The 53252-nt window shown below is 38.5% G+C and overlaps 1 protein-coding gene across 1 annotated transcript; it reads left to right on the top strand.

The window, feature by feature from the left end:
* The first annotated feature begins 8617 nt into the window (after window positions 1-8617).
* MAP7D3 (MAP7 domain containing 3) lies at window positions 8618-51867 on the top strand. Its single transcript, XM_068697413.1, has 20 exons — window positions 8618-9069; window positions 22290-22391; window positions 23198-23278; window positions 24687-24850; window positions 27679-27793; window positions 28293-28325; window positions 32710-32811; window positions 35283-35381; window positions 35803-35901; window positions 36978-37103; window positions 39184-39329; window positions 39691-39821; window positions 40393-40637; window positions 45442-45577; window positions 46651-46831; window positions 48034-48138; window positions 48380-48433; window positions 48857-48950; window positions 49482-49680; window positions 50630-51867. Exons 1-20 carry the CDS (start codon window positions 8643-8645, stop codon window positions 50937-50939), a joined length of 2949 nt encoding a protein of 982 aa, XP_068553514.1. The 5' UTR covers window positions 8618-8642; the 3' UTR covers window positions 50940-51867.
* Window positions 51868-53252: the final 1385 nt, after the last annotated feature.

Genomic DNA, 53252 nt, shown 5'->3' with positions numbered 1-53252 from the left:
CTGAAGAGGGGAAGCATGGAGAGAGGTGCAGGTGTCTGTTCCCTGGTCACCAAGGACATGACATGCAGGAACGGCACAGAGCTGTGCCAGGGTCAGATTGGACATCAGGAAAAATTTCTTTAATGTGAGGTTGGTCAAACACTGGCACAAGCTTCCTAGTGAGAAGGCTGATGCCCTGTGTCTCTTGGTGTTCAAGAGACATTTGGACAATGCCCTCAATACTACAGTTTAAATTTTGGTTAGACCTGAAGAGGTCAGGCAGTTGAATTTGATGATCTTTTCAAGTCTCTTTCAGCTGAACTATTCTATTCTATTCTGCTCTGTTCTGTTCAGTACTCCTTGCTGTTATTACTTCAAAACCAAAATGCTTTCTTTAGATTGCAATGTCAAAGTCTTCCCAAAATTGAAGTTAGAAAACAGATGTGAAGCCAAAGGGATCATGGAATGGTTAGCTTTTGGGTGACAGATGATTAGAAAATGCTCAAGGAGAAACATCTGGCCTTTCTCTTCATACTCCATGCCACCATTCAGAGCTTTAAAAGAAGAGTAATCCAAATGGGAAAACACAAAACCTGTTTATGACAGATGCTAGATTTATTGCCTGTCCCTGCAATACAGTCCACAGTTTGAAGAGTAAATTGCACTGCTGTTATTCTGTCAATGAATTCTCTAAACAACCCCAAAAAAATCAAGCAGGAAAAACAGTCACAGATGAGCTGATGCTTGTGTTTTAAAGCTCTCAGCTCCAAATCTAGCCACTTGTCACCCGTTTCTGAAACTGAACTCCTGACTTTCCCAGTAGTACAGCTCTAGTTGGGTGACAGTTTACCAAGTGCCATCTAATGGGTTCAAAACTGACTTTGAGGTTAAATTCAGAGCGGAAAAATGTGTTAAAAAAAAAAAAAAAAGTTTTATCTGTGTAAAATGAGCATAAGCCTGATCAGAATCTGACCCTGCATTTCTCACTATGTGTGTGCGTGGATGTGTGGGTGCAGGGAGGCAGAGGAAATATGTGACAGAAGTCATAAAAGCTCCTAGATAATGCCTCTAAAGTATTTCTAAGGCATTGCACAAGTAACAATATTCAGAGACATAAATTCAGACAGAAGGGATCTATTTTACGTGGACAGAAGAATACTCATGTGGAATACACGCACAAAGAAGCTTCTTTAGGCAAAACAAACAAACAAACACTGGAGTCATTTATCTCCTTGCCCTCTTTTTTTGCTGGAATACAGGAACTCCACAGTGTTACAGCCTAAAACTGTGGAAGAGGCCTCCCTCTGTCCCTGCTGAGTTCATCTGCAGAATCCCACTTCAGCCTGTTCAGCTGGGCAGGGGTAGAGGGTCCATTTCATGGGCGGACAAGGTAGGGTCTATGGAAAAGCAGCCTGCGAGACCATGGCAGTCTTTCGAAATCACATAAGAAGCCAGTGGGAATTGCCAAAGCAGCAATCTCCATGCCAAAACAGGAAAGAACGCCATAGATTTCAGTAACAGCTACACTGCTGAAGCCTCTTTTCTAAATATTTTTCTTACAAAAAGGAACTACTCTGTTTGCTCAAGTGTTATTTCAGAATGAAATTGGTCTTTGAAAACTTATTAAAGTAAACCAAGAACTAAAATCTTTCTTGATATAGTTGAATACAACTTTTACGCCTCATTGAACTTGATAAATTTGAATTAATTGCACAGGGAGAGGCAGATTCAACAGCAGAATTACCAGACTACAACTCCCAAACGAGAAATGGAAACACAGCTTCTTGACACTGCAAATGCAGCCAGTATCCATCTGTGCCAGGCACACAGACTGTCATTATTGCATAGCCCTAGCAGTATCCTTCTCACACCAAAAGCATATTTGGCTTCTGACAGAGAGGAAAACAAACTGGATGTTTTCACCCTAAAGTACAAATTGTTAGTGCCCATTCCAGTGTGTGGTGGAAGGGTCCCCTTACAACCTGCTTGGAACTGCAGCTAGATGGCAGTGGGACAAAGGAGGGCTTTTCAATTAGGTACATCCCCAGATACTGCAAAAAGTTGAAATTTGGATTACAGTAGTTCCAGCTATTAAATGAATTAGCAAAATCATTATTCATCTTTAGAGTTTTGGTGGGTTTTCGTTGTTGCTGCTGAAAAGCGTTTACTGCCTCCTCTCCCCCTCTGTGAGCAGGGTAGTGTAGCCGTCAGTGACATGTTCTCTTTGGCTCGACTTCACTCTCCTTCAGCATGGGAACAGCTGGGCAAAACACTGCACATTGCCTATACTAAAACTGCACAGGGAACAAAGATGATGCAAAGAGACCATTAAATCTAGGCCCGGCCATAAATCTGAGAAGAGCAAGCAGCAATATGAAGCAAAAGGTCTACAAAGAGCTTAGAAAATAGGAGCTGTTCCTGACAAATCTCACTGTTACTGCAGGTAGTCTCTATTCAAACTGCAAGCAAACAGCTTAAATCAGGTTAAGAAAGACAAGAATTCAGCCACAGTTTGTATCCTTGCACTAAGAACCTTCCTCATCATCCTCACTGCAATCTGCTCTTTATGTTTGCTTTCTCCAAAAGCAGAGAGGCATCAGGAACTCTCCTCTGCTCTGCCAGGAAGCTCTGCACATAATGTAAGGTAGTGTGAACAACTGTTCTTTTTCATCTAAGGAGTCTTACTTGAAAACTGATTTTTCAAAAGAACTCACCTTTGAGCTGATAGAGAGAAAAACATCTCAGCAGTCTTGAGTTACTTAAATTCTCAAATAACTGAAAAATTATTCTTTAGTCTCAAAATTCCCATGAGTACTCAGTTCTACAGGGAGAACAAACAGAAGGAATTTCAGATCTTTACATAGATTTGAGGGGTCATATAAAGTTTTCAAAAAAACATCCTCTCAGTCAGATGCACAGCACTGTCAGCATAATACTGTAACTCTCCACAATGGTGTTTTATCTCAACACCACTTTGAACAATACAATATTCATAAAAAGACACTGCTGGAATATATTATCTCACCAGTACATGATGATAAGATTAAGTTGTTTGGTATTAGAAGTGATAAGGATTAGTGTTATCAGTGTTTGGCTTGTTGGACTTGTATTACATAGTGCCATTGACAATAATTACATCAAAATTTTGGATAATTTAGCAATAATTCAGTAATAATTACCAGATTAAGCTGTAAGGCAAAAAAACGGTGCGGTATTTGTACAATGACTCAGTGTGATAGCTTTGTACCTAAGAAAACTGATTTTGCTGATTCACCTTAGTCTTTTATTTGAGGAATGTATGCCCTCAAATGAGAGCAGGACAAGACCAGAAGGATATATAAGAAAACTATTTTCGGAACCAGTCGGCTACACTTTGAATCCTGAAAAAAATTCTGGCCTAGATTTTGGCTCGTTGGGGCTGGGAGCAGCTTACTGTGGTTCAGCCACTATTGCTGCAGGCTCCCAGGCACTGTGACAATACAAATAGCTAGTGAAGACAGCACTAGATGTTTACACATGCTGTGAGCACTTGAACACAAGGCATCTCAGCTCAGATAAACAGATGCAGTGTTCACATGTGTTGTTTAGGCAGTCACTTTAGCAAATTTCACCCAAGAGATTAACTTTTGTTATTTACCATTATTTGCTTGCTATCTTCAGCATATTCAGCCTACCAAACACATGCATATAAAACAGAAATACAGTGACTGTTAACCTCGGAGGGCTCTGCTTGAAGGAAAGCCATAGAAAAATAAGTAGTTGTATGAACACTGAAAAGAAAAGAGATGCTAAGAACAGGATTTTATATTCCTATTTTGACCCCAGTTATAACTAAAATTTGGATGTCATGGGGAATACATCTGCTAAGGCAACACCTAGGTGTTATTCTGTTAAATGAGACCTGGTGGGCATGCACAGGATGACAGACAGGAAAGGAGCGGACCTCTTTCCAGATTTATTATGTTCTAGTGCACCTATCATACACCTAGCGCTTGTTCATTCTCACTTTATTCCTTTTCATATATATTGGACTCCTGTGTTTACAAAACTATCATATAGCAAGGGATTTACATACAGAATTGGTATTATGCACATCAAACCATTTCTGCCAGCTACCCAAGGCAGACACAGTATCACGCTGCCTTCTCTTGAACTCATTTATCTTTTTTCACAGCTTAGTACATTCTATCTAAATTTAGAAGGCAGTTTTGCAACCCTTGCATGGAATAACCCTTGTTCTGGCCAATAGACCCAAAACCCACAAGCAGGAATTGTAGAACCACAGAGCTAGAAGAGACCTCAAGAGGTCATAGAGTCCCTTCCCCTACCCTATGATCAGACCTCCCCTTCTGGGTTGATGCTCATCCACCTACAGACCTCCATTGTCAGAGATTTAGCACTTCCCACAGCAATCCATGGTTCCCTATTTCTACCTGATAATGTTTTCCTTAAAATTAACCATTAATCTTCCTTAATTAAAATAAAGTCTGTTGTCTTTTATGCTTTCAACTGCAGTCACAGAAAACAGATTATCACCTTTCATTTGTCTCTTCTTAAGGCTTAAAACAATTCATAATTCTTTAACTTTTTTCATCTCATCTCATTATTCTTTTTCACCTCCTTTAGATCTTCTCCAGTTGGTTTATATTTGCAAGTAAGCTGCCCTAACAGTTGTCCTGCTGGTTGGTGTCTTACCATTGATGAGCTGAGTGGAAGTGCTGCTGTACGTCTAAGAGCCTACCCTTCTGGTCATGCTTTCAGGAAGGGTGCTTCCCTTTTCACAATACTGTGACACTCTTGACTCACACTCAGCTTGTGACACCCTAGATTTGTTTCTGTTGAATTTGCTACTTAGCAAGCTCTCCCTTCTTGTCTTTCTGCAGCTATATATTTCCATCCAAATGTTTCATCTTGCACTGGTCCCTATTTCTCTTCATTTTCCATGGTTTATGAAATTTTTTCAAGATCATCTTTAATTCTAAGCTTCTCCCCTCTATATCGGCATTCCTTACAAATGCAATACAAATGCCTTTCTATTTATGCTGTTCTATTATTCTAGGTAACAAACATACTAGACCATGAACAAAAGGCTTGATTCTGTCTCTCTTATATTAAGCAATGTTGTCTGCTAACTTTACATACAAAGGATTATTCATACAGCTAAACAGAAGTGAACTTGAGCTAAGACTGAAAAATGTGGTCCTTAGAGTGCAGATGTATTAGTAACACAGACTGTTACAGGTACTTGTCCCAGCAGGAGAGTAATAAACAAGAATGTGCAGTTAAAGTCCATTTGGAAAGAATGTTCAATAGGTACAGCAGTTTTCATGCCACCAATTTTCTTCCTATCAATGACAGCAGTTACATTCACCACAGGAAACCCACTATAATCTGCCACAATATATGCTTTATGATTCTGGATTTAGAACATTTTGGAATACTTTCTCCTGATTGTTTTGTTTTTTTTTTTTGTTTTTTTTTTTTTTAATCCTGTGCACAGATATATAGATAGATCTACTGTCCCTTGTTTCTAGTTTTAGCCCATATTCATTGAGATTCTTACATAAATGAAGCTGAACACACATGGACATTTTACTGTTAGATACTTCAGTGATCAAAGCAGTTAGGATCTGCATGCCTACAGAAAATTTGGGGGCTGTTTTGAACTAGAATGTAAAACCTGTTATAACAGATCTCAAACTGAAGTCCAGTCAAGCACCACATCTAACGGTGTGTAACACTAGATAACTGGGGAAAAAGGGTAAGAAATAAGAAATGGGTGGGTGCCTCTTCTAATACCTTCCCCACATCTAACAATGGCCTAAGTATTTTCTGAGCTAGCATTTTTAGCATCTGGGTCATTGTATGCACAAGCTTCTATTTGGTTAATTTCAACTGCTATTATTTTGATTAATTTTGGTATTGTTTAAACTGAAATAGAGAGCATAAAACCCCTAGAACCACAAATTGCATACAGTGCCATAGCTCTACTGACATTCATCTCATAATGCCAATATGCACCAATCAATTATTTGACCTAAAATATTTTGGAAAGAATTGCCTGAAACTATCGTGTGAAAACTAAAAGGACAAAAGAAATGATGGTAAAATTAAATTATTCACGTTTCCACGGGGACAATGGGGAAAAAAAAAAAAAAAAAAGTAAAAAAAAAAAAAGGATGGTCTTTAAAGGATTAGAATAAATCAGCTACTGCAATCAAATCTGCAAATGCAGCAAAATCGAAAGATGATTGCCAGTGCTACTGAAGCTATGCTAGGTCAAAATTTTAATGAAGTTCTTCTAAAAATGTATAAGCAGTAATTGCATGATTGAACTGAAAATCTGAGAAACAGGGTTAAACAGGAAATTAAGATGGAAGTTACAGTTATGATTGCTGAAACATTAGCTCAAACATTTCTAAGCTGCTCACTGAAGAAAAAGATATAATGCATTTTCCACATTGGGGCAGATTTTCTCAGATCAGTTGTTGTGTGTTTAAAGATGAAAGATAACGCGCATCAAGCAGTATGTATATGTAGGGAGATCAGGAAGGGACAATGCCCTACTTCTAACTCAAGAGCTCTTTTATCATTCATGAATTTGATGTGCTTGCCCTTTTAAACTGCCTCCACTGTCCCACCACAAACATACCAAGTGTGAAACACTCGGTTTATTGGCCTTACTATAACTTATACTCTGAAGCTTTGCACGTGCAGAGTATCAGACATTAAATTCCAAGGACTGAGGCCACTTGTATTCGTGTCTATTGAAATGGAAAGAACATAAAATAATATCTCGCTGGAAAACTCATTTTAGCTGGCCATTCCATTTGTAAATGTTATCTTCAAGCAGAGGGATTTCTCCCATGACAGTTACCCTAATTTTCTCAGAGGAAAAAAAAAAAAAAAAAAAGATAGACACTTACCCCTTTTATTGCACAGTATGTTAAACAAATTCTGTAACTTAAGGGACACGCATGCAGCCTAATCAAAATCAAAAGCACCCCAAACATTCACGAGCACCCTATGCAGATATGAAAAGTACAGCCTCACAAAATGTCACTTATAGAACTTGCAAAAACATAAAAATTACATTTTTTTAGGTAGTCTGACCATTTTTTATACCGTGACGACTGTAGTTTTTGCTGTAGAGAATGAATATAAGCCATACTGGTGATATTTTACAATAGCTATTGAAGGAAATAGGGGAAAAAATGAGGATACAGAACAAGGAATCAAGACACCTCAGCTGTTTTATTTGCCTTACTGCTTTGTACATGACATAAGTAGAGACTTCGATTTCAGTGACTCAGTTTTCCCACCTGTAAAATGAGGATAACATATCTACATGTCTCGCAGGGTAATGGTGCAATTTAATTTCACTGTGTGTATAAAGCTCATTTAGATTGCTAAGTGGCAAATGCTATGTAAATGCAAGGTATTATTATTACACATTTACAAACACAAATTTGGGAAATTTGGCACAGAATGTTTTGGTTTTATCTCCTTTAGCTGGCCTTTTGTTTTAAATAATAATCATCATTGGTATTCTATAACACTGAGAGGAAACAACAGACAAAGGATTCTCTGTACACACATGCTGAAGTGGGGGAAGCCAATATAACAAACAAGAAACAAAGAACAGGGCAAGTCTGTAGTCTGAAAAAGCAAGTTAAAATGGAGCCCTGCTCTAAATTTTTGTAAGGTTCCTTTTTACTCTCTTGAAATACCACATGCATGATCTTACAGCTACTTTTTCCACATTCTTCCCATTTATGGGATAATGCTGTGGCCCTCTGGCAGGTAAACTTTCCATTTGTGATTTCAAAGGGAGCTTTCAGCATAAGGTCCAAAGAAACTAACCTTTAATAGAGCCACTGATGTTGTTTTATCCTTGCTCTTCCAAGAGCATAAACCTAGAGGCAATTCAAGAAGGAACCGCTCCAGAATTCATTGATAACCAAGGCAGCAAAGTAACAAGAGACAAATTCAAATTGTCATAGAACAATAATGTCTGGGAATTTCATGTATGTATGTATTTATTTATTTATTTATTTTTGTGAAAGCCTTGACCACCTCACCCTTAACCCCATTCTTCTTTTGGAAATGTGTAGAGAAACAGTGGTGCTCGAAATACAGGACTCAATCCCCAGCACAATCGCAAGCCATTGTGCGCTGAGTTACAAATTGGGTGTAACCCAGCTCATGCATTTGTGGCTGCTTGCTTCGTTTGAATTCAATGAATCTGAATTTCCACGGGACTGATAAATCCCAGGACGTGCTTCACCTCTAGATCTGGGGACAACCAAGTTTAGCGAATCATCTGTGGCACACAGCATCGGCAGCTACAGCCCCTGCTAGCTCATCCAGTTGTGGAAGTCTTCTAGAGCTTCAAGCCCACTTGGCATTTATCACAGCAAGGTCACTCCACCGAACTATCTCAACTTCTCAGCCACCCAAGCTGAGACTAGAACTGGGTGCACCCCCTGAAAATTCACCTGCTTCTGCTTCCCCTGAGCCCCTCTACCAGACTACGGGAGTGTTTGTAATGAGTCCTTATCCTGGACATCTGGACATCTGGCCGAGTTTATTTCTTTGAGTGCTATTTGCGGGCAATTTATCACCACTAACAGCAGGATAACTTTTGCAGTTGCTGCAGGGCCATGCGGGGCAGCGGGGTCCCCCCGGAGCGCGCCGGGGGTGAAGCACCAGGTCTGGCCCTGAGGGAAGCACTGGGGGCAGCCATTTCTCGCCGGGCCTCGCCGTCCATTTCGGCTCGCTACGCCCCCGGCAGGGAAGCGCCGCCCTGCCCGAGCGGCCGGAGGTGCGAGGGGCCGGCGCCGGGCGGCGTGGCGGCTCGGTGCAGCCCTGCCCGGCCCAGCCCAGCCCCGCGGCGGCGCTGCCGGGCGGTGCGGAGCCTGCGCACTGCGCTGTGGCGGCCCCCTCCTGCCCGGCCGGCGGAGCCGCGAGTCCCGGCGCTGAAGATGGCGGAGGGCGGCGGTGGTGGTGGTGGAGCGGCGGCGGCGCCCCCCCCCTCCTGCTCTTCCTCCTCCTCCTCCTCCTCCTTGAAGGGGCTGCGGGAGCAGATGGGTGAGAGCGGCCGGGAGGGGAAGGGCGGCTGCGGATGGGCTGGGGGGGGTGAGGGCACGGGCAGCCGCCGCCACCGGGCTCCCCCCCCCCCCGCCTCCAAGTCCCTTTCGGGGCCGGGGAGCGGAGCCTGGGGCCGCCGGGGCTTTGTGTCCGGGCTGCGCTCCCGGGGGCGGTCAGGCCTGCAGCCCCCGCAGGGGTTTGCTTTGGTCCCGGCGAGGCGCCTTTGACTGCAGAGGGAAAGGGACAGGATGTGGCATCGCTTCCGAATCAAAGATTTGATAATAACTTTTTTTTTTTTTTTTTTTAATCTGGTGTCTTAAGAGACCCAAGGAAACTCTGCTTTACGTTTGTCCTCCAGTGCATTTATGTGCCTATTTGTGCAGAAGACCCCTGGTAATTTGCACTCTCTGCAATGTGTTGTGCACGCATGATGAGTGTCCCAAACATAATTTCATGGCACAGCTGCACACATCAGCTCCGTGGGTGAGCCATTGTAAAAGATAAATATTTTCTTAGCCCAGACTAAAAAAAAAAAAAAAAAGTAAGGACACAGAATCATGGATTTTGATTTAATTTGATCTAAACTAACCTGGACTATGTACAAAAAAACTACTGCGGCAACCTACCACTTAATTGTTTTCAGTGCATCTGTGTAATTACATAAAGAAGAGCGCTGGCAAAAGGTCCTGAATGCTCAATTCATTTCTGGCAGTCTTTCTTCTTCACTATGTTCTGTATCAGAAATATTTTTTTCTCTCTTTTGAAATTAAGACAATCTAATGTTTGAGAAAGATAAGAGCCTGCCAAAAGATAGCACCTCTCACCTGCACAGGCCATGTCTATTTGATCCTTATCCTCACTGCTAGAACTGCAGAATTTCCTTTTGCGCATTGGATGCTCTCATACTGTAGATCCTACATTTTTCTCTGGCAGAGGGCACCCATGTTTGCTGACAGCTGTCATGGCCTAGATTTAGTCCCCCCAAAAAAGAGGTGAAATGTTCCGTGAACCAGTCAGCTTTTTCTCTCTTTAACTACACACATGTTCTAATGTGCACATTGTGTTGAAAAAAAAAAAAAAACCACCCTCACTAGATCCTAGAAAGGGTAGACCTTGAGGTTTTTTTCCCGAGGCAACAGAAGTCACTGAACCAGAATCTAAACTTCAGTTTATATAGAATGGATTTCTACCACTTACGTGTTGGAAGATGAGCTTATTGCTAATCTGAACTGAGCTGTCTGTGAGTGTACAGTTCTGTTCCTAACTTTTCCTTCGCTATCTGGAGAAAGCAAGTAATGTTTAGAAATCATCCTCACAATCCAGTGTTTAACAGTGGAATTTGTGAGATAATTGCCACTGTATTTGCTGCTGTTTGGCAGAGTTGTGAGCAGTAACTAAGTGATAGAGCAGCTGTTTGGGGAAGATCTGTTTAAAAAAAAAAAAAAAAAAAGCATGAGGAACCTTGTTCTGTCCCACGCTGCTGTTTGTCAGGTTTGGAGATGTGGGGAGAAGGACATAACATTTTGCTTCTGTAAGGTCAGATGGCTGAGCGGGGACCTTCTCAATTCCAAAATATCTGCTAGCCAGAATTCTAGCAGCCAGCCTCTGCTGGGCTGTGGACAATTACATACTTTGCTGTCTTAATCTGCAGATCAAACATCTCTGCAAACAAATGCAGTGCTGCAAGTACATTCAGTCCTTTGCCTTTGAACTTCTGGTTGGGAATCTCATGTTTAAGGCCAATAAATATAAGTGGGCAGCATCTTGCTGAGAAACCATGTCTCCTTCTGGTATACGTGTGTATATATATGTATGTGTATATATATACATGCATATCTATGTATGTATACACATAAACCTTTTGTGAAGTTATCTTTTGTGTAGGTTCCTTTTGTAGGTCTTTAATACAAGACGCTGCCAGGTCCTTGTTCCCTGCCTCTGCTTTCTGCTACCAGCCTTTTGATACTGGTTTGATTTTCAGCTGATTGGTACTGGTTAGTTACTTTAGTCCTTGAAAATGTAGAATCCCAGGGTGCCACTAACTTCCTTATCTATGTGGTAAGGTTAAAGAGAATCTTTTTCTTGCAATTCAAGCTGGTATTGAGATAAGGAAAAGGTGTTTCTTTTTCTTTGAGTATCAGTTGTAATTAAGAATCTGCACGCCAAATCATGCTTGCTGTATCAATTCTACAACTCCTTTGCAGTATTTTTCTGCCCTTCACACCTGTCCAGTATTATTTCCTTTAAGAAGGTGACAAAAAGCAGAATTTGCTTCTACAACTAAAAGCTATTGAACGTTGCAATCGCTGATGCATGAACAGGCAACTTTCATTACATTTGAATTGTGATTATACACTATGAAACAGCAGCATGTAAATGGCAATTTGTTTCTCCGTTCTTGTGATCCACGCTGGCTGTTGTCACCCGTCAGGGACAAAGAAGATTTTTTGCTCAGATTCTAATACCGTAAGCACTGCTGAGGCTTATAAAGACTGAAGAAGCAGGGGATAGTGAATTACTTCGTAGGTTACCCAGTAAGTGAGGGGTCTTGAGTGGTATTTGAGCAGAATTTTTAAAATACATGTTTAAGCTGTTGTAGCCTGCATTTATTTTATTGTTTAACCTTCATTTTCACTGAAATACAAAGATCTCGTCTTGACTTTCGTAGCATCAGTGACAGGGGACGTGTCTACTTTTGCCAGAGCTTGGATACGCAGTTGCTAGGATTTCCACTTGTATTTTGAGTCATTGTAGTGAAGGTGCTTCAAAACATGCACTTTGTATATTAAAATGCTATATGTAAATTTTCCCTTCCAAGGCCTACACAGTCTTTTTGGGAAACCTGTTGCATGACATGGGACAAAACTAAGGAGCCTTTTTTCTTTGGCCTTTTCGACAAATCTAGCTGCAGGCACAATTCCCATTGCCTACATGGCCAAGCCCAGTTTGGTCAGTTGTCTACTAAAGCAACAGCTCCAGTCAATCCAATTGTTTGTTCTGCTCTGCTTAAGTGACTGTCTGCCTTTGTCCCTTTTGCCTGGAATGCAGCTCCTGGTAACTTCTTTACCAAACACCTATATACAGAATTTGCATTAAAAGAAGTCTAAATGGGTAACTAATAGGGAAAATTAATTGTTCAAGCAAGTATTGAGGAACATGTGCAAATTTGTCTGGTCTCCAGGTAATAGACATCTAATAAAACGTGACTTCAGTGCACAAGTTCATAGCAACAGCTGTGGAGGTACTAGAGTAATGATGTGTAGAGAAAACACTTTGGGACCCAGCAGCCTCATCAGACAACTGATGATTTATTTGATCTCTGCACCAGAGCTTCTGGCGGGAAGAGAGGAAGAACTAACATTCACATTTGGCTCTTCAAAAGCCTTTCAGTTTTACAGAGTGGTTGTGACTAGAGGTGGTCTTCAGAATTGTTCTGGGAAACTGTAAGATGAAGAATCTGCCTTTGTTAAGTACCTGATAGCATGGAGGGTGGTACAGTAAATGCATCTTCAGTATTCAGTTGTCTAAGTTGGTAGTGTTTGTACAGATGGCTCACATGTTTTCCATCTGTGGAGCAAAGGTGGCCTGGTGACTGGGGCATTAAAGTGGCATTTGGTAGATCTGAGTTCAGCTTCTTGTGTTCTCAAACTCCTCATGGCTTTGGAGAAGGCCTTTAAGGTTCTCCTGTGCTTCATCTTATTATGCTTATACATAAAGCAAAAAGAAAAAAAAAAGTCTCAAAACTATATGCCTATACAACATATTTTGGGAAATTTCTTATTCACAATGTTCCATTTCCTGATTTCCTACTTGTTTTTTTAATGCATTAACATTACAAAAGATATATTTGTATTCCATGCTTCAACTGAGATGAAAGTATTGAACAAATAATGACTTGCAAGGATCACAGCTGTAATGGTGGAAGCGCAGAGATTCAGTCATTTTTACTGTCCTTAACTGTATACATCCTTAAAAAATGATTGGAATCAAGGACTGCTTTTTCTTTATACGCTTGTCTTTTAAAATAAGAAAATGGATAGCAATATTTAAATTACTGATATGTTGTTATTGATTCTCAGTTCTTAAAAGCAATAAGACAGTTAAGCAGAAAAGTGAGGAAAATGGAAGAAATATTCTGGGATAGTCATAGAAGTAGTGAATTCTGATATCTTTATGTAAACATGATTAAATAATCAAAGATACTAACAGCCCCATTGTGAAAGGACATCCTGACAAATAAAATTCTGAGCATGCAATTCTAATGACTTCTCTGAATATGACTTACCAGATGACTTGGGATGCTTTAAAAACAAACTAGGGACGACAAATTCCTGTCAACCACAAATGAATTGGAACCATTTAGCTTCTAATTATGCAGCTTACAACCAGGTAGTTCTTAATTGATGATATGCTTTTGATACGTTTGCACATGCCTGTCCAATAATTAAAACTTTTAGATGTAAATGATTAACTTGCTAGCAGTGTAGGATTCGTGGAAGAAGACCACATGGTGCTCGATGTGTTTTCATTTGAAGGAGAATCAGTAGCTGCCATGCCTAATGCCTCTGCAGTCCACAGAGCGTGGCTGTTCACAGCATACAAAAATGGACACAAGCATTTGCTCATGATGCTTGCTCTAGATGCTTGACATTTGTTTTCTTTTAAATTATTTTCATTTTCTGGTCAGTTTTAAACTTCTGCCTTGCAGGTGAAGAAGCCCACAGTTATAGTTGCCTTTGACAAAAATCATTACCATTGATAGTGTTCAGAATACCTCTTCCTTTCCTCTGTTTTCTGTCTTCATAATTCACAGGGGACTTCTAAAGTACTGTTTTATGAGTATTTAGCTGGCTCTTAATTCACTGACACCCTCTGCTGTTTAAATGCACCGACCCGAATCCTGGAAGGGAGAAAAGATACTGCTGTGGCTTTTGAATAGCCTTCTCTGAGCAAGAGTTTTAATGTTTTTAGTGTTAAAATCCTCCCAAATCAGAGGGGGGTTGGCTCCAAGAGTATAGAAATTCTATAGAGATCTTTATACTAAAAGAACATAAATGAATAAATGTGTTCTATGAAATTGGATGTTTACCCTCTTTTTAGTTTTCTCAAGATAATTGTGTAAAGAAACAGTTTGGTGGAACAGCGCTGATCAATGATACCTAGTTCTGGATGTTCAAAGCCTAGGACAGCAGTCTCAAGGCCAGACCAGCAAGTGTCACCTTACATTCAGCTTTCTCTGAAAGGTTTTCTGTCACTAGGTAATGAATTAAGCAAAACCATAGTCTCTTGATTGTTCTCTCATGCCCTTTTATCCTGCTTGTTGTTTTTTTGGTTTGGTTTGGTTTTTCACCCATTGGTCATTTTTAGCTTACCTTCCTTGTAGTGAAATGCCTCAGTACTTTTATTATTTAATTGTTTAGGTTAAGCATGCAGTTTTAAGAAAATTTACAGTTTAATTCCTTTTGCATTTTGTGCCACCGTGTTCTCGCTGTTGACCTGTCAGCATCTGATAGCACTGAGCTGGTGCATGCCGTATGTGAGTGCTGTATGGGTCTGGAGGATGGTCTCTTGGAGGTAAACGCCAGCGTAGTCTCTCTTCTTCTGAAGCAGAGAGAGTGTTGGAATGGGTTCTTAAGCTGCTATAAGAAATTCATCAAGTGTAAAAGGCAAAAGCAGTAGTTTTCACTGCTTTCATGTAAAGGAGCTATTATCCTTTCATCTAAAGAAAGCTCGAAATTGTTTTCACAGGATTTGTCTCAAGTTAGTTGTGACTTGTAGTGCTAGGCTGTGTTCTGGCATTGTTTTGGCTGCATGAATTAAACAATTGGCAGCCAGCAAATAAGAGGACAAAAGCATTTACAAGAAAATGCTTTGAGCAAGCAAAAGAAACCAAACTATTCAGGAAAGGGGGAAGTAGGGGATAAGAGAAGTTAGCTAATTTCCAGTGTTAAGGGTAGTGCAATATAAAAGAAAGAAATCATAAAATAGATGTGAAAGAGGAAAAGAGGACAGAAGTTTGTCCTGAAGTTACTTTTCACAGTGGCTGTGCAGGTGTACGAAGAGAAGTCAATTTAAGGCAACCTCCATAGCTGGGAGAATACACCAGGTTTGGCTGACGTCTGTCTGTCTTCCTTTTTCTGGCTCCTGGGCTGGAGAAGTATAGGAGGAACTCAACTGCTCTGTGCAGGTTCGCAGTGGGACTGCTCTGACAGCTGTTAAGCTAGTCAGCATGAGGGACAAAACACATTAAAAATAATTTTTGAATTTATTTCAGGACTCCGAGGCATTGCAAAGTGTTAGTAAAGAAATAAAATGATCTGTACTGAAGAATGAGTATAGATAATCTTCTGCACCATGTATAAAATGTCACCATTTTACCTTTTTGTTCCTTCTGTGGCTGTTAAACCTGTCATATTCTGTCATGTTTGCATACACCTATATATAAGCATATAACCTACATCATGTAACACTTAAATTTCATAGTGAATCCACATAAAATGATGTAAGGGTATATTTATTATATAAATTACTTTTGTTTTAGGATAGTGTATCAGGATATTAGGATATTGAAATTTCCACAACGCAGTTAATAGGTAAATATTGATTTCTGCTACACTTGTGGATGTCCACAAGAGATTTTCAGTCATAGTTTATTTCAGCAGCTTTAAAGTCATTATTTAATAGCTCTTCAAAAGAAATCACTCAGAGTGGATGAAAGCATTTTTTGTTTGTTTTGCAGTTTGCAGACGGAGTTTGTGGCTGCCAACCCACAGAAACTTTGTGCAGAAATATTCTCTTTATATCTAAAATGCAACTATAATGTGTTGGAGAATTTTATTGAGGCATTTTAGTGCCTTGCTCTTTCACTGAGAAACATAATGAGCATTCCAAACTTTCCAATTCCATGGCCTCCCTGTACCTGTGTCTAAGTAGGACTCTGCTTCTAGACAGCAAGGAAACAACAGCAATGCATGGCCATTTGCTAAGGAGTACAGCTGGGACTGTAAGCTTTGTGTATGCCTTATGTAGGAAGTGTCAGCTCTAAAGAGAGGTCATTGTGCAAATGAGCTTGGTAAGCACAATGCAATAAAGAGATTAATAACTAATACCACATAGAGCACAGAAGTGATCCGAGTTGCATTAAACCTTTGCAGAGAGTTGGGAATACGTGAGCTGGGGAAGCATCCTCTTTGGCGTGCCTTTTTGTACAAAACATATCAACAGAGATTGGTGAAAGAGTACCTTCCTATTAAAAAAAAAAAAAAAAGGTGAAATCATGCTGAATGCAAAGCCTTTTCACTTTACTTTGGGAAGGTGAGGAAGAACTGTGGGGAAAAGAGAGTGGCAAAGGAGAAAATGAGGGATGCAGAAAGCCACTGAGTAATTGAGAATAGAGTACCTGCCATGACTCAGTTTCGTTTCTTTCAAGTGGTGAGTAGTAACATACCTTACTCGTAAAGAACCCCAAGCTGTGAAGCCTGGTCTCTTTTCCAGAAAAGTGGGGTGAATGTAGCTACTCAACCCTGTAGAAGTCCTCTGTGTACATGGTATAGGCAGCGCTCCTACCATCTCTGTGATGGCTTCTCAAAGAGTTGGTGACATCTCTTTGTCCTCTTTAAGCCTTGTGCTGGAAGTTGCTTTCCCCATTAAGTAGAGAGAAGCATAACTCTGGTCTGAGTGGTGCGAGCAAGGTTAAAGTAACAGAATATGAGAGAGAGTAGGAATTAGGGAGACTCTCCATAGGAGGCTGGTTCACAGTAGGTATCGCTAGCTTTTGGACCAAGCATGGTACTCAGCTGATTCTGCTTGTGGACAATGGGGTAGCTTCTCTGGCTAGAGAAAGTTTTTGCAGATGCCTTCCAATTCATTTAAGAACAAATTTTGATTTGGCCTGTGCTCTTACTACGTTCAGGTTTGGTTTAGATTGTGTGCTTCCCTTTGGGAAATGTGTACAGAGATCAACCCACAAATTAACTAACAATCTTCCTGGTGCCTTGCTGAGCATGCCCTAGGCTGAAAAAGCATGTAACATCTTCTTGAGATTGCTTCAGACATATCTTTGTGCATTTCCTAGTAAGAAGTAGGTTTTTTTTAATTATGTGGATTATTTTTTTTTGATGTTTCCAGTTCTTAATCTAAGTATGGATATTTTAAGGATAATTGCAAACTTACTTTCTTGCAAATATATCTCAAGTATTTGTTTGTAGAGCTGCTAATTTGTATACTATAAATGCTTGTGTCAAGCAGTTTTCCAGTGGGAGCAGTACTTTTGATGAGCTGAACAAATCATCCTAAGATGCCTTGAGCATTGGGAAGAAAACCAGATTGTAGTAGAGAATTAGGTGCAGAAATAGACTTAAACACCACAGGATAAATGCTGGGGGGGAGAAAGCACATAAAGGTAATAAAATAAATATCCCACGTAGGGAATATGTCTAAAATGAAAGGCTGCAAATACAAACTAGAAAAAGGGTAGGACAACAGGAAGCTCTTCTGGCCTGCTGAAGCTGAGAGACGGCGTGCACTGTTTTCGGAAGATCTGCATGCTTCCCATCTGGTGAGTGCCCAGACAAAACAGGAGAACCATCTGCTTCCCAGCTGGTCCGTCAGAAGGTGCCTGCTGGGCGGCACGCGTGCCGCTGGTGGAGCCCGTCAGCCCCCACAGCCTGAAGGTGGGACGTGAGGAGCACCAGGGAAAACAGAGAAAAGGGGGAAAGCAGGGAAAAGAGTGTGTAGGGAGGGGGCTGTTCCGTTCATCATTAAAAGCCTGGTTGTCCACCAGTTCGTGAGAGGGTGCGGTGCGTCTTGCTGCCCAGGAGTAATGCTGTAAAGACAGTATCCAGTTTTTCAAACTGACTAATGTATGGTCTTGCATCTGTTTATCTTAACCTGTGGTAATTAATAGGTGTAAATCAGCTTAAAGGAAAATACATGGAAATCTCAGCCTTGAATCCTGACTTCTTCCTGCTTTGGAAAAAAAGGTTAAAAGAAATAGGATCTGAGGAGTGTTACGGAAAGGGATTACTAGCAGCTAGGCAAGGAGTTACTGCTTGAGAAAAGAGCTAATGCAATACAAAAATGACATTTTGCAAATTTAACGCAGTCTGCTATAAAATCAGAGATGTTTAGTGGGAAGTTCAAATTCGTTCTTTTTTGCATTGCTCGTTGGCTTCTTGGCACCTGATTTAAACATTTGTGAAAACGTGTAGATTGACAATGGTGCTTAACATTGAAGAGATCCTCTAACTTTAGTTTGAAAGGCTTACCCTGGTTTTTTTTTGTTTGGTTGCTTGGTTTACATGATGAGTCAGTAAATCATAAGAACCAGAAGGATTGCTGTGAAAGTCAGCATATTCTGCTCTCCCTTCTGGTTTGGCACAGGAGAGGAAAAGAGAGCGGGGCAGCGTCTGATCGGGTGAAAGACACTGTGAAAGACGATGCGATGGGAGCCCTCAACCTTGCTAGGTAAAGGGACGGAGCCGGTTCAGGTCCTAATGAGGCTTGCTAAGAACAGCAACTGTGTAGGTCCTCTGACAGTCTTGGCAGTGGCCAAGAGCATTAACTCGGCGCAAGGATAGAAATAGAAATAAAGCTTTATTTATAGCAGCGGGCTCTTCAGGGCATATTGGAAACCTAATCAGAACGGGAAGTGTTGTCATGCTCGGTGCGAGGGAGGTGCCACCAGACCTGTGCTGTTAGCTGGGCTGCGGGCTGGAGGTGAACCAGGACGAGTCCAGCTCGTGGCAGCTCCTGGTGCTCTGGTTGGGTTGGGTTGGGTTATCTTGTCTGAGATGTGCTGGGCCAGATGTGTAATGTTAGATGGTAGTGACAGGGCAGAAGGAAAACTGCTGCCCAAGTTACTAACCATTTTCTGTCCCAAATAGCCCTACTTTATTATGCACAAATGCAGCTATTGGTACTGGCCACATGGGTGTCTTGTGCCTTTATAAATTTTAGCTGAAGTATTTAGACTACTGTAAAATAAGCCCGCATATCATGCTGATAACAAATAATTGTTGTGAAAGCCTTTAGTGACTGCTGTGGGAGGGAAGCTCAGACTAGAAAGGAGATTTAGTTTGCCTCTTAGGGAATTTTTCTTCTCCAGGAAGTTTGCTGAATGTGTCCGTGAAGGCATCCCCCAGTACTACAGCACACAGTACAGGCTGTAGTGAAGTGGTTGTTAACTGGTTTCCTGTTCTGGGGTTTCCTGATTAATTACAGAACTACTAGGCTTATTTTACAAAAACAGGTAGGTTTTGTGGGAAATTCATTTCAGTGAAGCTTTGCTTCTTAGCAGATTGCTGCATTCAGTATGAAAAAGTGTTCTAAAAAATCACAGGCATCTTATGCTAAAGAATGTTTAAATCTAATTAAAAAGTCTTTTTACCATATTAAAGAAAAATAAGATCTGTGTTTTTTAAAATTTGTACAGTACAACAGTGTGTAGTTAATCTCCCCATACAGTAGAATGTTGATGTTGAAAATCACAGATTTTATCGTAAATTGACCATAAAATTGACAAAGGCCATTAAACCTTTCTTCTGATGTGAGATTTGGTGAAGCTGAGCTCACACATTTTGAGGATTCATGTAATGTGATAGCTGTTTCCCTTTTAATAATCTTGTGCTTAAATCTGTAGTTCGTTTTTAATTCTAATTTTGTTAGTTAAATGGATTGTTTCGGTGTGACATGAAGGTGCACTCCTAGTGCCTCTGAATCTTGCACTTCCAAATTTGTAAGCATTTCTATTAAAATTACAGATCGTTGAATCAGTGATCAGAAATGTTTTAACTGCCATGCAAAATCCTTTGGCTAAATATTTCTTCTCTGTGCCCTTTGCAAGTTGTACTGGTTTTGTAACCCACTTTTATGTTCTTCTATAGAATCTCAAATATTTTTTGCAACCTTAGTTATATTTTTAAAATGAACTAATTGCCTTGTAGATGGGACACATTTTTAATTGGTGCCTTCTAATCATAAACATCAATAAGTGTTTGTGTGCTTTTTTTAATGAATAAATACATAATCCCATAAATCCATAATAACCAGTTTGTTCATCAAGATTTCTAATAGTAAAATACTTCTACAGGTAAAGTAAGATTAATTAGGTACCTTTTTACATTACAGCTTGCTTCTCTCTGTAACTTTGTTACAGAAATTTGGGTGTTTAAGTTTCTGGGAGTAGAGGCAAAATTCCAGTGCTGGTTTTGACTAGAACCTGTGTCCAAGTCAAGTGAATTTATTCTGATGTGCTCAGTTCCCAGCTGGGCTGGGGTGAATTGTCTCAGCCCACCTGTGTACCTCTTTCGATGGACTGAAGAAACAATGCAACTGGGTTTCTGTATTTCTCTTAATTTAAAATTGTATTTGAAGATGCTCGTATTTTTTCAGTCTTTGTAGCCTACAGGGGTATAAATGTTCTGGCTGTCTGTTCCTCTGCTCAGAAAAACCTGCAGTAGGCTGTTCTTTCTCAGAGTGTTTTCACATCTTGTGTGCAGCAGATACAACTTGTCTGGTGACCAGAGCCAGATTCATGTCTATGTGACCTGCAGTACTCACAAAATCAGCTTTTTGACTGTCTTTTTGTCTATGTGGTGAAATTACAGTGTGCCCTGTTCTAGCTCTTCTCGTTGCAAATTGGTAATCTTACCATGTCGCATTATATCAGGTCTCTTATTTGTTCGAAAAGAGCCTCTAAGATGCATTGGGTAGAATTGAGGAAGACTTTTGTTTGGGGCTGCAATGAAAAATTAATTCAAGACATGGCAACAGCTGCGGGTGACAATTTAGAGTTGCTGAATAAGTATTGTAATCAGCATTTATCACTGACATCACATGGGATTAAACACTTTGAGGTGATTGTTCTTGGGCACAGCCTTAGGGAGGATTATTACCATGACAGAGCTAGTTGTCATGGCAATACATGAAGAGGAGAGAGGCTCTTCCTTCCTCTTTTCCTCTTTTGCAGTTTGCACTCCTCTATTAAAGGAAGCCTGAGATCATTGACAAAGCTTTTTTTTTTTTTTTTTTTTTTAATATAACACCAAAATTGCTATTCCATGTTATGGTTTAAATCATAATTACAAAATGGATTACCCTTTCTGCTTAAAACAGGCGTTAACTTCTACTTTTTTTATGTATAATTGATGGCAAATCTGATGTGTCTGGTGCTGCCCGGTGCTTCCTCTTGCTTTTTCCAAAGTTAAGCATTTCTGAAAGACCCCAATTGATCTCCCTCTATCTGTGAGCCAAGGTGACTTGATGCTGATGAAAATGCGTCCCTGGTGTAAAGATGCTGTCCCATTCAAAGCTGGGCAGGGAAGCGGGGTAGAGCTGTCTGGCCCACAGGCTGCCCTGCCTGCTCTCTGTGCAACGTTTTGCCTTCAGACCCTAAACATCACTAATTAAAGTGAAAAGGGATACCAAAATAAAGCAGATTTGTGAAAAATGATACAGTAAATAGTCTCCCTGACTTCTTAAGGGCTTTTCTTAAGGGCTTTTGTCATTTAGTGAAATTAATATAGCCAGCATTCAATTTCTGTATGATTAACTGGGAGCCATAGCCCTGCAGTTCTCTGTATTCACCTTGGTAGGACTCAGAGAAGGTGAATTGGTCTCTCCACAATTGCTCAAATTACTATTTTGGAATCTAATTTATAATTAAAATTTATTTTTGAAGATCCAATTTCAGAAGTACAATGTAAGCATTCCTAATGGTTTACTTTATACAGCTAACCCACTTTCTTTTTCATGTAATGAAATAATGAAAGATGCTCAGAAACTTTTTCCTGCTTGGGTCTCATCAAAATATTATTCGATCACTGCTAACAGTCTATTATGTTTGTTTAAGCCTGCAAATACAAGTGCATAGCAAAAAGTTTTTATTAAGTGTTTAAGTCAGACTTATAACTTTACTAAATATTGTTTCTCTTATAATAGTTCACTATTAAATGTTTGATTTTTCTGAAACCATGTAGTCCTTTTCTATGCATTGTAAAACATAAGCTTTTGTCTCTGTTGCTTTTACAAATAAAACCTGTGTCACCTCTGAAATCTCATCTGAAAAATTGTTTCTTCTTAAAAAATGAGCAGGCCCAAGTTAGTTATTAAATTAAAGAATCTGCAGCCTCAAATAGAACTTGATGCTTTTATTTTATGTGTTTATTTCATGAGTTAGGGTTGTAGAAATTCTCTTAATATGGAATGATTCTTTCTCACAGTTGCTGCAGCCCAAGCCATAGCAGAAGAAAGAAGAAGCCAAAGTGGTGTTAGCCCTATTGCAGTCCAGACCTCAATAAACATAAAGACAGCAACTAAACCAGGTATGATTATTGGTCATTGTTCTTAATGAAGTGTTGGGTTTACAGGGAGGTTTTTAAAAAGAAGTTTGATGCTCTTTCCTTAGTAGAGATTAGCATGAAGTGCTTGTTTAGATGGTTCACAGATTCATTGAAGGTCTAGTTCTGATGACAGGCTTTTTGTTCTCAGTGCTCTCAGTTCAGCTGCTGAAGTTGCCTATCATTTCAGCAGGACATAACAATGAAGATAAATGCATTCTTCATGTTCTGGTTTGCTTGCCAGTTCACTTCTGTCTGAAATTCAAGTTTTTATACCTACAAAGACTCAGGCAGTCTTGGTTCTGCTTAGCCTGAAAAGTAGCTATCCTGCAGCACTTTGAATTTGTCAAGATGCATAAACTATCTGTTCCCAGATGGAGTTTTCCTAGATTCCTGTATTTCTTGATCATGGGAATTAATATGTGCAGGAATAAGGATCAGAGTTGAATTTGGAATAAGTGTACATTCTACAACGTCTGATGTTTCCCAGGCTTTCTTTTGACTGCACACAGTGGGCTTTTTAATCTTGTGCATACTTTCAGCTGCACCCATTAAAAAAGGATCGGTTGTAGTGAGGGAGTGGAAAGGGGAAGGGGGAGGGTATTCTGCCTCTTCTTAGTTTTCCAGTTGAGATCTCTAATCTCTATATAAAATGTGCAGTGCTTTGGTGGTATGCATCTCTCAGGATGTTCCATAATCCTGTCAGTAGGAAAGACTTTACGACTACTTTATTTAGATTTAAATGTTCAAAATAACTGACAATTACATGTCTTCACTTTTTCTTTTGACAGTGATAGATGGTTCTACTCTAAGAACAGAAGAAAGGCAAAGACTAGCCAGGGAGCGTAGAGAAGAGCGGGAAAAGCAACATGGTATTTTCTTGTTCCATTTGAAATATAATTTCTGAAAATCTTTGTGGTAAAAGAATAGCTTATGCTCTTACTCCTCTTTTAGTCACTTTTTTCAGCTTGCTGGAGACCACCAACCAGGGCTGTCCTTGGTCTTGCTTCAGTGACCATCTGTGAACCTGGAGAAAAATTAGAGTTGAGAGGAAAATATTACAGAGATTTTTGGCTTCTTGAAACTGTATATTGCTTCTGTCCTTCCAGTTCTGAGGGACCACCAGGCAAATAGACTCAACTTCTTGTTGGAAACCTCAGCAAAAACATTTCTGAAATGATAACCTTTATCTTAGAGCTTCTTCCTGTAACCCTGAAGACTGAGGTTTGAGAAACACTGATTCAGAGAAAACCAAAAAGGACTTAGCTAGTTGAATGGCTTGATTGCCTCAAATACTGCTTCTCTTGTTTCCTAGCATGCTGAAAAGGCTCCTGGATTTAAGTGTCAGCAGTATATGCTTTATTTTAGCTAAGAATCTGAGACTTAGAGAAGAGTATAAAACTCTTGCCCAGCTTTATGCTGTTTGTGATGTGAATCTGAGTTTATATATGTGAAGCAAGAGATGAAAGGGTCACGGTATGCCCTGCAGTCCTTGTTCTCGGTCTCCCAGCTGGTGAGAAGCAGTGTCTTACTCTGGCCTGCATGTCTGTGTTGCTTAATGTGTGATCAAAGACACACAAAACAGGAATGATCGTCTCTTCCTAACATGAAGAGAGAACAGGACTGGGATGTACGTAAATTCAGAAGTATTTTTGGGGCTTTGTACGTAGATAATGCCAATGTGTTGTTAATATAATTATCTGGTCTCTAAGATCATTTCATCTGTCTAGCCACAGAAACTACCTCTACTGTGTATTCAGGCGCTAGATTTTTGTCAGAGGAGGTGAAGCTTGTTAAACTCTGCACAGCTGTATCTAGGTGGAGGCTGTGGAGAACAGTGACATAACTATTTGAACTCAGATAAAGTATCTACAGCGTTTTCCTGTGTTGTTGCCCAATGCTTTACATCTTTTCCATATATGTTTAATTCTAAAAAACTGAGAATTGCAACATAGAAAATTCCACCCTTTGATACTCAACTTACTACTTACTTATTAAGACTATTATGATGGCAAGGAAAGTGTGTATATACATATCCTGGCATTCCTGTCTAGACAGTAAAGTGTAATGGCAGAAAAGGTTCGAATTCATTGCTATCCTGGGGACAGAATTAGACATCTCAGTCATCATGTGAAGTGTCATCCAGCACTGCTAGCTAATCTTGCTATGTGTTGTAGTTTGAAGGGGTGATAATTTTGCTTGGTAGTTTTGCCTGTAATCCATGTTGTAATATCAATGAATAGTTAAGTTTGATTTCAGTTTTCTCTTAAAAATTTACAGCTGCCAAAGAAACACAAATCCTTGAAAAGGAGAGAAAAGCAAAACTTCAGTATGAAAAACAGTTAGAAGAAAGGCAGAGAAAGCTAAAAGAACAAAAGCAGAAAGAGGAACAACGGAGGGCAGCAGTAGAGGAAAAAAGAAAACAGAAAATAGAAGAGGAAAAGGTACTGTGTCTTGAAGTTCTGTAGTTGTATAGGAGCTCCTACATTATGTTCTTACCATGCTCTGAATGATGAAAAATAGAAAGTCATGGGAATGCTGTGTGTGTTGGAACGTAAAAACATTTTACACATCTGTACAGTGGACATGTCCTCCATCCCCATCCCTGGACTAGTTTTAACTATAGCTGAGGAACTCTGGACTTTGGAAGCTGTGTTTGCTGTTTGACCAGTGATTATTTTTGACATTCACAAAAACAAACAAACCTCTATATTCCTAAATGTGTTGCTTCTTTTTGGTGCACTTAATAGATCCCATTTGTGAATTAGCATGGGTGACAGGTTTTAAACTTTTTTCGGCTCTGTGTCTTGCTTTCTGGGAGCCCAGCTGTGGCCAATGAGTCTCACATTCTTTCAGTTCTCCTAAATTATAATTTGTTACCATATGTTGTGCAATTGATGTTACCTATGTACTTATTTACTGCTTTGCACTTTGTATCAGCTGTTCTTAATTGCCTGTCCCTTTGCTTTTGCTTTGATTGCACATGGAGTAGCAGAGCAGTATTTGACTTGTGGAGCATGTTGCTGGCTTCATAGAAGCAGAGAACAGAAATAAATACGTTACTATGTGCCATCCCCTTTGACAAGTTGATCTGCTGATGCATGTTAAATGTGTTGCAAGTTATGAAAGGGTTGATTTACAGAAGCAGTGTAAGCAGTAAAAGCATAACACACACACATGCTTTCATAAGCTAACTGTAAGAGCTTGCTGGTTGGTGAGGAGGATGTAAGCCTGGCTGGATGTCCCCTTGGAAAGTTCAGCTATTGTCATACTGTTCGAGGAATAGGTCTCATTTTTCTTTTTTTTTGACTGGCAGTATTCTACACTGATGTTTTATTATCTATAATCAGCTTCTGGGTGTGTTCAGATGGATATTCCGTTTGAACTTCATGGAATAATTCACATTGCTGAAGAACAAGCAGAAATGTTTGGGGTGGGCTTGACTGGAGTCCAGTGTGGTATTATCTCTTCAGGCAACTACTTTAAGCATAAAACATCCCTTATGCTTCAAGAGGTGCTGCCCCTAAGCATACAGTATGTTTATTCATGAAACTTAGAGGATGATAGGTATGTTTTCAGTAGCCACTGTGGTGAGTGGTGAAGGGACTAGCCGATGGGTTTTTGATTGATGTTAACCTTGTCTTTTAATTGGTCCCTGGAGGAAGACAAAGAGAGAGATCTGTGAAGAATCAGGGAGGTAGGAAAATAGTGTGCACTTGACCTGTAAACCTTGCTTTCAACCAGAAAAGGAAAACAGATCTTGACTTTTGGACTCCCACACCTGAAAAAAACTGCTTCTAAAGAAGCTATCTTAAGGCATTATTTGCCAGCAAGATACCATCTTCTCTTGTAATTTAGCAGATAGAAGTGCATCAAAAATACATAGTCTGCCACGTGCTTGTAAGGTTCTTTAGCCAAGTCTCATTTAGTTAATCGCCTTCCTTGGATAATGCAGAGGAAGAAACACAATAGCGAGCAATGTGGAAAAATAAGTGGTTCTCTGTGTAAGCCAGTCTTGAAGACAATTAGCAATGGTACCGTTGAGATACCTGTCTTAGAACAATTACTCAATTATTCTGTACAGCTGTGCAACTGATTATGTTGATGTATTGAGTTGATAACTGATTTTCCATTGTTTATAAAGCAAAGTCTTTAACTATGACTTTCAAGAATTACCACACTGCAAATACCTTCTCATCTACAGATTACATAAAGACTAGATGCTTAGGCATGTTAGGTAAACTCTAATTCAGCTTTGTTTAACAAGGGATGAGGGGCAACAACTAAGCTTTATATTTCAAAAAAAAACTTTTCATTTTATCTTTTGTCAGTATATGGAATGCTGCTTTCCTTCCTTCCTTTCCTCCTTCCTTCTAAGTTTACTTTGTCTGTTTTACACTGTGACTGTGTCGGTTTGTATTGTGAAACGGTGTTGAAAGAAAGTGAAAGTCTTACGTCCTCAGGAGGGAGGAACATTTGGATAATAAGTCCCCTTGGCATCTTACTCTAATGTGTCGGCAGTAAATACTGCATCAAGAGATCGCTTGGGATATGACTGTTCCAGAAAAGAAATCTGTTGTTGACACGTGGATGGAAACCTGGCTGATTATGGAGAAGAAATGGTCTAGCATGATTACATTTTGTCTTTGTGCACAATAGATGAAGTTCCCACGTTAGCAGTTCTTAGTCCTGGATACAGAAGAAAGCTTTGTTCGGTACTCCTCATCCTGTCAGCAGCGATCGCTCTAGTCTAGAGCTGATTAATCTTTTTTGCAGATTTTTTGCTTTCATATCTTGCAATGGCTGGTTTCATTGTGTATCTATTGATGTCAGTATCTGTTAATACTTGGATCAGTGTTCATATAGTTCTCTGACAATACAAACAACCTTATAGTTACACTTGGTATTTTATAATGGAGAATTTCAAGCACCTCTTAGAAATAACTGGAGAATATAAATAGTGTAAAGAATAAGCAATTATTTTTGCTCAGTTTGGGCTTCATCCCTATTTAGAAAATAAGTAGTACTGTTTACTGAATAGGAAACCTGATGGCTATTTTAAGTAAAGAGTAAAATAGGTTACCTGTGCTGTCACTAGTCTAATCATGTTTACAATTTCAAAACTATTAATTGTCATTAACATTTTTGTGTGACGGTTTTTGCAACAAAATAAAACATTTTAAATCTTGCTGGAAAAAAATCTGTATTTTGTCTTCTAGCATAGCTGTGGTTTATAGTTACATACCTTCATAGTGGTGTTGTTTAATAATAGGAGCGATATGAAGCAGCTATGCATCGTACCTTGGAACGGAGTCAGCGACTGGAAACACGACAAAAGAGATGGTCCTGGGGAGGGTCTGTAACGCCAGATTCAGAGAGCAAAACAGGTAAGTAACACCTTTTCTAGCATGGCTAATATGCGTGAACACTGGCAGGTGTAGTGCTATTCATAGAGACCTGGGCATCCTTTCCTATGTTGGATCTTATAACAGGATCCACAGGTAGGTTTGGGGGGAAAGATTCCTGTCTGTACGTGTCCTGGAATGGTGCACTGGGAGAGATCTTTTCATGTACTGCCCAGCTGGAAGGCCTCTGCCAATAAGTAACTTTAAATTGGTTATTGTCCAGCAATAAAGTAAAGCCAAAAACTCTTCAATTCAGCTTATCTTCTGAATTGCTGGAATTGTACTGGGTGTATTTCGACTTTTGTTTTAAGTAGTGGCTTTTTTTTTTTTGTCAGCTTGAATGTTAATTTTTAAGTGTTTGTTTAAAGCATGTTTGAAAGTACTTATGATAGAAATAATCATGATAATCCCCATTTTTTTTGCTTGACTTAACATTGTTTATTATTTGACCTTGTAACTTACAAACCTTCTTCTTCCACAGAGCAACAGACCACAGATGAAGTTGGAACTGGTGGTATTGATTTCTAAAATTTTCTTTTTCTTTTGTTTTACACTCACTACTAATCATTTAAACTTGAGTTCTTGTTTCTCTAAAACTAAGAAAAAACATCTCCGTATAGATCTTCTCCTGGATCTTGGCCAGCTATGCAACAAACGTGATCCCTAAGTGGAAAGCAGTCCTCTACATTTTTAACTATCCCTCCCAGCTAATTAAACTATAGCTTTAGTTGTGGCATCCTGAGGGAATTTTGAGGAAAAGGATATGTGCATTTGGGTTTTTAAAGATGATTAGATACAGCATGGGAAGAGAAGAAGAGAAATTCTTAGAGGATTGTATTTGGAAATAAATTAACTCAGTAGTCAGCTTTTTTTCAAAAATGGACATTTTGAACCCTTTCATTGTCTCCTACTTTGCAAAAAGTGTGGGGTTGGTTTATTTTTTGTTTTGTGGTTTCTTTTTTTATTTTTTTTAATGAGCAATTGAAAGTACTTGTAAAATCAAATGATTTTGGTAATTTTTTTTTAAAGGGAATGGCTCCTATGTGCACTTTGATTCTTTTTCCACGTAGGGCTTTGCAAAACTAGATGTCTTATTGTCTAAATGTAATTCTATATATTTAACGTATTTTGATCGTAGTTCTGGTATTTGCCAGTGTACAGAGTGAGCCATTCACAGAAACGTTTTGGATCGCTGATATATTTGTGAAGTCTGTATGTTTAATAAGTAAAATTATTTCTTGTAGGTAGTTTAAGACAACAGCTCTCAGCTGAGACCCAGCTAAATCTGAATTCTGAAAATCTGTGCATGCTCACAGCATTACTAATTCAACACAGCTGTCTTGTAATCCTGACAATGAGACTTGCAAATGCAATGAAAGTCTGAGTGAGCATGATTTAACTACTGTGCCTTATTCTGGCAACATAGCAGAAGCATATGTATTTTATTTAAACTTCTCTCATCCCTTTCTCTGCACAGCATGAATCCCTAATTTTCTTCAAAATTAGCCACTTTCACTGTATTCGTTTACCTGTTAAACGGGTGATCTACAGAAAACATAGGGTGGATAAATCCAGCAAGCTTTCAAGTAAAATAATCTTTATTTGATCCCTTTCACCTTATATTTATATAATTGCTGGAAAGAAAACAATTACTTTTAGAGCTTGGAATGAGCTCTGCTGCATTACATCATTGTGTCTGAGTAATGCACCTGCTCTGACAGCATGTCTAAAGCAAATTTCTATAGGGTATTTTTCCATCATCAATTTCTGTGGCAGATTTGGGATTAAAGTCTCCATCTCCATTTCTTGAAATGAAAAACACTGTGGGGCAGATTTCAAATATTCTTTATTTTATATGCTTTCTTGTCTTTTGTGTTGCTGTGCAACAAAAATAAGAAATCAGTCATGTCCTTCCATGAACCAGATATGCCAGTGGTAATATTTAGGAATGTTGACTGGTAAAGCAGTGTTTGTGTGTGATGGAGATAGCATGCTCTTGAAAGTAAACCCTATGTAACTGAACATTTCACCAGCCATCAGGCATTCCGTATTAATGTACAGAATGTGATTAATTGAGACTGCACCAAATACCCCGCTGATGGTCTGAAATTTAAAAATTGATGACAACCCTAGAGTCTAATGTTGCGTTAATGACATTGCTGTCAGTGCTAAGATGAAACATGCAGGCTGTGGGTCTACCAAGAAAAATGGCAAGGCTGTGTAGTAAAGCATCCCTGATGACAGAGTCCTTATAAATGAGGGAGGTTTAGTGATGACTGCTAAGCAAAAGTAGACATTCAGGTGCACTTGAAGTGGAGACTTGTGCTATTAGAATAAAAAGTGGGTTGCAAGACTTTCCCCTTTCTAAATAGATTCTGTGTCCTCGTACAAACTCGGAAGGAGCTACAAAACAGATAATTTTATTTTATTTAGCCTAATTTTATGCGACCCCAGATAGGCAGTGCTCCAGCACCCTCTGTCTCTCAGTGAAACTTGGCTGGAAGCTAGGGTTGAGAGCTGCTCTCTCTGATATTTGTAAGGTACCATGTTCCATAGCTCCTTCCTACATTGCCAACCTTGATGCATAGTCATCATGTTCTTTCTTTGGCTTTGTTGCTAATTTTTTTTTCCATACCATTAAAAAAACCAGATGTTTGGCACCTCATGAATTATACTATATGCTTTTTCCAGTTCAAGTCCCTTGTTGCAAATAATTTAGCTTTCCCATCAAAGTACAGAAGTATTTACATGTTACCAGGCTAACTTACTTGAGAAAATTATGTCTGTCTTCTAAAGTTGTTTCGTTTAATAGCAATCTGTCCAAAACTTTGAGGTTTTCAGAAGCAATCTTGTGCTTGAGGTAGGGGAAAATATGAGGCCATCTGATCATATATTTTCAAATGTATTGATCAAAAAAGCATTGAGTTCTAACAATTTTAGGCAATTAGCGCAAAGTAAACTTTTTTGTAAATAGGAAAATTCAAATATCTGTGTGAGTATGCTTTACCAATTTGATTTTTTCCAGTCAAGGTGTCAACTGTTTTTTTATCTGAACAGTCATGTATAGACTGTACATTTTTCTTTCTAGTCGTCTAGCAGCAGTTTCAGCACTTGTCTCTACTAAACAGCACAGTCCACCTTCAGAACCTGTAAACTTGCTGAAAAAGAGGTATTTTGCATAGTGTAATTTTTCTCAAGGCAAGATTTAATTTTCAGCCCTCTGGGTCTTGGTAGGTGATTGACTAAAGCTCATAATTCATGTAGGTGCTGAAGTCTTAATTTGAACAAAGAGAAATTTATATAAAGTATCTCCATGATGTTAGGCATTTGACTAGCGTGTGCTTAAATTAAGGCAGGAACTGAGTGGTTTTTTTGTTGTTGTTTGTTTGTTGTTTTTCAAATCAGCCACTAGAGGGGAGTGTTTCCCTTTGGAAAGACCCAAATACAAAAATTACAAGTTCCTGTTTTTTGTGTATGAACTCTTGCAAGGCTGTTTTAGTTATCAGAGTACTCAGGCTTCATTCAAAAAATACCATTTTTGTCACGTTAAGAAAGTATCATCTAAGCTCAGATTTTGTTTCTTAACTAGATTGACTAAATTCCCCTTTCTCTTACCCCATGGAGACTTTCCTTTTAATTCACTGTGACAACAGCTTTCTATTTCTTTAGATTCAGCTTCAGAAGGTGTGTTCCACTTCACATGGGTTCACATTTGCTGCTTTGAGAGGGAGACCCTTAGCTCGTGGTGCTTTAGGAAGTCTGGGTTGGGTACATGAATCAAAAGTAGAGGTAGGGGTGTCCATAGGAACAGCTTGTGCCCTGGCTCTTGCTGTAAGGAGCTGCTACAGCACACTAGCCAAAGGGAAAAGAAGCTGCCCCTGTGGTGAGTAGTGCTGCTTTTTCCTTTCGCGTTTCGTATGCGCTGATGAGTTTGTATTAATCGTCTTTGCAGTCCAATGTACCAGCACAATCAACTATTTGTGTTAGAAGTACAGAACTTTTGGTGTTTATTATGCTAGTCCGTAATGCTTTACATACGTTATCGTATTCTACTTACTGAGTTTCCATAGCAATAGATCCATGCTTTTTCAGGGCTTTCACGCTTTGGAGTAGTGTTCATCCTGAAAGAACATTATTTGAAATTAAAAAGCAGGTCTTTATCTGGCTTGTGGTAAACTTAAAATTTTGCAGTATGAGTTGTGATTTTGTGTGTGTGTTTGTATACTCATATAGAAGAATTAATTAATGTCTCAAGGTGTAGTTGTTTCAGAAGAGTAGGAAAGCTGGTTGGAAACATGAACTTAAGGAATAACTTTTAGGGAAAAAAAAAAAAAAAAAAAAAAAAGAAATTTCTGAAATAAAACAGCCCTTCAGAAATAATCAGAAATAAGAATGCTTTCTTGACTTTCTTCAGGACTTGGTTTTATAATTCCAGAAGCATTTATTTTGGTTTGTTTTTCTTAACTAGCGAATGAATAACTGTTTTGAGATACCTGAGTGGAAGTTACAAAGAAGGAAATTACTGTTATTCAGGTTTTGTTGTTACTTTCTCTGTCTTGCCAGTCTAGTAACAACACACAGTCTCAGTAGCCTTGGTCTTCATTTGTTAGGAGCAGAGGGTTTAAAAATCACTTGTTTGCATACACATGCTTAAAATCTATGCTTTACTGTACTAAAACTGAACGCCTTCCCTCTGCATGTTACAACTGGTATTAATTGTATCAAGTACAATCAAAGGAAAACAAACAAACAACAACAATAACACATTTGTTTCTCATTAAACAAAACTTGAGGTAGCTTTCAGGATGCAATACTTCCAAAGTTGTCTCTAAGGAAAACATGAAAGGTTCCTCTGCAGGTATGAAGGTGAATTCTAAAATAACCACTTCTTTACACAGCCAGCAAGCGGTCCACCTCCACTGCAAACCTCAAACAAACAGAAGCTGTCATGAATAAACGTTTATCATCATCTGCAGCACTTTTAAATGCTTCTGATCGAAGTAAGTGTTTGTGTTCCTGCTGGTAGCAGGTATACTGCTTAATTGTTATTTGGGGAGGAGACATGAGGACAAATGATACTCCTCTTCCTCCTTTGATGTGTAATTCACTTCATATTTTGATCTCAAATGCATTTCATGCAATTTGTTAATCCAGCTTGACTGTTCAGGGCTTTGACCCAGTTGATGTGATCTCTATTAGAGGAGAAGAGTAACGGTAAAGATTACTGTCTTTTTTATTATTACTATTTTTATTTCTGTAATCATTTTACTGAAGTCAAATCTTGGTGAATGATTGATTCATAAATCATTTCCCATCATCTTCAGGGGGTTGCATGCCTTAAATCACATCCTAAAATTTCAGCAAACTACAAATAGTACAAAAGTAAAGTTTAAATTTTGTTAGACAGATTTAGTCATTTGCTTGCCTGTGGGGAGGAAAAAATCAACATAGTTTTGGCATCTTTCTTTTGTGCAGGTCCTGTACTCAATAGACACTTTCTTTTTAATCTTAGAATTCTGCCTTAACCCAATAGAAAAGAATACATAAAAAACTCTTGACACTTCTGGGAGATTTTTGGATGGGAGGAGGTTGTTTTGTTTTAACCTGAGGTTCTAGTATGATTGTAGCTATAGACTGTAGCACTGTCATTTTCTAGCCCAATAAAGACATGTAAGTTTGATTCTGTTACACAAATTATGCATTTCTCAAACTGTTAGTACACACCACTGCTTCCAAGCATTCTGATGTCTATCTTACTGTGTTAATGATTGTCAAGAAATACAAGTGGACTACAAGATAGCTATTCCTGTAATTTTATTTTTAAAGGGTTTCTGAGTGTGTTTGTGCTCTCAAGATCCTCTATAATTTCTGTGGCTTCCAATCTCATTTTTGATTTCGAATGTAGGTTCGATAAAGTTCCTGGCTGCAGTGTGTCGCATTTAAAATGTGCATCACTTTACTAGTTTTAACAGAGACCTAGAGGGATGGGATAGATCTCTGTTCTTTTAATTCTGACAGGCTTAAATGTTTCACTCTTCTCACTTCCTCCTCCCTTCTGCCCCATCCCAATATGTGTACACTACCTGTATCAAGGAAATGTGAAACAGACCTTCCAGAACATAACATCAAGGTCATTCTTAAAATCCTAATGATCTGCCTTCTTCAATTAAAAAGAAATTAATTATTTAATTAAAAAAAAAAAAAAGAATTGTACTAATCTACTTGTTAAGAAAAATAAAGATTTGTATTATTACATACCAGCTTGTTTTAGCATGAGACTTCCTTGTGGGAATCTCTTCTGTGTTTCATAGGAGCCTGCCTGTAACAGAAATGTTTCTTCCCAAGGTAATGATAAGTATTAATAAGCCAAGAGCTGTTTAATATAAACAGTTAGGTCTACACTGAAGCGTTCTGTCAGTCTTACAACATTTGATCAAATTAGCTGTGCTAGAAAAATCTCTAACATGGACATGGCTAACAGTATTTTTGCTGGTTCAGGTTGGAAGGTGATACAGCAGAAAAACTTGTATTCATGCACTGTTTGCCTGGTAGGGGAATTGGTGAATATATCTACGCTGGCATAGCTGCAGGGGCAGTCTGTCTGAGTCACTGGAGACTGCTTGTGATCTGAAATGATATTTATGTATAATGTGTCTGCAGGGTTCAGCCCGGGTATGAGTCAGAAACAGGGCTGTAGAGTAGAAATAAAGCATCTAACAAAGGAAGTCAGTAATTATCAGCTAATTGGGATTGCTTTCAAACTTACTGTCTACTGTGAAATCCTTTGTGAATCTTTGTATGCATTGGAGAATAAAATCTCTGGTGGTTTGAAATGGAAAAAATTTGGATAGGACTTGTGACTTCTTGGATTAGCTGGATGCAGAGGGTGACTTACTGACAGATTTAGATCACCACAGCAAGTTAGAACAATTGCTCCTGGTCTGGTGCTCAAGAAGAAATGCCTGTTTGGTGAATGATGACAAAATTCAAATCGTAGAGGAAAATATGGTCACAACATTGACCAGATTGCTTCTGCCGCATGTATGTGTCTGGGAAGGTGAAGGAGCAGAATGCATAAATGAGAGAAAGGAACTTGTTTCTGGATCAGTGGAGTATTTCTTCAGCTGTGTTAATTCTGAGCTGTACACTTTGTTTCTGTCTCTTACTCATTCAGAATGTGAGCAGAGGCCTTTTAAAATTATTTATTCAGAAAGGCCTGCAAAGATGACGTCAGTAGCTCAAACAAGGTCTGTTAAGATTGGCATTATGTCTCTGTGATAAGCAATGTACAGGAGTATAAGATATATACATATATGGAGTGATTCTTCCCTATTCCAATTTTCCTGCTTGTGAAGGATCTATACTAGGAAGTAACTTAATTGCAATTCTGTATATAAGGGAAGTGGGGCTGGTGTTGGAGGGGACCTTTTAGGCTTTTCAACAAAATTAATCCATGCGCTTTCACTTCCAGGTACCACAAAGCGAAGTGCCTCATTAAACAGGCTGAATAACAAAGTTCCTGTACATTCTCAGCAGTCAGCACTCAAAGGTTCACAGGTGGAACAGAAAGGTGCTAGAAACAAGTTCATTTTGAGAATTGGGAGACGGTAGACGGGGTATTTGAAATTGACTTTAAACCACATCCCAGGTTCATTATCTGGGTTTTTACTCATGCATTCACTGCTGTAGATGTGGTCTATGCACTGTGGTGTAAATATTGTTATGCACATTCCAGTGCCAGATATTAGGTGATTTCCTAAAAAACAGACTTTAAAAAGTGGAAGGGGTGGAGGAGGTGGGGGGCTGGAGGGGCAGAATAGACAAATGCTAGCCAAACCATTTCACTTACAAGAAACTACTGGTTCATAACTTTTAGGTCGGTGTTTTCAGCTGATTTCTTGGCAAAAGCAAAGCATGAGAATGACAATTTAGAAAATCATATATATATAAATACTATGTTAAAAATAATCTTCCTTACGCTTGGTCTCTAGGAGGAACAGAAAAGAAGAGGAGCACATCTTTGAATAGAATGAGTAGTAAACCCCATTCCTCTCCTGAACTAGAAAAAGTGAAAAAGGAAGAAAAAACAGGTGGTTGTTTCATAAAGCTGAATATTTCCTTTAAAAAACATTCACAGTAAAGTTTGGATAGGCTTACCTTCACTAGTTTCCTTTGGTTGTTAAATCTCCAGGACTTTTTAAGGGCTTTTTAGTTATTCAGTGGTAAAGATAAAATTGTAAATAGTAAAGATTAAATTTCTAACTTGGGGCAGAAAAAAAAAAATGCTGTAAGAAGGATTTGACTCTGTTAGGTTGTGCTCTAAGTAGATTGCAGAAAGTCTCTGCTCAGGAGAGAGGTGTATTTGAAAGCTGGTAGGATTAAGTGTAAGATACGATAAAAATGTTAGTGATGTTTTCACTTCTTAGTTAAATCTTACTTTTGCTTTCTAAGCTCTCTTTCACTATTCAGTTTAATAGCAACTCTGCTCCTGCTGCTCATCTAAACTTTCTGCATGTGAATGATGGAGGAAACTGGTTTCACTTCAGTCTCCTTTGTTCTGTGTATTCCCCACTAGGTTACAAATATCTTTTTTTTTCTAGGGACTCTTTCTAAAGCAGAAGACTAGCAACTTTTCTAACTCTTTTTTTCCCTTTAACAATTCTGAAACTTTCCTTTTAGCAGCTGTTGCCAACAGTGGAAAAAGCATTATTCTTTTTCAGAATCTTTCCTGTTTGAGAGATTGATGAATGCTATCCATTTGTCTGTGCAAATGATGCCTGATGATAACCATTCACTTTGGCTTGAAAGTCTTCTGTTTATATCAGAATAACCTTTCTTGCAATGTAGAGTGTATAGCTCTGAAGAGCTGCGTCAAAATTTTTCCTATTTTGACTGACTTCAGCATTCATCCCTGTTGTATGCATCTGTCTCCATGTATTAAATTGATTGCTATTAAGCAAGCCGAGGACAAGTACAGCATAAGAGATGGCAGTGTTTAATCTTTCTGTGCTATTAGTTTGGATTTCTCTCTCCATGACTTGTATTTTTCTTCTAAAACTGCTATGATTTGCAACAATGCTCACAAACCTCCTTTGCTTTGTACTGCTTGTCTTTTTCATTATATGATTTCATGTTGGATCCTTTTTGATTTGTTCCCATCATTTAGCTCGCCGCTCCCAGGTCAGTCCTCTGGACAGTAGCGTTATCAGTCGCCTCCTCGCCCCTACACAGGCATCCTTAGCTAGGAGTAAAAGTGCTGCTACATTATCGGCTGATGGACAAGATCCCTCAGGTAACAGGAGGGCAGCAAAGTGAAAGTTTTTTGCAGTCGTTCTTCAAGCAAGAACTTAACATGATAGTTGCTAACTGCTGTGTTTCAGTCTGGATCAGACAGTTAATGTATGGTTATGTATAATATTACTTATCCAATATTTTCTTTGGTCAGTGACAACTGATTCATATGCTATGTTGCGTGTTTATTTAGTAAAACCAGAGAAAAACACTGGCGTTTAAAACTTAAACAGTGCCAGTTTACTTGGTTTGTGGAGAACCAAAATTCTGATACTTGTTTTGTTTTTTTCCTTTTTTTTTTGTTTTTTAACTGACTTGGAGATCTGCATTTCAGTGTATACTGAAATGAATCTGAGAAATACTGGTCAGAGAACAGTGCTAGGAAATTAACAAAAGGGAAGAATAAATATATATATCATTTCAAAGGAGGCTGAAAGAAGTAAGTTCAAGGCCTAAATTTCTTTAGAGGGAGAAACTCTTGTACAAACATGGCAAAGGAGTTGTCTTAACCTAAGTGCAGGGAGCACTGAGCTGGCTGCACTCAGAACGACTAGGAGTAGTAGCATACCAGAAAGAGTACATAGTAGAGAAACCCTGTCTGGCCCAAGTAATTTTACACTGCTCCAGACTGAGCTGGTAAGCTCACACAGTGGCTCAGCGTAGTACTAGCAAAAGAATCTCTACATCACATTCTGTTGCAAGGAAGGCCTAGCTGCATTCCACATGTCTTATTACTGGTGTTAAGTATGCCCCGGTAAATATTTGTGTGGAACCAATGTGGAGTCCTTTCTCCTCTCTTACTTCATAACTTGCATTCCCAGTTTTGCTCATTTCTTTAGTGTATTCTTCCATCTTTTTTTTTTTTTAATCTTATGCCACTTAACTTGGTCCTTGTTAATGGTAACATTTCTGCACTGCTCCCCTTGTGTAATCAGATTTTTGGTTCATAGTCAGTGGTCATATTTTTGCACAGCTGTGTGCCATTTTTATTTTATCATGAGTATTTCAGATCATGTCACGTGGGGAAATACCATCTTTTTCACCATTACTGACAGCATGTGACTTATTCACTATTGCTGAATTAAAGATAACTTTTACATTCTTATCATTTTACTTAGAAGTACTTTCTTCTTTTTGGTAAATACCTACCTGTGCTTTAGCACAAACTAAGCACAAACAGAATACAGTTCTCCTTCCACAAACGCTGCAAATATAAAAATAAAATGTATTTTCCATAAAGTTACAAAATTAAGTGCTGGCATCTGTCACAATTTATTCATACTCTAGAAAAATCGCTTGTCTCATTTCAGAAGTAGATTTTTACATATATGTATGCTTGTCCATCTATGATTATTTTAGTTAAAGTAGTAATTAGAAGATACAGTTTCTTTCAATATTGTATTATTTGTGAAGAGATTGACACCTAAGGTAGAAAAGCTATTTTAGTTTAGCAGTTGATTCCTCTCTCTTATATGTTTATTTTACACCACTTAACTTCGATTTGTTAACGTGGATAAAGGGTGCACATATATAGTAATAAAGGGGTTAGAGAGGCAAAGTAGAATAAAATACTGTTGCATAAATGCTTATTTCACAAGAAATGTTTGTGAAGTAATGCTCAGATTCCTAAAGTAATTCTGCTTTGCAAGTACGTTGTGAACAGAAGGAAATTTTCCTCCATGAGTATGGGGGGAATGTACTTAAAATTTGAATGAAGAATCTGTAAAGAATCATGCTAAGCCATTAAAACTGTTCTGAAGTATTTGTGATGAGATGCATCTTGACTGAAATACTGGTGTATTGCAAAATCAGGCAATGTTTGGAAAAGCATTTTATTTTTATCTACTTCAGACTCTGCTTTCAGAATGGTTTTATTCTTAGTGCTGTTGCTTCCAAAGTACTAATCGTGTGGTGGTGGTGTCTGTGTCCATGACCCATTGCAATGTGCACTTCCTGTGATGTTTCTCTGTATGGTTTCTAACACACACAATCTTTCTTTCTCTCTTTTTCCCTCTTTTCTCCTATTCCTATGCTGTGCACTTGGTTCTTGTTTTGTCTTGTCAAATTCCTAACTTTTATAGAATCTCACCTCTGTCCTCGTTCAGCTTCAGCCAGTTCCATCAGTTCCCCAGTCCCAACTCCTAAAGTGCCCGTGCGCAGTCGTAGCATCGACAGATTGAAGCCCTCTGTACCTTCATCTGATGCAAGTTCACCAGATTCAACCCAGGTTTGTTCAAAATCCACAGGAATTAGGTTTGTATTAATCTGGGGGTTTGGAACAGTTCAGGATTTGTTTATGTGCTTTGTTATTGAGATGTCTGATAGTGCGTGCTTCAAAAATACAGTATTGAAATAGAATTGAAATTTTATGATCCTTGGTCTCTCTGGTATCTTAATGGCAAGCTGTTTTCTGCTTATGGTTCCTAAAGTTTCATTTAGGTAACATAATGACTGGGTCTGTATTTTGGAACATAAAGGAAATGTGAAGTTCATGTTTTTGAGGAGTTGTATGTTTGTTGTGGTAGCAGCTACCCTGTCTTTAATGTATCCTAGAGTGAGCATTATTTTATTATTACATATCTTCTTAGAAATCAGAGGTGGAAAAACCATCCCCAGGTTCTGGGTTAAGACGCCCTCCCTCACCATCCGTGTCTGCCCGTAGAAGATCCCCTTCTCCTGCTAATTTGGTGAAGCGTCCTCCATCACCTTCTACAGTTAGGTATGTGTCCTGGTTAAATAGCTTATTCAGAACAAAATGAAGGCTGCTTCCTGTCTCAAAGAAAGCTGTGCTGTTAGAATTCAGATGACCTATGCTACACCGTGTTGATACACACAAGGATTTCACTTGTGGTCTGATTTCTCTTTTTTTGCACGTTGAGGAATGCAGCACTTACTTAAGCCTTTGTCTCCTTTGTGCAGACAAACTACTTCTGTTTTTTTGTATGATCTTTACACTGAAACCAATGGGAAGCATGCAAGCTTCTGAAGAAGTCAATCTACCTGTATTATGGTAGGAATTCCTTAGACTCGAATCACAAGGTTTATCCTTGACATGGAGTAAAAGCAGAACTGATCTAAAAGACATGCTTGGATGTTAGTCCATTAGTAGGGAGCCCAGGTGCCCAGGGTATTTCAGAATCCTCTGTTTAAGGTTAATGAGAAAGGCAGCAGTATTTGTGTATGTATTTATTTTTAAAAGCAAGGTGCATAGTACAAACTAGACCATTGTCCTCTGTTGTGTATTTGAGTTTTTTGCTGATATCCCTGAAAAATATTCTTTACCTCAGCAGACAAAAGACTCGCCCACCTTCACCTAGTATATCAAAACAAAGGCCACCATCTCCTACTCCGATCTCTAAACCAGCACCCATCCAACGTCCACCTCTCATACCAGGTGTTATAAACATTACCAAAAAGAAAAGTGAAGCAGAGAGCAAACCAAAGGAAAAGAGCGCAGAAGGAATGGGACAAGAGCAAGGTGCTTCACCAGCCTTGGACAGGGATGCAGTAGCAGCTAGCACAAAGACCAAAGAAGGTGAGTGCATCTCCATGACTGAAACTCTTATTCAAGAGATCTCCAGCATATACTAGAACTGATAAAATAGTTCATTCATGAGGCAGACCACTGGAGATTAGGATGCTATAAGGTGGAAGCTTATATAGTGATTACATGATTACTTATATAGTAGTTTTATGTGGTAGTGGATTTTAGTGCAATAGTTGGTTTATTCAACTTGATTATTGAAGACTTAAGTCAGGAGCTTTCAATATTATTGGTTGTACTATAACCTTAAGAGAAATAGAAATCCTGTTTGCCTTCTGGACTTCAGGATGTTGAGAGATCTGTTAGCTTGAGGCTTGCAAAGTCAATAGTTAAACTATACAAAGGTCTTTCAGTGCATTCAATAGTTCTTATAATTGCTTGTGTAGAAACCTGCTTGTGGGAATAAATCAACTATTGGTACATCTCTGTCTGAAAGCCAGTTCTCACAAAGCTAGAAGGCTGCCTCAGTCTGGATTCCAGTGAACATGCTGCCTCAGGGAAAAAGTGGTCAGTGAATGTGTCATGCTGAGAAATTACTGTGGTAGATTAAGGAGAGCCGTATACTGGATAAACAGTTAGTCTCCTAGTCCTTTTCATTGTGCCAAGTAAGCACAGCCTCTGTCCCTCTTACTGGAAGAACACCATGTGCCATCTCCAGAACAGAGTCTGGGAGAGCCTTCTGATGAGGTCTTACAGGCATTACTCTGTGGAGAAGGACTTAGGGGAGACTAAAGAGGAAAAGGTGGGATCTCTGGAGTTTAAACTACAGCCAATGGGCAGTACTGAGGGTGAAAATCCTTCAGAAATAGGTAAGTGGGAACATATGCTTGCTGCACGTTACTGCATGTACAGTTCCTGTTGTGCATTCCTCAGCTGGTACAGTTGTCTGTGATTTTTGAGACACTTCCTGACATTATGTGATGTTGGATGTGAAATACTATTAGTCATCTGAAGAACTCATTTATGGTACAGTTCTTTGAGCATATGTTCCTGTAGAAGGAAGCTCAGATATTGTAGTCAAATGTCAATGAGTTGCATATGCGTCTTCAGTGTCACGTCATTCATCTTTGCAGTCAGAATGTCCATCTCTCGATGCACATTGTGATAAATGTCTTGCATGCCTCAGAGAGGGCATAATCAATTGTTAATAGTGTCAGCAGTTGGTTGAAACCTCTATAACATGTCCTATTCCTGTATCTTCCAGTTCTGGAATAAGAACACCTGTCCTTGTTCCTTGGATGCTTCACCTGTCTCCTGTCTGCACTGATTTCTGGAGCTGTATTAGCCCAGTTTATCAGTTTCCATTTTATTTAATTGCTAATCTCCGAGCTAGACATCTTTGTAGTGGTTTGTAATGGGACTGGGTGAAGCTCTTCATCTTTGGCACATATGAGGAAATTGTGGCCATGTTCTTCAACCTAGAGATGATTTGGTTTATCTTTTTCAATGTCTTGGTACAATGCAATATTGCCAAGAGAGGCAAAATCTTTGCTCTTATTAAAAAAAAAAAAAAAAAGTTGCTTTCACTTTTCACAGTGTGTGCAATAGATAATGAAGAAAAGGAACTAATGATGGACATCTGTGTAGACAGTTTACCTTGTGGGTTGGTGCAATACCATATTTCAGGCAGCTTCTGAAATCAAAGCACACCAATGGCATATGGCAAATCAGTCTCCAGGTCTTGTAGGTTCAACCTAATTTCAGCTTTGTGTACTTCTGTCTTCATACCATCTCTTCACCCTCAAACTAAGCTTGATTGCCTGTTGCTGACAGACAGCAATCAAGTCTTTGTCTTGCTCTTTGTGTCTTCATACTAAAATACACTGTTCTGCAGTAAAACACTTTCTTATTTTTCAGTGACTCGGAGCAGTTGTCATTTCTGGCAGCAGCCTTTCGCAGCTTCTTTGAGAGTTAAAAGGCTTGTTTCAACTTTAAGCATAAGTGCTCCTTCATGAGCTCTCACCTTATGCATGATGATAGGTAATAAACTATCATGGAGCCTCGCTTCTTTTCTATCTAAATAGTGAAGGCTTTGGAATATGATTCCTAGATTAACTGTGAATACATGACTTGCCTTGAAATGATCTGGAATCCTCCATGTCTCCAACTAATAGTACAACACAAACACATTTGTGCTCTTGTTGTCAGGCTAGAAAATAACGGTCCAGTAATGAACTGACACCAGATTCTCCTCACATAGTAGATCTGTGTAGTATTCTTTTCACCTTGTTAAAAAAAAAAAGTCCTGATTAATGGGAGAAGAGGAGGAGATTCAACTTCCCCCTCTTCTTAAGTTACAGGTTTCCTGCATCCTTTCTACTTCGCTGGCAGGATAATACTGCTGGAGAGGAACTACTTCGAGCAGTCCATATTCCTAATGGCTGCAAGAATCTTAAAAGCACCTCTTTGCTCTTAAACCACAAGCTAGAACTAAGTAAGATCGGCAGATAAGCTATTAGTTCTTTAGAGGCATTTTACAAATGTTCTGAGACAGCTCTCTCACCTGTTTCCCTCTTCACCTTTCTATCATGAAAATGACAGAAAAGAGACAATAATGACAGGTGGGAGTACAATGAAAATGGAGCTGATTATAAAACTGTAGAATAATATTGTTAAGGCATGTTAGCCATCATGTTGGGAAGTCCCATGTCCAGCCCTATGGAAACAAACTACAAAGGGCACATGGGCATGAAAGCACTTGAAGTAACCATATGGGAATTGTGTTTCAGCAGTTAAAATGCAATAGAAAGATCTTTCATAGACTTGAGGTGTCCTATACTTTTTGCTTTTATGCTCCCCCTGTTCTTTCCATATCTGTGGTATTCTGAATATTTTTTTGACTAATTTTCTATCATTTTTGATACCAGATATTCATAGTATTTCAAGCTCTTATTACCATGTTATTACCATGTTATAATCCTAAAACCTATACCTGAAAAGCCTAAAGCTGTTAGGCTTCTTGCTGAGAACTAATTTATCTGTTTTAGATTCAGTTTTGATGGGGGAAAGAGTTAAATCAACCAATTTTGATATCATTGAGATTCCTGTAGTGTCAAAATAGGGGTGCTGTGCTGGTTGCTGTGCATAATGGAAGATGGCCTTTGATGTAAAAAGTGTCTAGTTTAAACTGCCAAGACACTTGGGTGGCAAAGGAGAAGAGAGCCATTTTGATTTTCTTTATGGTTATATACTGGCAACATTAAATGTTGCCTCCCCCCTTTAAATGAAAAATTTGCAGAATATAGAAAGAAGAACTCTTAGTTCATGCAACTCTTGAGTAGGCAGATTCTGCTAATAGTTCTCACAACTGCAAGGAGCCGATCTTTCGTACTTGAGGAGGAGGTGGAGGAGGTTCCCTTTTGGCAGAGCTCAGATTTAGAAGCATCGTGGTTGGATTCCTGTTTGTACCGACATAACTGTATTTTTGCCCAAATAAGATGCAATGTGCATTCTGAGGCGGAGCTTCAGTTTCAACATTGGGTAAACCTAACTATCAGAAAACTTTTCTGTGACTGCTCTCTGTCAGTGCTGTAATCCTTTTCCTGGGACTGCAAGAACAATTTTTATGCACAAAGCACTACTATGATTCAGCAATTAAGAGTGTACTCAGTGAATTATGCCCTACAGCTGCAGGTAGTGATTACGTGTCCACAGGATTTAAAAAGATTTTCAGGTATTAAAGTGCCTAATGATGGCATTGTGTTTTGAATGACTTTTCTTTAGGTTGGAAGCAAAATAACGGATAAAACCCTGATGTCAGTGTTCATGAAAATTAACTTGGCTTGAAGGCTTTCTAAAACTTAAGCAAACATATATGTGCTAATTTGTGAGATATTAAAAAGAAGAAAGACGCATCCTGCCCAATGTTACGGTTCTGTTGCTCTACTGACACCAAGAGTGAATATTCAGATGACCTCTAGTAATGGTGGAACAGTGTTAATTCTAGAGAGTGGGAATAACTGGTAAAAACATATTTAGTTATTTCAATATATATTGAGAGCAACTGGGTGGCAAGGGATTTTTATTTATTTATTTAAAATATAGTTATATTTATAATATATATTTATAATATATTTATTTATTTATAATAGTATCTCTGAGGTTCATAACACCAGGCAGGGTGAACAAACAAAAACTGCAGGGCTATATAAATGTCTACTAGCCTGGTGGCTGGGGCTGTTTTAATCTCTATGTAAACTGGAGAATGATTTTTTGCTAAAATATGATACTGCTGAAGGCATTAGTATGTGCCTTCAAGGCCAAATTAAATAGGTGATTATTTGCATCCAAAGATACCCTATAAATATGAAGGCGTTAATGTTATTCATTTTAAAACTTCTCTTGTTTCACATTTCCTCTTTATAATCACGGATATGCATTCAGTTTTATTAGAAGGAAGTTAAGTGTATTTCCTGAAGCAGTATTTCTTCAATTTTCTTTTAAGCGTTTCTAATTGTATTAGAATGAAAATATCTTTTTAGAAATACATTTTTATGTTCCATGGTAATTGGAGAATACCATTAAACTGTATTGTCTGAAACATGGCTGGAATGCTGTAGTTGAAATGATCTGTTATCTCAGTGTTAGGGAGATGTTGGTGCGCTGCCGCCTTCTCATTAGGACTGCCCTTTGGCTCTTGTGGGCCTCTATACACAGTATACTTACTGAGTGATGAGTGCTGATCTAAAAATGTAGTGGGTTGGTTGGCCAAGAAAAAAATCTCACAGTTAAAACGTCTTTCTTCATTTTAAGTTGCTAGGTCTTTTTAACAGCAATTTTCTTTTAAACGTTACAGAATCAGGTAGCAAGTCAGTAGCAGGGACCACCACAGCTGAAGAAGCTGCTAAAATCTTGGCAGAGAAAAGACGTCTGGCACGAGAGCAAAGAGAGCGGGAAGACCAAGAAAGAATTCAGAGAGAGGAAGAGGAAAGGTAACAGTTCAGGAGAAGGAAATGTTTTCTTTGGTGGGTGTGGTTGAAATGGACACTTCAGTTTTACATTTTCCTAAGCATTAAACTTGAGGTAGGACAAATTGCTGTGTATATCATCAATCTATACCTCAGTATATATGTAATGCATGGTCACAGTGCAAATCACTGCTTCCTTTTCCTAACAGTCACCAGTACTGCTTTTACTTCAAATCTAAAATGTGTTTTTATGCCATTTATATTTGTTTTGTTGTCTTGAAATATTCAGCCTCTCTGTATGAAACTTTACTTCAATGAACTCAGAAAGTGAGTACATTAAATCTCATTTTAGTGATCCTAAATCTGGATCAGAAATGTAGTAGCTAAATAATTCAAAGCAATAAATCAGTATACATTTGGTTCATCACAAAGAAGTTGTTAACAATAACAATTTTGTGCTGACCATCTTTACTCCAGGTCATAGAGTAAAGTCTGCATAAGGTCCTGTCTAAGCTTCTCTGTACACTATGGAGTATCAGATTTTGTCTGTTTTCTGCTCACTGGGTATTAAGCTGTCATGAACTTTAATAGAATCTGCTACAGATCAGAAATACATCACGCCTTTATTGGATTAGATTTGATGTGTACATCTGCATGATCTTGCAGTGAAACACCTCTAGTATATCTCTGGAACTAGGACTATAGAAGAAAAAGTGTTTTAGAAAACTTGACGAAATTTGTTTATCAGTGATTGAGAGCTTCATTCATGTTTTGGATGCAGGTGGTATTTATTAAATAGTTCTCTCTTAATCCAGTTCTCAATCAGACATTCCATTATTGGAAAAGCTGGCTTTGGACTTGTCTTAATCAGCAAAGAACATTTAAGTGTATAGATAGTTTCTTTCAAGTTATTCTGCTTTTTCCTTATACTAGTCTGGACAGTGGCATTTGTAATTCCACACCAGAAAGTATCATTATGCAATTATTCTATGATGGACAAACTGAAAAGTTTCTTGCTTTCCTAGTCTGCCTCACATGCATGCACACTTTTAAAGAAGGGAATGTCCAGTCAGTAATCTGTATCTTGGAAATACTAGAATCAGAGAAGAAGAAATGGCCAAGAGAGCAGTTGAAGAAAAAGCACGACGGGAAGAGGAGCTCCGCAAACAGGAGGAAGAAAAGAGAGTGGCTTATGAAGAACAGCAAAGACAAGCTGAAGAGGAAAGAATCCGTCGAGAACAAGAAGAGCAGGAAAAACTTGCAGAGCTTCAACAGCAGGTCTGTTTATTTGTACGATTCTGACTGTGTTCCTTGTACAAAGCTGCTGACATGTTTTTGAGAGGGTTGTCTTTTATTTTCTTTCATAGAACAATTTTGACAAATCTCTGTGAGGAATGATATAAAGTAGAGTTCATCCTGTCCATGACAGGAGATCGGTTTAAAGAATATCTTGCAGTTCTTCCTTGTCCTAGTGTTGTATGCGTTTTCTTTCCACATTTGATGAATTCGAGTGTGGGACAGAGGCAGATATGTTGGAAGTTTTCAAAAAATTTTTTTATCCATCTGGCATGTTACTTTGCACACACAAAGGTATTTGTACTGAGACCACTTTACCACTGTACTGCTGTGGATTATAAGAAAACGGTCTGTTTGGAAAGTCATCCAGGCTCTTCTGATTCCAGATGAGCAAAAAGAAAGATTGGTAGTGTTTCCAAGTCTGCTTTTCCAGTTGCTAGATAGTCTTCCACAGCTAATATATGTGTACCTTTCCAAAGGCATCTTTCTAAGCGAAGGAAACTGTTTTGAAGAAAGTGGACTTTCTTTAAATGAGATTAATTTTGAAAATCAAGGCAGCTTTACAATGAAGTGATTTGTGTTTAAAGAGTTGTATCTTATGGACAGCATTGCAATGTCTCTGAACATATCTTTAAAAGCTTGCTTAAGTGTAGTCAACACTCTAAGTAATTGTCATATGCTTTTATTTTTTTTTCCAGTCATAGTGGAAAAGATTTTCCAGTGTAGAAGGAACAGAAGATGCTCAGCACAGAGTATCTTGCAGAGTATACCTCACTGCCAAGATTTTTAAATTAACCTTGAAACATACAGAATTCAGTTGCTGTCCTGTTACTTCATAAATTGTCCTTCTTAGAAAAACCTCATCCTGAAGTATAGTTTGAACTCTGACTAGCTAAACAACATCCAGAAGATTTGCATAATCATAATAAAGAATTGCAATTCTTTTCAAGTCAGTTTTTAAATGTCATAGTAATATAAATTTCATTTCAGTAACTGTATCATTGGCATTTAGCTGCAATGCATGGTACTATTAAATAGCAATTGTCTGCCACTCCTGTCTATCTTAAACCAGAATCTGTAATGGCTCTGCTTTTAGCTCTTGGAAGTGAGTTGTGCATAAGATGCTCTTTTTCTTTCTTTCCCTTTTTTTTTTTTTTTTTTTTTTGGCCTTGCTTTGTTTTCAGAGAGAAGAAGCTGAAGCAAAAGCTCAAGAAGAGGCTGAAAGACAGCGGCTGGAAAGGGAGAGAATTATGCAGCAAAATATGCAGGAAAGGCTTGAAAGAAAAAAGGTATGCTTTCTCAGCCTAAAGTAGTTGTTGAAGTGTTAGTATTAAACTGAGCAGGCAGACTGTCTCAGGTGCATTTAAATAGAAGTAGTAGTTTTTTTAAAGCTAGCTCTGGCTTGTGAGCTTTAACAACAGTGAATAAAGTAGTAAATTTATTAAATATATAATTTATGTGATGAACATTTAAAACAGAATGCTGAAACATAAAACTCTGTCATTGCAAATATTTTCCCCATTTTAACAGAGAATTGAAGAAATAATGAAAAGAACACGAAAATCGGATCAAAACGAATCCAAGGTACTTATTTTCTTAGATCTGTAGAATGACCCTTCCCAGAGAAGGCTTTGTCTTGTACCCTATGTTCCTCTGTTATCTTTGAACAAACTGGCTTCCATATGAGGGTAAAGGTTCTGGCACGCTAGAATAACGTTCAGTAGCTTTCCATGACATACATTCTTCTGCATTGCTTGTTCAGACCAAATGTCTTTGCATTTTTGTTCTAGGCATATAGAAACAATATGATCTGGCATTACCACTTGCAGATCAATTCCAAAACCTACTGATTGGTAATGATTTTTTTAAAAATTACCCATTCTTCTTGGGCTTTGGGCTAGCCTCTGGACTAGCATGAGAGCTAGGATTGAACCATTTGTGAAATGCTGTGAAATGCAAGCAATTGTGAATAAGCAAGCAATTGTGAATAACACTTCCCAAATTCAGTTGCAGAATGAAGGGAAGTCTGCGTCCGAGGTTATCGAGGGAGAAGACATTGAAGAGGAGGAAGAGTTGGGACTTGAGAAGACCAATCAATCAGGTAAGGAAATTTAATGAGTCAGATCTAAGTCGCTGCCAGTGTCTGTGTTGTTTTGGCAGTGTTAAAATGTCACTCAATTTATAGCATTGTGATGAACTGAGACACAAATTCCAGAAATGTCACAATCTCTGCTTAAATAGAGTACATAGTTGCCAGTTATAATAGAATAATCCTTATAATAATATATATATAATAATATTATGATAATAATACTATAACATGTAATTAATATATTATTAATGTTGTAATATTAATATAATAATCCTTATAATAGAAGCTATTCAAAAATATTAAATGCAAAATGATTTGTGTATGAAATGCAGGCAGCATGTTTTCTTTTTACAAATGTATTTTGAAGGTGAAAAACAAAAATCATGTTGTTATAGCTTGTCTTTAGATTAATTTCTCTACAGAAAGAGAGTGCATCAAATTTTGGCTAGGAAAGGTCATTTTGACACTTATATGCTGTTCTAAATGAATAATATACCTGTTACTGAAGCTCTGTTTTTGTTTTTTCCTTCATACTTCCAGGAAAACTAAATGGCATTGACTTACCCCAGGAAGTCAAGGGGGAGACAGAGGGCTGTCTACAGACTGCACATAGCTTGATCTCTACAGAATTTGAGCAACAAGACGTGTCAGAGTTGAAGGCCAATGAAGTATTTATGAATGGGAGTGATTTGAAAGGTGATGACGGATCTCTACTCTTTGCCGAATTAAAGGATTCCAGGTGAGTCTGTGTAGGTGGCTGTTTTATTGTCAAAGCAGTTATCTGTCACACAAGAAATCCCTCTGTGTTTAAATTCAATTTACTACTGTATGTAGCACTGGATCAAATTTTGCACCCCACTAGTTTTCTGGTATTTCTCTGGCTTGCTCTAGGCACATGGTATGTACATGCTGTCAGTTTGCAGGTTCATGCAGAGTCAGTTAGCTCAGGGTAACTGTTTGTTTAGATGACACCATGTTGACAGTAAAGGCTTTGCTAAGTGATACACATAGCCAGCAACATCGCAGTGTTACTTGTAAAGAATGGTATTGACTTGAAAACTTTTTCCATTGAAATAGCTAGCAGTTCTTTTCATTAACAAAATATTCAACAAGGAGAAGCGGGGATGAAACTGAAAAGGAAGAATAACCTACAGGAAGTTCTAGAACAATTCTAATTGTGCTGAAACAGCAGATAAAACACAGAAACCTCCCTTAATGGGATTTTTTTGGTATTTCAAATTTTATCTCTTTAAACATAAAGTTATTCCTATGTAATAGTGGAAAACGTGTCCTCTCGTGCTAGTTCCATTTGCTCATCTAAATGCTAAAGGTTTAGAAATGACATTGCAAACTTTTTTTTTTTAAGTAAGAGGAGAAATGCACAGTGCTAAAATTAATAGAGGAGGGCTTCTTTAAACTTGCTGGCTCTTCATATCATTTCTGGAGCCAGACCTTACCTGATAGTTATTAGTATAGTAAAAATTTGTTACATGCTGGTGGGTCGTTCTTCGCCACTGGCTCTTGGATGGGAGATCCCATGTGGCAGCTGGAGGAGCTCGTCTAGGGATGCCCTTCAGAATATGCATTGCTTTGCAAGCTGTGTAGACTGCTAATTCAGCTGGCCTGTAATAAATCTAAAGAGTAAATATCCAGAAATTGTAATACTAGTATCCATTTGCTTTTTCCAGCCATCCTGCAAAAGAAATGGTTATTGATGACTCAGTGAAGTTGGGTGTTAATGAAGCTGATCATACAAGTGGACTTATTCAGAATCTAAATGGAAAATCTGATTCATGGACTTTTGAGGAGTTTATTGACGTTGGAGTACATTCCAGGTCAACAAAACTGAGTTCAGACAGTCTCTCTGCTGATAACTGTAATCAAAACTTGAATGATGCTGCTACAATACCTTCTAGTCCCAAATTGGCTTATGAGGAAGATGGTGCAGTGAATTCTTTGACCAAACCTATAGATTCTTCATCAGGTAATCCAAGCTGATTTCCCTATCTATCCCCTCCTCTGGCTGGATAATTAACTTTGTTGCATTTTTATTCTCCTTGCCTTAACTTCAGCTTCTTATTTTCAAGGCACTTTTTCCAATGTGTAGACTGGAGAAAAAGCTCCTTTTTTAGCGCTTGTAACTTGAATTCTGTCAAAAGGAGTCACCAACTGATGCCTTTCTAGGGATTTGCTCTATATAGCAGCTCAGGCCTGACATCAAGGCTCTTCCAAAGACACAGCTGAGCCCCTGTGAAGCTCCTGTTTCTCCTATCAGCACTCAAGCCCATCTGTTGTATTTTAGGCTTCTTCTAAAACGTCTTAAATGGCACGTTACTTTTGAAGATACTAACAGTTTAAAAGGTGTCTGATGTAACTCTACAGACAAGACCTGGCTGCTTTCCCCTTTCCACTCCTAGGCATGTTCTGTAACTTTTTGATGCTGATCTGCATGGTCTTAAAAGGTCTTTCAGGCTCTGGCAAGATATTAGCTGTCCTCTATACTTACCATAGAATAGTCTTTCACTTCACTGATGGGTGTAACACCAACCTTAAATTCCACCAACGGTTGTATTGCATTTTGGGAGGAGTAATAAAGCTACATGCACAATACTCAGAATTTTCTGAAAGAAACAGGGTTGCATCTGAAGCCAAACGTACTTGACAACCCAGGCCCTGATGCAGTACAGCACAGTGTGTCAGAGAGGCTTCAGCATGCTAGTTTTCATAAGACTTAACTGCTCTGTTGTCGTAGCTAAACCCCAAATGAGCGTACTCACAGCAGGAGATCTCTGTCCACGAGATAAATGACTGCGTGAAGAGTTGAAATAAATGACAGTGGGGAAAAAACAAGACTTGCTATCCACATTTTCTTTAAGTGATGTGTAGCACCTTTTTTGATTAAAGTATAGCACTTTTCTAGACTGAACTGTTTCCTGAGTCTCCTCTGTCACTCTGCGTCTTGTGAGTTTTGGTCTTACGGACATAGTTATATTGAGACTTTCCTCCAGGCCACTACTGTGTAGGCTGTGGGAATAAAATGATTTAATGTGATATTGCTGATCACATTTTTTTTCTGATCATTCACTCCTTAGTGAAGAAAGAGTTGCCTTTAATTTTGAACGTAAATGTGTTTTGAGATAATCCGTTTTAAGAATTGTGTATGCAACTCTGGAAACAAGTGCTCATATTTAAAAAAAAAAAAAAAAAGCTACTATGCTGATTTTGGACTGTGAGTTACTAAGTGGGTCTGTGCGCACCCCCTCACACGTAGACTCTGACAGTGATGATAGATGTATGTAGAATACATGCAGTATGATGGTTAAATATTTTCTTTTCTTTGCTCTCTGGACAGAACTGTGAACACTAGAGACCTGGAAATAATCTGATTGCACTGCAGTAATCCAGTGTTTTATCAAGTACCGAAGGCCTTGTTTTGAAAAGCTGCTTGTTTACCTTTATCCATCTTCAAGTTTGAAAAAAAACAAACAAAAACACATCAGGGGAGGGATGACAAACTTCTAGATTTGCACCTTGAAACATTTCAGGGAGACTATTGTGCTGATGTTCCTTTTCCATGTGTTTAGTTAATTGTTGGATAGGATTTCCTTGTCTAAATATTACTTACTTCCCTCTGACAGACTTTACGCTAACTTGTTTAAGTCTTTTTTGTTTTCATACCAGTAATGTACAGCAATGTGCCACTGCAGACTTTCCAGTTTGCTACTGGTCAGATTTTAGATATTCCTAAAATGGCACTTGATGAAATAAGACTTTTTCAGTGCGTGTTAAAGCTCAAGTTCATTTGTAATGTCCTAGAAAAAAGCTGTACGCTTTCATTCATGTGCTATTTTTTAAATGCAAAATTGAGTATCTTCAGCTTTGAATTGAGAAGGAAAAATTTGTATTTTCCAACATCAAGTTTCAAAATATTTCAAAAATGTTGAAATCTCAAAAGTTTCAAAATGCAGCGTTGTGTCATCACTAATATGTTTTAATCTATTGGAAAACAGCAAAACATTTTACAGGATATGCACTAATATTACAAAAAATGTTGAATACCTAGGTTTGTTTGTCATAGTGCAGTTCAACATGTCATGCTTTTAAAAATGTTTTCCTTCTGATTTATTTATCTACACTCATGTAAGTATTATTTTATTGTGTACATAACAGTATTAGACCATTGAAGTCATGTTTTGTTCATGTTACTGTTAATTATTCTAAGTGTTCCTGTTCTAGCTTTATAACAGACTGCAAGCTGCATATATATATATATATTTCCCTTCCCTGAAGCCTGTATTAAGTAATCTATTT

The sequence above is a fragment of the Anas acuta genome, chromosome 13, assembly GCF_963932015.1.
Source record: "Anas acuta chromosome 13, bAnaAcu1.1, whole genome shotgun sequence".
NCBI lineage: Eukaryota > Metazoa > Chordata > Aves > Anseriformes > Anatidae > Anas > Anas acuta.
The sequence above is the reverse complement of the archived record's forward strand: the minus strand, read 5'-3'. Positions and strand labels throughout refer to the sequence as shown.

Coding starts and splice junctions, on each gene's coding strand:
- MAP7D3 (XM_068697413.1), top strand. CDS start 8,643: ATGCGGGGCAGCGGGGTCCCCCCGGAGCGCGCCGGGGGTGAAGCACCA. Junction 28,326..32,709: donor AGATGAAGTTGGAACTGGTG/GTATTGATTTCT, acceptor TTCTTTACACAG/CCAGCAAGCGGTCCACCTCC. Junction 49,681..50,629: donor GCCGAATTAAAGGATTCCAG/GTGAGTCTGTGT, acceptor TGCTTTTTCCAG/CCATCCTGCAAAAGAAATGG.